Here is a 72,089-nt window from a genome sequence, read left to right on the forward strand (position 1 = left end):
CAAAGCAAACAAAAAAATCTTAATATAAATATAGATAAATAAAATATAAATGATAAAATTTCTTTAGGCTTGAAAATGGAAAATTGCTTATTCCCTTTGATTTTATTAAAAATTTTAGAATATGAGGCTCATAATACGACGAACAATATCAAAAAAGTTAAGTCTGTTGTCGAGCTGTCAGTGCAGTATAAACTATAAACCCGGGTATAACCTCTTGAGCTATTTTTTGGAGCTTTTAATAAGCGCAATATCCACTAAACGTGCTCAAAGCGTTTTACAAGGGCCCCTTGACTAACAGCAACACGTAACATGTAGAACGAGACATGACGACTGTTAGGCGATAATACAATTTTTCGGACAGAGACAACGCTGTTAACGGCAAGGTACTCATTTTTCACCTGAGTACGGTGAGAGAATGTATGTGAGAAAAAGAGCATTTTCCAAGGACTCAACTGTGCGCCGAGCGAGGCTGGAACCCAGGACCTTCCGATCCGAAAGCGAGTCTTACCACTAGACCACATAGCCCCACAACCTGGTGTGTAACGGGTTAATCTCAAGTTCTCAAAAATTATTGGGTGATGATTGGAGTCTGGGTAATGTTCCACAAAACAGTTTTTATATTTATATAGCCGCTCACTCAGACTCTATTCTTGTTGATCCATTAAGCCAAAGCTTGCATCACTAATTGTTCCATTTAAAGATGTGAGGCACGGTGTCAATCTGGTAATATGTCTGAATGAACAGGAAAAATTGACCTTAGAATCAAAAGGATCACAATTAGAAAATTGAAGCTTATTTCTTTTCGTTGAAGCGATGTGCACATCTATGCAGATCTAACATTCAAACTCACTTATGGGCCTGGTTTAACGTTGTAATGGACAATATTTTGCGTCGAATTTGGATATTGCCATTATAATAATGAGCCAATAAGGAATTGGGTTATCAGAACTACAAATAAATGCTGTCAAATTGAAGAGATAAATCTCACTCCATACAATGACATCAATTACTTGAACTCAAAATGTATCAATTAAGCTTGAAATGTATACTTAGACATCATGTTCACCACTATTCGTTTTGAGACGATTCGCTACAACTGTAAATTCCAAAAATTAATCCAGATTACACGAAAGCCCATTCACCCATTCTGCCTTTCTCGTTCATTTCCTTCTATTTTGAACATTGTCCAAACAGGTTCCTGACCTCCCACAGTGGGCAGGGAGGCACTTACTGTGTCTTCTATCCCCTTATATCTGTTTTACAACTAGCTTTCTGTCTTTGTCTAGGAATGAGAATACTTGATTTTGTCTAGGCCCTGGCCGGATAAACTAACTGGGAGGGAAACAATCATATGTATAGTTAAGAGTTTTGGGAGATGATAGTTTTTGTCTTGTAAATTATCTCTCTGTTATCCACTGTATTGTTTTGTTTACATATTATATATGATTTGTAAACCTTTGAGTGTATCCCTCTTAGTTGGGACATGTGTCTGGATGAGACTTTTAGGTGATCTCAAACTAAATACTTTGATTTTCTGCTCTTGGAATGTACATCCGTTTCCTATTTGAACCAATTCCCCTTTTGTCTTTCCTTTTCTTGGTGCTTTAATTGTAATTCTATAACTTTTTACCGGCGCTGGTATGACCTTAATTTGTTGAGAGCGCCGTTTAACTCATAAAAACAAACAAAACATGGTCCAAACAAACCGAAAACAATTAATTATTTGGTTGGCTTGTTGAAAATTGAAGACAGGTTGTCACCCCCCCCCACCCCCCCCTCACACACACACACACACACACACACACACACATAATGGCGTTTTGAGCCTACTCATCACAAAAATGAATTCCAAATATTATAGATCCAATTATTCCGAATACAGTTTAACTTTCTCGTAAATTCCCCTCTACTTAACAATAATCTAATTCAAAAAAAAAAAAAAAATACCAACGCAATCAACCATTTTGTTAACTTGTTAGAAATAGTCGACGGGCGTCACTCCGATATGATACCGATCAGAGGTGACTGGCCACAAAAGTTAATTCCCGCCCCCCCCCCCTCCCTCCACTCTTCCAAAATGGACCCCGTTACAAAAAAAAAATGTCCACTTAAATAATTCCATTACTCACCCAGTCTAATTTTCTTGTCTATTTCCTTCTATTTTGTCAATGGGTCAAACAAACCTAAAGCAATAATTAACCATTCGGTTGGCTCCCGTTGAAGGCAGACAATCACCCCTACATATTGCCGTTTTGAGGTTGCTGATCAGAAAAGTGAGTTCCAAATAATATTAGATCCGATTACATAAAGGCTCATCCATTTCCATTCTCATCACAGTCTGTCCTTCTCGTAAGTTTCCTTTTTTAACCAGTATCCAAACAAATCAATGTAATTAACCATTTGTTTGTTTATTAGTTATAAATAATTCACAGGCAGACACCCCTATACGACACCGATTTTAAATGACAGGTCACAAGAGTGAATCCCCCCCCCCCCCAAATAATCCCATCACATAAAAGCCTATCCAATTAATTCCAAACATCACCCAGCCACATGTTTATTTTCTTCTATTTTAACTATCGTCTAACCAAACCGAAAACAATTTACCATGAGGTTGGTTAGTTGGGAATTGAAGGCAGACAATCACCACAAAACACAATACCGTTTTGAGACATTTGGTCACAAATGTGATTTCCAAAAGTAGATCCGGTTCCACAAAAAGCTCTTCCAATGCCAATCCGAACTCATCAGGGTTTTTATTCCCCTTTTATTCTAACCATTGTCCAAACACACCAAAGCTATTAACCATTTGGTTGACTAGTTGGAACTAGACTTGGCGACAGATTTTGTTCTCGAAAATTAATCCGTTTTTGATTAATGTGACTTGAAAGGGCGGAATTTTGTCTAGCCCTTTTTAACAAGCAATTAAAATCATTAATTAATGCAACATTATTATTTTTATTTCAGACGAGTGTCCGGAGGAGGTTCAGACAGTGCAAAAAAAGCTCATTATTTTCAGTATCTAGTACATTCTGATGAATCTATTGAGTGCAATCAAAGAGATTCTCAATTGGGAAAGGAGAATTTAATCATCAACGCTCAATGGTTTTATTCGTCTCTGGATTTGGAGATTGATTTATCTTTTTTAAATATTACTTTGATGCTTTATGCATGTAATCTTAAGTTATCAGTACCGAAAATAATAATAATGAGAATACTGATAAAAGTAATATCAATAAAAAATTTTCATAACTATTTTTGAAATAAAGATATTAGCAATAATTTAATGATAATAATAACAATAATGATTATATAATAATAATAATAATAATAATAATAATAATAATAATAATAATAATAATAATAATAATAACAATAATAATAATAATAATAATAATAATAATAATAATAATAATAATAATAATGATAATAATAATAATAATAATAATAATAATAATAATAAGAAGAAGAAGAAGAAGAAGAAGAAGAAGAAGAAGAAGAATGATAAGAATGATAATAATCTTGATCATCATGATCTTCATTATCATCATCATCATCATCATCAATATTATTATCATTATTATTATTATTATTATTATTATTATTATATTATTATTATTATTATTATTATTATTATTATTATTATTATTATCATCATCATCATCATTATTATTATTATTATTATCATCATCAACCTCATCGTCATCATCATCATCATTATTATTATTATTATTATTATTATTATTATTATTATTATTATTGCCATTACTATATTTGTTATTATCCTTATTATTACCGTCATATGTTTTATATGTATCATAATTACTAAAATTATCATCGTTGTCATTGTTTCATCACAGTTATTTGAAATAGTCAAATGTGCATCTGTTCACTAGTTCATGTACGTACAACTAGACGTGGTAGATCGGATCGAATTAATGTACTCATTATGTTCTTTGTACACCTTGTGCAGCTATGTATCGAGTGGTATGGCACTCGCTTTTGGATCGGAAGATCCAGGGTTCGAGCCTTGCTCGGCGCATGGCGCACAGTTGAGTTCTTGGAAAGGGCTCTTTACTCACATTCTATCACCGTACCCAGGTGTAAAATGAGTACCTAACCGTTAAGAGCGTTGTCTCTGTCGAAAAATAAAATGAAATACCGCCTAACAGTCGTCATGTCTCGTTCTACATGTTCCGTGTTGCTGTTGGTAAGGACCTTTTGTAAAGCGCCTTGAGCACATTTCTCACCTTTTTTTTAATTTGGGAAAGAAGAAGAATTTAAGTCCATTCAACAACCTAAAAATATATGGCTATTCCCTGAGAACATTGTAGGGTATTATGGTCGATATTTTGACTTAGAAAATGCAAAGTTATTTTGTAATAACATTAAAATTTCATTTTCTGCTGTATCAGTACATTTTGGAGAACTCATAATATAAGTAAAAATAAGTTGAGAAAAAAACCCCACAAAAACTTAAGCTTTAATAATATAGCACAAGATCGACTTAATGTGCTCAAAGCGCTTTACAAGGGATTCAAAGTAAAAAACAACAAGTATGATCGTATTACATTTTTTGTTCTGACAGAGACCACGTCATTACTGGTCCTGTACTCATTTTACACCTAAGTACGTTGAGAGAAACGGCCTTTCCCAAGTAATCAACTTTATATGCCAAGAGCCTGACTCGAACTTGGGATCTACCAGTCTGATGACGAATGTCATAGCATTTAACCAGAAGGCCGTACATTTAATGTTTAAAAATAAAAAAAAATAATAAAATAAAAAAAAAACAAATAAAATAATAAAAAAAAAATATTTTAAAAAATTAAAAAAAAAAAAAAAAATATATTATATATATATATATATATATATATATATATATATATATATATATATATATATATATATATATATATTCTCTAGTTAGCATTTGCTTCATTTGGATACAATACCAGTTTGAGGCGGTGGGTAACATATTATTCAAAGCCTGAAGCGCCTCATAGAATATCTACCAATCAATATGCATACCCTGTTGCTACCTGGTTACTCTTTACAATGGAATGTATTGTCCCGAGACACAACACAAAAAAAGTCATCAAAACGGAATCCAAGGGAAATAATCAATAGAAATGAACGGTAAAAAGAGAAGACAACTTCGAACACAATACCTGACTGACTTCCGTTATGCTGGTTTTCCTCTTCCGTTGTTCCTTGTCGACGAAAAGAATCGTTGGAGCTTTATACCAATATAAATTAATATAATATTTTATTTGCTGTTTATAGTTTGTTCAGTTGTGATGCATTAGACGTGTGTGTGTGTGTGTGTGTGAGAGAGAGAGAGAGAGAGAGAGAGAGAGAGAGAGAGAGAGAAAACGATAGAGAGGAGAGAAAGAGAGAGGGAGTGATAGAAAGAGAGGAGAGAAAGAGGAGAGAGAGATAGAGAAAGAGAAAGAGAGTGAGAGAGAGAGAGAGAGAACGATAGAGAGGAGAGAAAGAGAGAGGGAGTGAAAGAAAGAGAGGAGAGAAAGAGATAGATAGAGAGATAGAGAAAGAGAGAGTAGAGAGAGAGAGAGAAAGAGAAAGAGAGAGAGAGAGAGAGAAAGAGAGAGAGAGAGAGAGAGAGAGAGAGAGAGAGAGAGAAGGGGGAGGGTGTAAAATAGTATTTACACAAAATAGTATTGAGGTTATTTATCTAATTTTATAATGTTAAAACAGGACAATGTACGGAAAGTAAATCTTGACAACAGAAAATATCAATATTAACCTATTTTAAAAGACTGTGATAGATTTTTTTTCCGTCAGTAGCGCTGGGTTGAAATAAAGAAAAATAAAAAAAAAAAAAGAAGAATGCAAAAATGTAACTCATCATATCAAATTGGTATTATGTGGTGTGAACATAATTTTTTGTTGTCAAAGTTAAAATGACGCGAAATTTGAGACTTTGGTTTTTGTCATTTCAAAAGACTTCACCATTTATGACTCGCCGCCTCAAAACGGTATCAGTTCGGGGTAAACCAGAGACTAAAAGGTGACCTTAGAGATTAAATAATGTGAAATTTGAAATTCTAGGTTTCCGTTCATTAAAAAAAGACTCTATTTATTTATTTTAAAACGTATATTAATTTAGTCAAAGTCTCAAATTCTTGACTATAAATTAATTCAATTTTAGCACATAAAGCAGCCCGACGAACGTGTACTTATTTGCCAGTCTGATAACCCACAATGCTATAGGCCCTCCTCACATAGTTATTATTCATATATATTTATTTATTTTTTAATGACTTCGTATTGATCTCTCATTGTGTCCAATGTTACATAAATGGCCTTTTGGTTTGTTCGTAACTTATCGTATAGACCATCAGACCATCAGACCATGTGACAAGGAACGTTTAAAAGCGACGTGCACCAATCTGCAGGTCTGATAACCCGATTTTTTTTTTATATTATGGGCTCACTGTTGTAATGGAAATATCAAAAATGACCCAAAACAACAATGTTAAACTAGGCCCATATGTGGGTTCGGATATCAGAACTGCATATATGTACACGTCTTTTGAAGAGTTAAGGCGATTTTACAGGACAATGACAATTTTTTTTTTGAGATTCGCGATATCTATAAATACTTAAAAAGGTGTTCGTGTGATTATTTTGCCCTGATAAAATAATATATATATTTTAGGTTTTACAATAATTTCGCTGACAAAGCTTTTGTAACGCATAAACTCCGTAGTGTGTTCCAATTTTTAAAAATTAAATGTTAACAAAGCAAAAATCCATACCGGAATACAAACGAAACGCGATTTAATATTAGAGTGCGTGGCCGCATAATTTGAAATTTGTTGATTATTGTGCATTGGATTGATCTCTAATCCATATCATAATCAAAGCATTTCATGTAAAGCATATTTTTTAGGGAGTCTTCAGAGCTAAAAGGGCCATGGAGGAAGAGTTTATTCCGGTTTATAAGCGTTAGCTCTCTCCTTACCGATCATTTTCAGTATTCTCCCAAAAATGGCAGGCTTAGCCCACCAAAGAATGGCCAAATCTGACTTAAAAAGCAACACAGATTTCATGCGCACCGCAGAGGATCGTGATTCGTGGAGACAACTGACCGGCAACGTGCTCAAGAGTACAAGCCACGATGGATGATGATGACCCAGCAAAAAAAAATGGATTTTTAAAACTGAAACAATCTCTCTGCACAACAACTTTATGTTATTAATTAAACAAAGATATTTGTGATGTACAAATTAAATCTGAATAAGAAAAAAAAATGTATATTGTGTCGTAACAAATGTGACGATTTTGCTGCAGATGGTAAGGAGAGGGTTAAACGGATAATATGACATTTAATTGATTGTTTCTATTTGTATCAACACCCCAATCACTGCTGAGTTTACAGGGTTAATTCGTCAGGATGAAAAAAAAAAAACAATTCAACAAACCTCAGCTTTCTACGGGAATGAATACAGTCCCTTTGCGTGTGAATCGAGTGCTCTATCAACTGAGCTATTGAGACCGCTATGATTTCTGTATAATAGTAGGAGGGTGAAGTCTATTTTTTTTTCTCCGACTCACCTGTTCACCTAGAGGTGATTGGATGACTGGATCTGTTAGATTGGGTGGATAGTATTTTGAGATAGACCAGCATCCTGTCAAAAGGCTAGCAGGCAACTCCAATTGCCTGTTTCAAGCTACAGAAACCGGTTTAAACTCCGACTCCATGGGCCTAATGGTTCTGAAGTACAAATTTTTTTCCCTCAATAAAATGTCTAAACTCAAATCTCTTATCTTTTTTACCGTAAATTTGATTTTGAGTCTCGTTGTCACTCAGACATAATAATTACCGTTTTGCGACCGCTTGTCACATTTGTTACCCTTCCCTTCAAACTGGTATTGATAATGATATATATATATATATATATATATACACACACATATATATATATATATATATATATATATATATATATGTGTGTGTGTGTGTGTGTGTGTGTGTGTGTGTGTGTGTGTATTATAAGTGATCCACAACTATTGTACCGTTTTGAGCCGATGAGTCGCATTTTCGTTTCGTTTTGTTTGTTTTGTTGAGGGTTTTGGGTTTTTTTTTTTTGTTTTTTTTTTTTGCTTTTATTTGTTTTTTGTTGTTTGTTTTGTTAATTTTTTTTTTTTTGTTCTTTTTTAATTAATTACTCAGAATGGCGTATAGTTATTAAATAACTATAATATTTCTTTGTCGAAAACAGCGCATGCACTGACTTTTGATATTATGTGCATGATGCTATCCGGTTTCATATTTGCACCCGTCCGGTTTATTTTATATGATTTCTGTTCGAGCAGGGTCGATGTGTACACATATGCAGGTCTGACAACCGAACAAAATGATGGGCCTAGTTTAACATTGTGGTAATGGACAATACTTTCTGTCATTTTTTAGAGTCCCATTACAACAATGAGCCCATAATGAATTGGGTTATCAAACCTGTAAATAAGTGCACGTCGATCAGGATGATTCAAAAGTTCTGTAGGGTTTGTATCTTAGATTGTTGAGAAGAGATTTTTTTAAACAGTTGTTTTGTCTACATTATACAGCAAACTTTGGAATTTTAATTCAAACCATAACTAACTGTAGACAACTTTGCTAATTCTCTGAAAAGCCACCATGTAGTTTGGAGTGACACAAACTTTCTCATACTGGATCTAACAATAACATCACTTGCGTTACAGACTCGCATTATTTTCATGGTTTTATTTTGCTCCGTCTTGCCTTGATTATTATTCATTTTATTAAATTGTTAGTTTGTTAAAGTTTGTTTATGGGTTTCAAAAATAATTTAATTTTCTTACTAGCTATTATTTTCTTCCTGTTTTTGTTATTGTATATATTTTTTAATTCGCTTCGTTTGTTTGTTTGTTTGTTGTCTTGTTTTTTGTTTTGTCTTTCTTTTTTTTTTTTGTGTGTTTACGAGTTGTATTTTTTTTGTCTTTTATTTTTCGTTTATAATCTTCTTGTATATTTCTTTTCTTTTCTTTCTTTTTCATGAAAAAAAAAAAACTGATGACATAGCAGACTACCGTAAAAACGACAACAATATATTTCAAATCAGACATTTTTCTTTATAATATTTAGTTCTAAAGTTACTATTGTTTAATGTATTCTAGTACATCTCGAATGTTATATTTTATGTGACGCATTATCGATATTATTTAGTTCTATTTGATGTGATTGTATCTCCTTTTTCCATGAAGTCCACAATATAATAAAACAAGACAAATTATTGGAAAATGGTTCAAGTTCGATGGAAGATAAAGGACATTATCTAAATTTGTTGAATTTTAGTTGGTTTCTTTCTCTTTGTAAGAAAAAGGTTATTAAAAAAATAAATTCTTACTCATTTGCAACAGAGAGATGATATGGGAATCGTATTTGGCAGGAATTATTGCACCAACAAAATGAGTGGAATTCCCAGTCAAGTACAGGCTAATACTATATAAACACATTCTACCATTCCCTTATCGGACTAAGCGATTTAAAAAAAAAAAATTTCTGGTTTTATCGTTATTGGTCGTTTGTTGCATTTTCTTAGAGTTCTTTTTTTATTCTTCTGATTTTTTAAAAATCAGCTATCAGTAAAAAAAAAAAAAAGAGAGAATGCCACGGAGTAACAAAAAAAAAAAAAAAAAAAAAAAGAACCCCAAACCTTATTTTCATATCAACCATTTTTCAGCTTTATGATATAATTGTGTTCTATGGGTATTATTGTTTATTATATTCTGGCACATTCTGCTTTTTCATTTCATCTTATTTTTAATATCTAGTTCTATTTGATATGATCTTTTCTTCCTTTTCACGTTGTCGAAAAAACACGCGAAAAGGTTGAAATATGATTCAAAGGGAGAAAAAAGCATAAAATCATTTTAGTGAAATTTTACTCGGTTGCTTCCCTTGTAATATTTTTTTTTTTTTTTAGTTTAAAAATAGAAACCTACTCATCCGCGACTGATAGAAAATAGAATTTGAGGCATAAATTATTGCACCAACACTTTGAGTGGAATTCCCAGTCGAGCTACAGGCTAATACTATATAAACACATTCTACATCTCACCTATCGGACTAAGCCGTGGCCGTGTGGGTTTAATCACCTGTTGGACCCAAATTTGGGCCAGCTTTTCAACAGAGCCTGAAGCTGATGATAACGTGGTCTTGGATCCTTTCGAGGTGAAGTGGCCACACCACACGGTCAATTCGATACTTAGTCTTTTTGCTTTGTTTTCAACATTTTTGTTTTTATTTATGGTGGATTAATTGTTTTTATTTGTTGCTCTTTTAAAAATAATTTAAATTGATTTTTTTTTAATATTAAAATTTCATTTCTTGCTGGGTTTTTGTTATTTGTTTCTTTTTAAAATTTTAATTAATTGTCTCTTTTTTATTCTTATGTATGGTTTATCTATATAGAAGGGAAGGAAATTCTTTTTGTGTTTGTGCGTGTGTGTGTGTTTACGAGTTGTATTTTTTTGTCTTCTCTTTTTCGTTTTATAATTTTCTTGTATTAGTTTTTTTTTTTTTTATATTCCTTTTTTTTTCTATTAGAAAAAAAACTGACTATATAACAGACTGCCGTAGAATGACAAGCATTTATTTCAAATCATCTACGATGATAATGTGGTCTTGGATCCTTTCCGGGTGAAGTGACCAGACACGGTCGATTCGATACTTAGTCCTTGGTTTGTTTATTAACATTTTTGTTTCTATTTATGTTTGTTCTGTCGTTTCTCTTTGTTGCCCTTTTTGCTTGTTTTTTGGGTTTTTTTTTTTTTTTGCTTGTTTGTTTGTTATCTCTTTTTTATGTGTGTATCTCATTTTTCAATTGTTGGTTTTTCATATTTTTCCTCATCTTAATTATATTATTTGCTTTTGTTTAAATTTAGGTTTACTGTTTGTTTGTTTGTTTTTTCTTTTATTTTATGTTGTTTGGGTATGGGTGTTGTATATATTTTTTGTTTCTTCTTTTTTTTTGGAAGGGGGGGGGGTGGTATAGTTTTTTTTTTGGCGGGGTATCTTCTTTGTTTGTTTTTTCTTGTACTATTAAAAATTATTTTTCTGTAAACAAGCGTCATGAAGATTGGCGAGAATAATCAAAGATCTATATTTGAAATCAATCATTTTTTCTTCATAACGATGAGTTCTAAGCTGATTCTTGTTTATAATCTTCTGGCACTTTTCTAAATTTTCATTTCGTGTTATCTTAAACATTTACGTCTATTTGAAATGGTTTCATTTCCTAGTTTTTTCACTTTGTCGACAATATAATATAAAAAGAGAAAAAGGTTAGAATCTGTGATTCAAGGGAAAGAAAAGGAAGAAATCCACATTAACAAAATTTCACTCGATTGCTTCCCTTGTAATAAGACTTGAAATATAAAATTAGAATCATACTCATTCGCAACAGGGAGATGGTATGTGTATCATATGACTATGAGGCAAAAATTATTGCACCAACCCTTTGAGTGGAATTACCAGACTACAAGGGAATACTATATAAACACATTCTACCATTCATCTATCGGACTAAGCCGTGGCCGTGTGGGTTCTTTATCGCTAGTTGGTCCTAAACTACCAGTTTGGGCCAACACTTTCAACAGAGCCTGAAGCTGATGATAACGTGGTCTTGGATCCTTTCGGGGTGAAATGGCCACACCACACGGTCGATTCGATACTTAGTCTTTTTGCTTTGTTTTTCAACATTTTTGTTTCTATTTATGTTTGTTCTCTAGTCTTTCTTTGGAGCTCGTTTTGTTTTGTTTTTGTTTTCTATGTGTTTGCTTTTTGTATTTGCTTTTTTAATTGTTTGTTTTTCATTTTTTATCTGCTGTTTTATTAAATTATTTATTTTTGTTTTAATTTGTGCGTCCAATTTTTTATTCATTTATTCGTTTGTTTTTTAATTATTGTTTGTTGTCTGGGGGTGGATTTTATTTTGGGCGGGAGAGGGCGGGGGGAGGTTCTCTTGTGTTTTTGTTTTTCTTTTATAATTAAAAGTTATTTTTCTTTAACAAGCGTCATGTAAGATTACCGTAGATTAATCAACGATCTAAATTTCATATCAACCCTTTTTCCTCCTCATAATAATGAGTTCAGAAGTTATTGGGACTTTAATTTTTCATTTCATATTCCTTTAGACATTTACATCTATTTGATATGATTTTACCGCCTTTTTTACTTTGTCCACAACAATATAATATAACAAGATTGGAATTTTATATGGTTCAAGGGTAGAAAGAGAAAGAAAATCACATCAATGAAATTCAATCTGTTGCTTCCCTTGTAATAAGAGCTTTTTAAAAATATATATATAAAATTAGAACCTTACTCGATTCACAAGACATAGCTGATATGGGTAGCGTATGGGGAATAAATTACTGCACTAACACTTTAGGTGGAATTCCCAGTCAGACTAAGGGCTATTATTATATAAACACGTTCTACCCTTCACCTATCGGACCAAGCCGTGGCCGTGTGGGTTTTAATCACTTGTTGGTCCTAAACTTGGGCCAGCGTTTCAACAGAGCCTGAAGCTGATGATAATGTGGTCCTGGATCCTTTCGGGGTGAAGTGGCCACACCACACGGTCGATTCGATACTTAGTCTTTTTGCTTTGTTTTTCAACATTTTTGTTTCTATTTATGTTTGTTCACTCGGTTTTCTTTGTTGCCCTTATTGCTTGTTTTGTTTTCTTGTTTGCTTGCTTTTGTTTTGTTTCGTTTTTGTTTGTTTGTTTTTTTGTTTTTTTTTTGGGGGGGGGGGTTGGTGTTTCTTTTTCCATTTGTTTGTTTTTCATTATTTTTCCTCATGTTTTAATTATATTATTTGTTTGTTTTTTTTTTTAATTTGAGTTTACTATTTGTTTGTTTTTATTTTCTTTTATTTGATGTTGTTTGGGGAGTGGTGGTTTTTTGTGGGGTTTCTTTTGTGTGTTTTTTGTTTGTTTTTTGTTTTTATTTGAGATTTTTGGCGGAGTATCTACTTTGTTTTTTCTTGTACTATTAAAATTATTTTTCTCTTTGTTGCCCATATTGCTTGTTTTGTTTAGTTGTTTTGCTTGTTTTTTTTCGGGGTTTTTTTTCTTTTTGGTATATCATTTTTCAATCGTTTGTTTTTCATATTTTCCTCATGGTTTGAATATATTATTTGTTTTTGTTTATGTTTGGGTTTACTGTTTGTTTGTTTCTCTGTTATTGTATTTTGTTTGGGGGAGGAGTGTTTTTTTTTTCTTTTGCTTTTTTTTTTTTTTGTTTTTTTTGTTTTTTTGTTTTTTGTTGTTTTTTTTTGGCGGTGTATCTTCTTTGTCTGTTTTTTCATTTACTATTTAAAATTATTTTTCTTTAAACAGGCCGCATGTAAGATTGTCAAGAATAATCAAAGATCTTTATTTGAAATCAATCATTTTGTCTTCATAACGATGAGTTATGAGTTCCAAAACTGATTCTTGTTTATAATCTTCTGGCACTTCTCTAAATTTTTATTTCGTGTTATTTTTAATATTTACGTCTATTTGATGTGATTTTATCTCCTATTCCTCCTTTGTCGACAATATAGTATAAAAAGAGAAAAAGGTTGGAATATATGATTGAAGGGGAGGAAAAGGAAGAAATCCGCATTAATGAATATTAACTCGGTTGCTTCCCTTGGAAATATAGAATTAGAATCTTACTCATTCGCAACAGAGATATGATATGTGTAGCGTATGAGTATGAGGCAAAAATTATTGCACCAACACTTTGAGTGGAATTCCCAGACTACAGGCGAATACTATATACACATATTCTACCATTCATCTATCGGACTAAGCCGTGGCCGTGTGGGTTCTTTATCGCTAGTTGGTCCTAAACTACCAGTTTGGGCCAACACTTTCAACAGAGCCTGAAGCTGATGATAACGTGGTCTTGGATCCTTTCGGGGTGAAGTGGCCACACCACACGGTCGATTCGATACTTAGTCTTTTTGCTTTGTTTTACACCAGTTTTGTTTCTATTATGTTTGTTCACTCGGTTTTCTTTGTTGCCCTTATTGCTTGTTTTGTTTTGTTGTTTGCTTGTTTTTGTTTTGTTTCGTTTTTGTTTTGTTTCATTTTTTGAGGGGGGGGGGGGGGGGGTATTTTTGGTGTTTCTTTTCACAACTGTTTGTTTTCCATTATTTTTCCTCATGTATTAATTATATTATTTGTCTTTGTTGCAATTTGAGTTTACTATTTGTTTGTTTTTATCTTCTATCATTTATTGTTGTTTGGGGAGTGGTCGTCTTGTTTGTGGTTTGTTTTGTGTGTGTTATTGTTTGTTTTATTTTTTTTTTTTTTGGTTTTCATTTGGGTTTTTTGGTGGAGTATCTACTTTGTTTTTTCTTGTACTATTAAAATTATTTTTCTCTTTGTTGCCCTTATTGCTTGTTTTGGTTTTTTTTTTTTTTTTTGCTTGTTTCTTTGGGGGTTTTTTTTATCATTTTTCAATCGTTTGTTTTTCATATTTTCCTCATGGTTTGAATATATTATTTGTTTTTGTTTATGTTTGGGTTTACTGTTTGTTTGTTTCTCTGTTATTGTATTTTGTTTGGGGGATGACTGTTTTTTTTATCTTTTTCTTTTTTTTTTAATTTGATTTTTTTTTGGCGGTGTATCTTCTTTGTTTGTTTTTTCATTTCCTATTTAAAATTATTTTTTTCTTTAAACTTGCCTTGTGTAAGATTGCCGAGAATAATCAAAGATCTTTATTTGAAATCAATCATTTTTGTCTTCATAACGATGAGTTCCAAAACTGGTTCTTGTTTATAATCTTCTGGCACTTCTCTAAATTTTTATTTCGTGTTATTTTTAATATTTACGTTAATTTGATGTGATTTCATCTCCTATTCCTCCTTTGTCGACAATATAATATAAAAAAAGAGAAAAAAGTTGGAATATATGATTGAAGGGGAGTAAAAGGAAGAAATCCGCATTAATGAACATAAACTTGGTTGCTTCCCTTGGAAATATAAAATTAGAATCTTACTCATTCGCAACAGAGATATGATATTGTAGGATATGAGTAGGAGGCAAAAATTATTGCACCAACACTTTGAGTGGAATTCCCAGACTACAGGCGAATACTATATACACACATTGTACCATTCATCTATCGGACTAAGCCGTGGCCGTGTGGGTTCTTTATCGCTAGTTTGTCCTAAACTACCAGTTTGGGCCAACACTTTCAACAGAGCCTGAAGCTGATGATAATGTGGTCTTGGATCCTTTCGGGGTGAAGTGGCCACACCACACGGTCGATTCGATACTTAGTCTTTTTGCTTTGTTTTTCAACATTTTTGTTTGTATCCACATTTGTTCGAATGATTTATATGCATGGTTGTTGTTGCTGCTGTTGCTTCTGTTGATGGGTTTTTATATATGTTTTTGTTGTTTTTTTAAAGAATTTGTTTCCATGTTTCTTCAATTTTTGAAATTATCTTTAATTGATTATTTTGTGTCCTTTATCTTTTTGGTTTGTTTGGAGGATGGGTAGGGGGGTGTTTGTTCGTTTATTTCTCTGCTTTTCTATTTTAAACCGAAAAAATCATTAATCTATAAACTGAATATACAAACAATCGAAGAATGACAAAAAATCTTTAATTGAAATCAACGAAGTTTATTCTTTATGATATACAATTCTATATTTTTAATAGTCTGTTATCGACTTTCACATCACTACTTTGTCATTCATGTTGTTATTACTATTCCTTGGTTTGCTTCACCTAGCGGATAGATGTTGTGAGTGTTTTTCCTGCATCCACACTACTCGGACATAACACGGATTTGAAGTCGTTCGCCATATTTAGGAAGTTTTATGAATTTTAACCTTTTTTAAATCTCAAATTTTAGACGTTCAACTTTTGTTTTTAATAGATGGATTTTATAAACCAGGTTTGTCCGACGTCTACATATTTGCAGGTCTGATTACTCAAATTAATATGGGTTCATTAATATAATGGAAATACTCTCAAACATAACCCAAATTAATATGGGTTTTTTAATTTAATGTTAATACTCTCAAGCACAACGCTAAACAGTGTCCGTTAGAACAATAATAAATCATGCGCGAAATTAACCACCTGATTTTTGACTAATCAAAACACAGAATCTGTGACACGTCTTCACACGTGCTCGGACAAACAGTTGGTTATTTATAAACAACACCATGAATCAAATCGAACTCTGTCTGGTCATTGTTATTACTTTAATAATGTCAAATGGGTGACGATTTTCTCCATCATATTATAAACGTTTAGGTTTACACAGTTTTCTATGGTGGTTCTATTGATCAAGCGGTAGAACAGTGGGTATTTTACTCAGATATAATATAGTAAATCCTGTGTAGTTCGCTATGCTTCCCAATCACTGACATTATGACGACTGTTCAGGAGACATGGTTAGGTTAGTGTCAATTACGTTCCGTTATCATACCTGCAAATAAACACGTCGGATATACCTTAACATGATAACATTTTGACGGTATTGTCACTGTGTAGGTTTGGCTTGTATTGTATTGGATTCGTGCTGTTTAATAATGATGAGTGTAAGTGCTCATAATATAATAATATTCACTTTTCATAGAATCGCCATGTATTAGTAGGATTTGTGATGGCAAGAAACAAAAAGTTTTTTTTTAAACCCCAACAAATAGAGCCATACCGGATTTGTCAACTTTGATGTTTATTTTGAGTAATCATTAATCTGATCTGTGGTTTATTGGCTTTTCTACTTGGAGATCCCGCTGTGGAGAAATTTGAGATTAATTACATTTTATATTTAATCATGAATAATAAGAACAAGACAAGTCTTTTTTTTTTTAAGTTTTGATCATCATGAAAGCTTAACAGTATCCTCTAATTTTAGAATTTGAAACGTCAGTTGGATCAGGCAGGGTGATAAGTTTAAAATCCAGAACAGATCTTTGGACCCTCTATCTCGAAGAGACTTTCCCAAGGTAGCATTAAGATGGAGATCGAGGGCATTGTGGATGTGAACAGTGTATGTGGTTATACTCGTAATAAATGTTATTACAGACAATAAAAAAGGTACGAAATAGAGGTGGTATAGAGAAAAATGTCTGTGTGTGTGTGTGTGTGTGTGTGTGTGTGTGTGTGTGTGTGTGTGTGGAATAGCGCGCGTCGTTTCTACATGCCTGTATTAGTGTGTATGTGAGTACTGTAACCAAATGAAATAATTATATTAGTAATTTTTCAAGTGTATTTACATGTCTCTGATTTATGCTACTTACTACTGGTCATAGCATGCCGTTATACAGGTTTGTAAACATTTGTTCCGCTCGTCAGAAAACTGGAGAGATAAGAAAAAATGGTAGAAAATGACCATAAAAAAAGGAACTCTGCAAACTGATTTGATGCAAATAATAGGGAACAAAAGTGTGATGTCAAAAATGGTTCCAATATCATTGGAAGTGTAAAACCAATATGTCCAGAGACTGAATACTTTCCTTGTGTAATTGATCTTCTGGTTTCAGGGTGATGACATCTTATTTTCTAGGATAAATATAATATGCTGGGCGTCAATAAAGAACACCCATCCCTCTCTCTCTCTCTCTCTCTCTCTCTCTCTCTCTCTCTCTCTCTCTCTCTCTCTCTCTCTCTCTCTCTCTCTCTCTCTCTCTCTCCCTCCCTCCCTCTCTTTTACGTCTTGTAATCCTAAGAATCTGCCCATACAACCTGTTACTAAAATATTTAACTTTTGATTATTAGTCCTCCGAAATCCTATTACACCACTGACTGCTCCTCGGTTTGTCACTTTGACATTTTCAAAAGAAATATTGAGCTTTTGAGCTTTTATATAGGACAATATCCACTAAACGTACTCAAAGCGCTTTAAAGGAGGTCCCTGGCCAACAGCAACACTTAACATTAGGACGGGACATGGCGCCTGTTAGGCGATATTACACTTTTTCGGACAGAGAAAACGCTGTTAACGTCCATTTTCCACCTTAGTACGGTGGTATAATGTGAGTAAAGAGCCTTTTTCAAGGACTGCGTAAAGTGAAAAATATAAGCATTTAATTGTCCTCTAACCTGTAATCTTGAGGTCTGGGGTTCGATCCCCAGTCGAGACAGGCTGATTTTTCGGGACTTTTTTGTGTTCATTTTACTTTCTGCTTTGGCTGGCACTATTTCAAGTACACATGTTCATGTTTTATTATATTTTTATCGTAGACCGTCTAAACCAATTTCTACTCTCTGGTTTGTCATTTCAAATAAAGTGTGCTTCTTTGAAGACTTTTAATTATATGTGAGAAAAACGAATGGACTAATACCAGCGTTTATAATATATATATATATATATATATATATATATATATATATATATATATATATATGCAGGTGCATGTCTGACATCCGAACGCAATTATAGTCTAGTTTAACGTTGTAATGTACAATATCTTGCGTCATTAAAAAAAAAAAAATCCATAACAACAATGAGCCTATAATATATTAACTTATCAGACCTGCAAATAAGTGCACGTCGACCATTTAAAGTATATCATTTTTTTCTCAGTATTGGTTACCTCAATATTTTAAAGAAATTCATACCTCTTTGAACTGTCTCGAGCAATCGGCAACACACTGAAATCGACAGGTACACAAACCATTGGTTAGAGTATCACACTCTGCGTTCTGTGGTTAAGAAATTAATTACTTAATTATTCAAAGTAAATAGATGAGTATATTAATAGATTACCGAGATTCTCTGGTTGGTCGGTCTTTGTGGTCTAGAGGTATGAGACTCGCTTTCAGACCGATGGATCCTAATTCGAGTCCGGCTCTGAGTGGCGTAAAGTTGAGTCATAGGAAATGGCTCTTACCCACATCCCCTCCTTTTACTCTGGTGTAGAATGAATTCATGGTCGATAACAACTTAGTCTTTGTCGGAAATATAATATACTATCGCCTAACAGGCGTCACGTTTCGTCCAACATGTTATGTGTTGTTGCTGGTCAGGGACCCTTTGTCAAGACTCTTTTCATTTGGGCTCTCACTTTTTTCCAGGGTGGCAACATTTGATCGGAATTCGACGTTTTGCCTTGTTCCAAAATTTGGATATGAACAACAAAGTTCCAGAAAATCGTGAATATCAATTTTCGATCCGACGCCACATCTCTGGACTTTTTTGGACAAGGAAAGTTCTTGTGTCGGTATTTCATTGACTGACGTTTGCTCTCTGGGTGATAATGGTGGACCCATGACTCATCTCCAGTGACGATTTGCTAAATAAAGACATCGCCTATGAGGTGTACCGTTTCCTTTGAAATTCCAACTTCTTTCGTCCTGTCAGTTTGTCTAACACGCCGATTTACCAGAATCATGTTTTCGACTTCAGTTTGATTACTGACGTTTGAGGCACTTTGGGGTCTCCGGAAACAAGTTTAATCTTGAAGTTTGTTTCGATCGGGTCTCCTCTTTCCACGAACCTTACCCATTGCCAAACGGTGCTATAATCAAAACAAGCATCACCATGAGCTTCATTCTGGTATGGATTTCAATGCCTTCAGCATTTAGAAATTCGAAAACAGCACGCTGCTTGAATCAAATATCTTTTGGTTCATTTCTTGTTTTGACGAGGTTGTTGACGAGTAATAGGTTAAAAGCGATTAGGTCACGCAGAGACGTCATAGACCGTGGAAAGTTTGAAACATCAAAGCCAATGGGTTAAAGTTAAAGAGTATCTAAACCAAATAGTATGGTTTTAAGTAAATGATCTTCGAAATTATAAAGAAAATTGCAAAAATTTCCAGCCCACCCTCGAATATATATATATATATATATATATATATATATATATATATATATATATATATATATATATATATAAGGCCATTAAATAATAATGCTTAACTTTTATATAAAAGGGTTTTTAATAAAATATTCAGTCTGATTTTCATGAATTTCTTCAGTTCTGAATCGTGTTTTCGCAATCACCAAGAGAGTGGGAGAAGGCGGTTGTTGTTTTCTTGTTTCCGTTTAATTTTGTTTGGGTTTATTTTTTTCGGCTTCGCGGCAATGGTGGTTCATAATTCCTGACAACATGCCCACTATACGCCAATAGTGTGAAACTGTACCATACAAAACAGAGACAAAAATTGATAACAATAAACTTGAGCGTTTATATTGCGCAAACTCTACTGAACGTGCTCAAAGCTTTACAGGGGAGTGGGTCTGACATAACAAGTACGTTACTCACCAAGCCAAATGTATACACAAAATATAACACATATGTCGGCCTCATAGAATGCTCATTCAAAACCAGATACAAGCTATTCAAATCTTCCTTTACAACACACACACACACACACACACACACACACACACACACACACGCACACAGACGACATCCTTCTACACTGAGCAAGCACATTTGAAACCCCAAAGAAAATGATATACAACACAGAATCGCATGGGAAAACAACTTCGGTGCACAATCGTCCTTCTTGTCGTATATATTTCACTTTGAATTATATATATATATATATATATAATATTATATATATAATATATATATATATATATATATATATATATATATATATATATATATATATATATAGGGGGCGAAGTGACCCAGAAAGTCCTGGGTTCGAGCCCCGCTTCAGGCACTTCCGTTTTTTTTTTTTTGTTTTTTTTTTTTTTTGCTTGGGCAGGAAAATTAACCCCCAATTTACTCCCCGGGCCTGTGAAATGTAACAAGTAAAATATGTTTCATTACAAACATCATCAGCTTACCCAACTGGAACAGAGGGACCAGCCGTTCTCTTCTTTACAAAGTGATAAACTGTACTGATCATTTCCAAGTGCCAGGACGATTGCCAGAGCAGCAAAAACAATTACTGTGGATAAATGAATAACACACTTAAGGTCTAATCATCATATAAATCGATATAAATAAAATTACTTTTATCTATCATTAAAGGATATAAAGATCTATATCGATAAAAGAGACCAAGATATTCCATACGTCAACTGCCGAATAGTAGAGACCTTTGTTAGGGCCACTTTCTTTACAAGAAAAAAGTTTAAACCGACTACAGGGTGCGAACCAAGGTTGTCCAATATGTTGTTTATTCGGATATCGGTCGCCTTGTCTGCTCTTCTCTACGATGTTGATTCTAGGAAGAACATCGCGGCAATTTGCAAAATTGTTGGCAAATTTCAGTGCAAATTTCTGATAAAAATCCTTTAGATATTTGGACTTAATGCTATATAAATTGAAAAAAACTGTTGGATTAAAACTAAAACTTGTGCCCAGCATTGTGAAGAGAATAGGATAGATGTTCAACGAATGTCCTTAGAACGGATGCTGATGCTATAAGGACACTCCTTATATTATGGACCTTGAAAATTGCTTAATGAAAACATCACTGAACATGTGTCCAGCAATGTAAAGAGAAGATGGTTGTGGACTGCCTTTGTCCTTAGAAAGGACCTTGACGCCGTCAAAAGGACAATCGTCATATGGACCTTGAAAACTGCTAGCTGAAAACATAATTGGAACTGTATCTAGTATTGTGAAGGGATGAAGATGGAGCTGGACTGATTATATATGCTTAGAATGGATGCTGATATAATATCAGAAATCTCATATTATGGACCTGACAGGGAAAGGGGAGAAAAAGGGTCACCAATAGTAGAGGCCGATAGAGAAGAAACGTCGAAAAAGGAGATGGATCACATATGGAGATGGTTGGATGTAGGTGTCTAGTATCAAACAAAGAAGGCATTTCATCACGACAGAAGATAAAATCAGCCATTTTGTTCTGCTCAAGCACCTTGAGGACACGCAAGCACGCATTAAGCCCAGCATAAAGACATAAACAAAAAAATGAGCTTTTATGTAGCGCAATATCCACCTAGCGTTCTCAAAGCGCTTTACAAAGGGTCCCTGACCAACGGCAACACGTAACATGTAGGACGAGACATGACGCCAGTTATTAGGCGATAATACATTTTTTCCGACAGAGACAACGCTGTTAACGGTCAGGTAATCATTTTACACCTGAGTACGATCAGAGAATGTGAGTAAAGAGCCTTTTCCAAGGGTCTCAACTATGAGCCGAGCGAGGCTCGAACCCAGGACCTTCCGATCCTAAAGCGAGTGTCAAACCGCAAGACCACATACCCGCACATAAAAACTATAGTCATATGATTTAGGAGTATCTAAATCAATATTATAAGGACGCATTCTATTTGTTTAAAAACCCTGAGAAAATTTTGTCAACATCAAAAAATCAACACGCACGCGCACACACACACACACACGCGCGCGCGCGCGCGCACACACACATACACAGAATTCCATAAGCTGAAACATTAAAATAGCTAAACAACCCTTTAAAATAATAACGAAACGATTCATCACTTACCGATTTTAGTCTTTGAGTCCATGTCGCTAAGTTGGGTCAACAGAAAGAACAATGACAGACGCAGGGAGACTGGAAGTTACGGGAATTCGGTTCGTAAAGTCAACTGCGAGTGTCACGTAAAGCTACCACACAGTCTTCTGACAAAACAGGTTATTTAATTTTGGGTAGAAAATCATAATTTCCAATAGAGGCTGGGCCAAAGGGTCAATTTTTGGGGTAACATTCCATACAAAAATATACCAATATTAAGGCTTTTGAAAACCAATGGAAGAACTTTGATCTCATTAATTAAAAGTTATGGATTTAACGCCAAAATTAAATAATATAAATTGTCGAAAATTTTAAACAAAATAATTGGTCTAAAATTAAAAGAATTACTGAAATCATATACAAATAAGCATGATACAGAACTGTTACAGTAAATAATTATTCGAATATTTTATTTTAACCTATATTATTTTGACGACTCCTTTAATGTTAAAGTTGACCACTTTTATTTCGTGGTTTTTTGTGTTTTACCTATATGTGACCCATCGTCTCAAAACGGTATTATGTCGGAACGAACCATATGCTTAAAAGCCGGATTAAATGTTAAACTGGTCAAAAATATAAATTGTTGGCATTAGCACCCTAAAATATGGTATCCACTCTCCTCAATAAAACGTACAAACTCAACACAAGTCTGATATTTCTAGCTATAAATTCAATTTTCAACATCTTAACCAACCCGACTTAATACCGTTTTGAGGCGGAGGGTCAGATATGTCTGTTTCGATTACATATCAATCCCACAATTCAAAACAAATGTGTTTTTTCATTGTAGGCCTGTGCAAGGATCCGTGCCAACGTGTGATGCAAATAAGTTTTATAAATTACAATGTCACCATGAATTACACTCATGCGTATAATTGACTAACGACATGGTGTACATTGTGAAAGTAACCCTAAACATTATATTATACTCATCCGCATGATTGACTAAAATGGTGTGTGTAATAAAAGTAACACTAAACGTGTTAAACGAGAAGGGTTAAAATGAAGACAATATGTGACGAGTCTACCCAAAACGGTATTATGTTGAAATAAACTTGATTAAAATTAGATCTAAAAATTAATTTGTAACATTTGAGTTCAGCTAAATATTGTCATTGAGTTGAGGAGAATTAATTTTTGTTGTTTTTTCTTTTTCTTTTAATTTATCAAAAACGTACATTTTCTAACTCTGACCTTTTATTTATTTTAAAATAAATTTATTTTATTTAGTTCATTCGAACATACTACCGATCGACGTGAATTGTCGTAAACTATAGTATAGCATGGACGTTTTGGTTTCTGACCCCTCATCAGCAAAACAATCAACCAGAAAAAAATAATAAAAAGAGGAGGAATTGGACAAAATGTCTGTCATTTTTTTTCTATGACACAGTTGAAAAGTACACCATAACCCAGTTGCAGAGTGTATGTTGTCTTGTTTTTGTTTTATCTTTTTTTTTATTTATTTAAATTTATTTGTTTGTTTGTTTGTTTGGTTTTCTTTATGTGTATGTGTGGGTTTTTTTATTTCTTTGTTTTGTACCTTTGTTTGTTTGTTTGTTTGTCTAGTGCTTTTTTTCTTGTTTTATTTGTGTTTGTTTTTTATTGGGGTTACTTTTTTGGGTCTTTTTTCCAAACTGACCTGGAGGTCGTGTGAAAGGTATCGCGTCAATCCGTCAGATATCAGTTTTTTTTAAAAATTGGACACGCCTTTTAATACGAACAAAGATAAAATTGATTTTTATAATCAACACTGGTTTAGAATTTTTTTTTTTTTTGATTAGGCTGTTTTATGATACATTTGAACTCCTCTATAACCAATTCAAATAAATGTTATATTATATTTATAATATAGTATTCTACTCATTCATGCATTAGGTAGACGCCATCTGGCAATGCTCTCACTCGTTCAAGTTGACCTGGATTAGGTTTTTTGTACTTTAGTACTTAAATCGAAGGCATCTATCTATCAATCTATCTGCCTTTCTATTAATCTATCTACTTTATTATACCTTCTATCTGTCTGTGTATTATATATATATATATATATATATAATATATATATATATATATATATATATATATATACGGTACTTTCCACTCGATCTAACAAAGCCAGCTACCCAGTCACTGCTGGTCTGGCAGGTTGGTCAGAAAATATGACGACATCATCCGGGATCGATCTCGGTCTCTCTGCGTGTGAAGCGAGTGCACTACCAACTGAGCTATCGGGTCCCCCTTTAATGAATAATATTACTTTATTTAAAATTCAAATCTCAGTATTATTCAAACCTGCATGGCTATCAATAATATTCGGTAAACGTTGGTTGCCAAACGTCAATTTACAGTAACGAAAGCTGTAAGAATAGTTATGAAAATGGATTCTTAATAGAAAACTTACTCTGTGTATGGGATTAACATAATTTGAGACCAATCATCTTGGAACGGCAATATGTCGGGGTGAACCAGGTGCCTAAAATTCAATTTAAACGTTAACTACATTAATTTTAGTTGGCTTTTTTTTTGTTTTGTTAGAATAAATATATTTCTTAAAGAGAGTGAGTTTTCTTTATAAAACCTCAAAATAGGTTTGATTTTGTTAATTTATTATTTATTCATATATCCATTTATTTGTTTGTTTCTTTATTTAGTTATTTATCCATTTATTTATTTATCTTTTATTATTTACATTGTCATGTGGATATAATTGTTTCCATTACGTTCATGATTTGTAGACTGGTTTGTAAATGTTGACAAGTAAACTGCATGTCATCAGAAACAATCTTAAATCATGATAATTTATCAGTGACTTATATATGATTATTCTCGTTGTTGCTTTCATGATTATTGTTGTCATTAATATTTCATTATACTATGAACTTTGTAATTTATGATTCATTCGATCATGAACAATTATCAATAATTTCAGTATTCTATGATAGTAATTTTCGACTTTACATTTCCGCATTGATATATTTTTCCTTACATTCAAAGTTGTTTAAAACTGTGTGTGAATGAAACAATACAAGCAATATGAGATTTTGTAATTATAAAGTATTGCATAAGGCATTTAAAGGAAAATCCCTATATTCAGGCTTTGATAAGATAAGATAAGATACGATAAGATAGATATAAATATTTCCTAAACCTGAACATTTTTTACATTGACTCAATATTCGAATCTAGTTCATCCCAAACTAATACCAGACTGACACAGTGTAGTATATTTGATTTGATGAAAGTAAAATGATTACTGGCGTAAGAAATGAAGGCAGCACAGCACATTGCGATGGCAGAACTATGTAATACAACTTGATAAGTCTGTCATCAGACATTGTCTAGAGTATGGAAATAGTATTTGGAGTCCTTTATTTTAGCCACAGTCTGCTAACACTGAAAATATACAAAGACGTGTTACAAGACTTTTGTCTGATATTTGACTATCCTATAGAAAGATTAAAGTATCTAAATTTGCCTTCACTAAATTATCGTAGAATTATTCGCATGTTACAAACACTAGAGGAGATAAGTTTAAGATGTTTGTTGAAGGATGTAATTCGTCTATAAGGAAAAATAATCTAATTCAAAGGACTGTGCCAATTGAGAATAATATAAAGTTTGAGACAATAAGTTATAATTCAATTAATAACTTTACGAATGCCATTGATAAAGATCTTACCAACATTATATTTGATTTTGACGAATAATGTAACATGACATTGGATATTGTTGTCTTTTGTATAACAATTATTTGAAACTCTCGAATGTACAAGTCGGACATGCCAAAGGAATGTAAATAGAGCAAATTATACTACGAGTATTGAATATGACACGTTTATATGTACAAGATATTTAATTCTCTATATTATCAATTAATTGACATTGGATACTAATTATATAATTGATAAATGGTGTCTATGCATAAAAGTTACACAGAGCATTTAAAGGTTTTTAGAACATGTTAGCTCTTAAACGATATGATACGATACGAATAAATACCCTCCATAAACGTGAATAATTGATTGGTTTTATTTAGCCAATGTAGCCTCACATAAGGGTATTTTGTCGAGGCAATTTATATGATGGAATTAGAATTCGTATCCGAAAATATAAGACGTGGATTATGTTGAGATGTTTTATTGAAAGGAGAAGGCGCGGGGAAGGGGGGGGGGGGGGTAAAGCGAAAAACTAAAATGTTAAATTTCTTTTCATTTTAACTTTAAGCCCGATTCTCATAATTTTGTTCAACCTGACAATATTACTAAATAGACACCTCAGTTCACACATATCTTTCTGTTTGTGACGTCGGTGGAAAACATATAATATGGATTGCCAATTAACAAAGTTAAACGACGTTGAACAATGTTTCTGTGAAGAGGAGTGACTAAGGTCTCCGATCTCTGACCCAGGCGTTGGGTACAGCGTAGCTCAGCGGTAAATTACTTCTTGCCCGAATGGTACCGAGTTCGACTACCCGCCACGCTGTGTAGTCTTGGGCAAGTCACCTCGCCCTAGCTCTGTACTGCGGCTGATGCCTGGGTTATTCCAGTCTTTTTCAGTTTCGGATTTTCACCCTCACACCTATCCTTCTTGCGGAAATAGGTCCATACGAAAAAAAAACAAACAAAAAACAAAAAACAAAAAAACAAACAAACAAACAAAAATCGTGTTGATTCAATGGTTTTAACTTTTGAAAAATTGATTGAAAAGCATTTTTTAGAAAGTTGTTATTCCAACGTGAAGATATTAATTGTTGTTTTTGCTGCCCGTCTGTGAAATTTTAATTTCATTTTTACCTGTAGTAGTAGCGCATGACTACACCTCCAAATTTATTTCGTCAACCCAGCTTCTAAAGTCTTCCTCCGCCCTAAGGACGGTTTCGTAGCCACCTTCAAGTTTAGTGACTGGGCAGTGGAGGACGATGTGATCGCTGGTCTCTGGGGCTGCCTGACATTTCTGGCAGGTATATCTGCTTCGAAGTTTCCATCTGCACATATTTGATGCAGATCTGCCATGTCCAATTTAGAGGCGATTTGAGGAAGTCCAATATTTCCTGGCGTTATTGAATGCAGGCACTCTTTTGGTTGGATCTTTAATGATGTTTCCTCCTCTTGGTGTTTCCCTGTTCCACATTTCTCTCCAGTTTTCCACCACGCTGAAGTCTGCCATTTTTGTTAGGGTCTCCTGAGAAGGATCATCACGTTGCCGTCGTAAGGGAGCTTATGCGGTGCCATGACCCTGAGGGTGATACCAGCCTAGATCCAATCCTGCTGGAACAGCTGAAGATGAGTAGCCAGACCAAGAATGATCCAAACCGGCGTCCATATAAAGGGTCTTCCTTCTCCTGGACCCACACCTCCAAATCAATTTTTACCGGTCAGTCATGGCAAAAAAGGGTCGAGAACGAGGTGCGCTTCTTGCAGATCTGATAACCAAATTCATTATGGGTTCATCGTTGTAATAGAACTCTCCCAAAATAAAATATTGTCCATTACAACAATGTTATACTAGTAGAGGCCCATACTTCGATTCGGTTGTCAGAACCTGTATCATATTTTCGGTATTATGAAGCCTCCACTGGTCTAGAAAATTATGATAGTTCAATTCGAATGAAGTAAAGTACGACTATCTTTACTCTTTGCTGATGAAATCAACTTTGACATTCAGTGATATTCGTCTTCCGGTGTCCTCAATTTTTCTGCTAAACAACGGTTGGAAAAAAATAAAGAAGATAATAATAAAGGGAAAAGAATGGCCAGTAGTCGAATTGTTAGTCGCTTCATCCGATCGAATGGTCGAATTCATCAGAGGTAATTGGACACTGTAGAACGAAAGTTGTTCCTTTAATATATATTTAAAAGATAAAATCTAACCAGAACTATTGACGTCTGCTGGTCCAGTTCAGTTTACTTTCACTTTCGATAACGATAACAATACAATACAAGAATCCCTGTCATTACTATTGTTCACTGTTACCTGTTACAGTTAAAGAACTTTACTAACTGGACTTTTAGAAGTTTTGTTCAGTGTGTCGCTGTGATGAACCGTTGCTCTCTTGAACTCATAACTTTTGATTAGGTCCACGGGAGAGAATCGTGAATTGTTGATGTTGGCGATTATTGATTAATGAAATTGAAATTATTGATTATTTATTTATTATTATTAGTATTAGACACGTCTGTTATCAGTTAGGCATCTAAGTCGAAGTTTATTAATTATTAAGAGGCCAGGCACCTCGACATATTCCCTTTACTTTAATTAATAAAAGTTAATGACTAAAAGTGACGTTGCACTTGAAACCAATGCCAATATCTCAATATCATATGAAACAGCCAGTAAAAGTTACAGTTTAAGTTTAAAAATTTCGTTTCAATATTAATTCGAAATTGAAATATAGTTATGACAGTTAAAAGGCTGAAATCTCCCACTGATTTTGACCCTTAAAATACAAATTAGTATTGGAAAGTGTGATTGAAATGCACATGTCACTGATGAAATTTCATATGACACAGTTATGAAAATATCGCCTGAGCGGTAACTTAGTGAACCCTCTCCTTACCACCTTAAGCAAAGTCGTCACATTTGGTATGACACAATGTACTTTTTTTCTTATTACGATTTATTTTGTATATCAAAAACCTTGAAGAATGATCTTTGTTTAATCAATAAAAGAACATAAAGTTGTTTTGTAGAGAACTTGTTTGAGTTTAAAATATCAATTTTTCTGCTAGATAAGCCTGCTATTTTGGAAAAAATACTGAACATGGTAGGCAAGAGTTAAAGTTAAAGCATTGACCCCAAGTTGACCCGGGGTCATGCCTGCCAAATTACGGGGAATCCCGTAATGAGTTCAGTTACAGTGATATCGGGTGATGCCAGTCAATTTATGTTCATTTTCATTTCTTTGTTGTGTTCTTCACAATTAGTTAAACTCAAATTTCTTTACTCTGTAATATTTAACAAGATTTCCTGTTTCTGTTCCTATGTATTTTATGCCAGTGCTGTATATAATGATCGTGATATTTCAATCCTAACTAGACCGTTTTTCTGTAATTTACAATGCATTAAATTTTCCAATAAAAAATTGAATTCTTCAAACAAAAACATAAAACAACTTTTATTCTTCAACAAATAGAATCTATTATAATCAGACTATAAGTTGCTAAAATTCCATCCGGGCATCAACAAAATTGAGTTTATTATAATTTTTTAGAGATCATCTAGTCAAGGAGCACACTCAAGAAATTCATGATAAACATTTGAATGAATTGTTTTATAGGGTTTGTAGAAGCGTCAAGAAACACAACAGTAATGAAAAAGAATGTCAAAATATTATTGTTTCAGGATTTAAAACCAGATATTAATCTCATCTTTAATGTAAACATTGATAATGACGATGCTAAAAAGCTCTCAAAAACTATGTGCTACACATGTGTCATGACAGACTACATAATGTTGAGCTTTTGAGTTTTTTAAAAATATTTTCACTAGACGTGCTCAAAGCACTTTAGAAAGGGTTTCTAACCAACAGCAACACATAACATGCATAACTGGACATGATGCCTGTTAGGCGATATTACAATTTTTTCTGACAGAGACAATGCTATTAAAAACAAAGATGTGGGAAAGCATTGACAACAGTAACTAGTCAGTCATGTACAGTCACCACATCTGGTCGAAATAAATCTGTGATTGCAATGTTGAAAACTGCAAAAAGAATAAAGAACAGCAACAGGTCGACATTTGCAGCCCTGTTATGAAAAAGTATGGAAACAGCACAAAACATGGATAATATTCTTGCCGGGGAGAAAGTTAGTAGAGACATCCCTAACCTAACACCTTTTCTTCCGATTTTGCTGCATTGCTCTTTGAAAACAATATTTATGGTGCTTGTTTTGGACAGATTATTTCCCTTGTGCCCGTAAGGCGTGACAAGGTTCTCAGCAGATGGTAAAGGATGAAACATCCCCTATAGAGAAGTGTATGAGCAATGACTTATTATTATAATATAATGTGAAAATGTTGCATAGCAAGTTGTCTTTTTTTTTTCACCTGGATGTTTGATTTTATAAAATGGTCCCTCAAGAAGTTTTGAAATAAAACAAAAAAAACAAACAAAAAAAACAAGAACAATGAAATGCCCAGAAAAGGGTTTAAAAGTTATAAAGTAAGATACGTATTAAAAAAGAAAATATTAATGCTGAAAATCTCTGAAAACAGTTGTACTTGGTAAATAAAAACAAATTACTTCCTTGATAGAGACATAATTCAGTTATATTTTTTACATTTATGATTATGAGTTCTCATATTTTAATTTTATTATTCCCGTTTTCATTTATATATAATTGAAATTAGTAAAGGCCATTTGACCAGCTGAGGTTTTGCATTTTCTATTCCTAGACGGACATTCAGTAGTAATGTCGAAAAAGATGGACAGATTACTGATGTTTCACTGGCCGATTCTCTACCCGGACTTCCCTCGCCAAAGTATGCCTCAGTTGCTGATCAAGCTCATGATACTTATGTCACCACCTTACACAATGGTCTCCGTGTGGCATCTGAGAACAAATTTGGACAATTTTGTACTATTGGAGGTGAGTTAGATGATTTTAAGTAAGTTGTGCCAAAAAATAAGTTTGAGGTTTATATATATATATATAATAATATGTTTATATTTTATATATATATAATAATATAAGTATATACAAGATGAGCCCCAGTCTTCAATCGAATCTTGATCTCACGTCCCGCAGCTAAGAAAATGAAACGCCGCAAGTTCCATCAACCAAATCAATAAATTTCTATACTTCAAATATTATAATTTGACTTATTAATATGCCAAAATGGCAACTCACTCTCAGTTAAATTATAAACTATGTTATAAACAATGATAATATGAATGCATCTATCACTATACACAACACATAGGTTCTCAAAGCATGCATGCATGCATTCTTTTTATTATTTTTTTTCAACCTAACGACCAAATACTAAATGGAACTGAATGTTCTCAACTAACTAACATAGGATTATTTTGATAACAGAAGAAATATTGACATGAAAATACCGTCATCATTTGATTCGAACGTGCAGTCATGTGAAACTTTTTTAAAACTATAAATCAATTTTAATTGAGCTGAAACAGGTCTGTTATTGTGGAGAATTTTATGGATCCTAAACACACTTCTCTACATGCAGACATGTCTTGAAAAATTTAGTTGCTATTTATCTATTCAGTGGTTTGAGAGCATATTCAAACAGAGCGATTTCAAAAAAGTTGAAATGCATCCAATTTTATTATATTAGCTTTAAACTATTTTTTTTTTTTTTAAATAAAATTTAAAGAGTTCCTCAAAAAATGACTTTTTTGTGTGTTGATGAAATGTCTTTGGAAAATAGTATGATGATTTAAAAAGATTTTAAAGTCAAACTGTTTATTGCTTTAAAATATAATATACATCATTTTTATTAATTATTATCCACTAATGCATTACAATTTGATTGTTGAAAATTACAGTCTTGATTGACTCGGGATCCAGATATGAATCAGCATATCCAAGTGGGATGACTCATTTTATTGAGAAAATGGCTTTTGGGGTAAGTGTTGTACTAAAGCAATGTCGCTTTACTTTGTTTCTACTATGATGGAAAAAAATACGAAAACAATAAAAAACAATATGATGCGTGGCACTCAGCTAAATACAATACTAAAAACTATTTTTTAAAAAGATTTTTAAAGGTGTTAAATATTTATTTACTTGAAAGAGTTTATAGTTCAATTATACTTCGATCTAGTGAATAGTTTGTGGTCATCATTTTTACCATATCTTAAACCAAAAATGTTTAATTGTTATTATCCTAGATTTTGCGATTCTGTTTTTTTTTTTTTCTGAGAGAGGTTCTCCTTTCACAAATATATTTAACTCTTCTATTGGTGAAATATCAATATTAATGTGATTTTCAATAAATAATTTATTAAGTGTTTTTACATTTCTATTCATCTTTTTGTTTTTAATTTCCAGGCTACTCCACAGTTTTCAGACAAAGATAAAATTTTCCAGAGTCTTGAAAAAGTTGGTGGCATCTGTGATTGTCAGGGATCAAGGTAGTCATAGTTTTGTTTTGTTTTTCTTGCTACAGCGGGAATACAAATGAGAATGTAGTTTTGTTTTTTTTGTTTTTTCTTTTTGTGTTTGATTTAAAATAAATAGATAACTACACTTTTCAAAATCTCTTTCTTTATCCACAAAGGGAATTTTTTCAGTAGAGTTTATCTTGAGAAAAGATCGAGATAACCCTGGTATCAGTCTACTGCATCACCGCAAAGTGAGCAACATAGGATAAGTTTCTTGCTGAAGGAAAATACAAGATGTCAACCGTGCATTTGGAATACATTAATTTAAAAAAATAAATTTTTTTGGTAAAATACAAACATGCTTGGAGAGTTGCAATAAAATATTAGAAAATCTGAATTGATAAAGGTCTTGAAAAAATGTCATTGATTTTCAACTCACAATGAGATAAAGCAATTCAGTTTAGATTTAAATACACATCTTTATGTAGCTAATTTTTTTTTGTGTGGTAATTTTATTTCAGGGATACATTAATTTATGCAGCTTCAGCAAGAACGACGGGTATGGAACGGGTGATGAATGTCCTGTCTGATGTGGCTTTATGTCCTACATTCCCCAATGAACAGGTTTGTTGTGTGCGACCATACGGTCTGCTGTTTAACACCCAGCTCCCCAGTTCAAATTCCACTGCAGGCAGGAGGAGTCATTTCACTCACATTCTCTTACCATTCTCCAGTGGGAATGGGTGCCTTGATGATAAAACTATTGTCTTTGTCTAAAAAAATTGTCATACATAACGATTTACAGGTATCATGTTTCATCTTCAATTTAAGGGTTGCTGAGTTTGGGACTCCTCTTAAGTGCTTTGAGCACATTTAATGGACACTGGGTTATATAAAAGCTCAAGTTATCTGAAGGATTTTTTTTTTCTAGGTTTGTTTTAATTTAATTTTGTTTTTCTTTGATCCCTTTTTAATCTATAAAGCACAAGTTCTTTTTAGTCACCCTTTATTCCAAAGCTAGACTGATATTATATTTTATTGCACATTAGAAATAAAGTTTCTTGCTTAAAGAAATAACAGAAACGAAAATGGTACACTAACTAGTAAATATTGTTACTTAATGTTAATGATATTTGGTTATGAAATATTGTTTTACCAACTTTTTAATGAGTAGGTTTATTTACTCGGAATTTTGTTATTTCAGATTGAAGATGCTCGTCAATTCATAAAGTTTGAACTTGAATCATTACAAATGGATCCAAATCCAGAGCAGATTCTGATGGAAATGATTCATGCAGTAAGTTTTCTTGTCACTCTAAACGTTTCAACAAGCTTATTGATTCATGACAATTATCTGAAGCAGACAAAGCCAAAAGATAAATACAAGAAAAAGAAAATCCAAACAATCAGCTTGTCTCAACGGGGGATTGAACTTCATTACTGGTCAGACGCGCTATTATTACACCATTGAGGTAACCTAAAAGTTGGGGTCATTTTAATGCTTATATTCTTTGCAAAAGTACATTTTTCGTCGTGAACCCTTGCCTTCCATCACAAAACATAAACATTGAACACGATATTACTAAAATGAAGACATTAGACTATGTTCCATTTTTACTTTGAATGCAGTAACATTTCTGGAATTTGTCCCAGGTAGTTCTTGTTTTGTGAATATTTCGATTTTATTGCCTTATTCATTCAATTTGGTAAAAATATGCTGATAATGCTGGTTTTCATGTCAACCCTATTTTTTCCTTTTCTTTCCTTTGTTTTCATTTTGAAAATCCATTTCAAGTTCAAGATGAATAAAATAATAATTTTTTTTAGACCTGTAAATTCTCAGTCAATTAACTGAAATCAGTCAATTTGTCAAATTCAAATATTTAAAAAAAGGAAAGAAAGAAAGAAAGAAATAAAAAAAGAAAGAATTCACAAATCGTAGTCCATGACCGTAAAGTAATTAAGAGTGTTCCACAGCGCTACGCATAGCTCATGGGGACCGTTTATATTAACGATGTATATATTGCCAACACTAAGCGACGCTTTTATAAAAGGCGTGTCTGAACACTTCCCTGGGTATTTTCACACATCCTTCGTTAAATTATTTTTTCACTTTCCAAACCCGTCGTGATCCCAACTGTAGCCAATTTTAACTGAGCCACCGAGCGATAAATTTCACTGTTTCATCTAAGCCAAAATTGACCACATTTACCTGGCGAGTCTCAAAACTATGATAAAGTAAAGTAAATTGCGAATGCCAGAAGTACGTTATGTAGACACCTTCAAATCGAAAGTTAGGATAGATTGCTACAAGCACATTTCGATTGCCTCACTTTGTAAACAAACTGGTTGATCGTTTCTTCACTGATTGAGTACCTGATTATAAGGAACAATGGTAAGTAGCCTAATTAATCCCCGTGCGAATCAGGACGTTTTCTGCCATTGTTTTGCTCAAGCCCAAGCGAGCTTGCTGTTTTGTGGCGATTTACCTTCATTTCGATTCTTTAAATTTTTCCGCTACGCCTGTCGAAGTTTCTTCTTGATAATTCACTTCTACTTAATAATTCAGTGTATTGGCCTGAAGTCATATTTATTTAAGTTTTTTTTTTCTGTCATTTACTGATTGAAAATCAAGTTTGCTCATTGCTACATTATTCTAATGTTCTCACAATGGCTGAGCTGTTCGTGGATCGCAATTCAATTCAGACTTGTCGAGCATCGATAAAGATGTGAGGAATAAATTCAATTGGTCATGGCTAGAAGTTAAAGATGATAATGGTGGTTATTTTTCTGACTATGTCAAAAAAATTCCAGAGGCAGGAATATGACTTTGATGAAGTCATCTTTACCTATATGAATGACATGCTTATCTAGCATTCCTTCTACATCAGATTATGGCAGTCATACTTCCAGTAAGAAATAACACCCACCATTTTAATGTAATGTATTTATCACTCTGCTCTCCAATGATGCCCTTATTTTTAAAAAAATAATTGAATCTTCAGTTTGTCGAGTTTCAGTCAATTTTTATAGAGCTCATTTACAGGTCTATTTTTTGAATGGTGAATGTCCTGGACTAAAAATGTCACTAGCTCCATACAACCCTTGCCTACGTAGTTTATATACTTTTTTGGCTCTTTCTAAGAAATAACAACTTTATAGAAGAGTTGTCCATTCTATCAATGGTATGAAGAACTGCCTCAGAAGAAAAATAGAACTACCCACCTTAAATCAATATGAGCTTTGGTTTAAGTTTTAATTTATCAATAAAAGATTTAGTCCTCTGTCCCTTCCCAGCCACACAAAATATTTTTGGCTCAAAAACAGGTTTTTTTAATTGCAGTCAAAATTGCAGATATATTTGTTCTATTTTTTCCATATGTCTCAACCAGGCTGCTTACTCAAGAAATACTATTGGTCTGCCTAGAATTTGTCCTGAAGAGAACGTTTCAAAAATTGACAGTTCCATTTTGTATAAATATATGAAAGATCACCATCACCCCAAAAACACAGTCATTGCTGGAGTGGGCGTAGACCACGACTCCCTGGTTAAACTGGCACAAAAGTACTTTGTGGAGGACAAAAAGCCAATCTGGTTAAACAATGGAGAGAAATGGGGCGATAACGAACCTGCAACTAAGTGTATTTCTCAATATACAGGTGGCATTATAAAGGTTGGTAGTTTCTCTTGTTTATCCAACATAGATGTCACATGTCATGAAAATAATAGTAATAATGATAGTATTGATGATAATGATAATAGTAACGAAATAATAATAATAATAATAGTAATATGATGATAATGATGAAATGTCGCTATATTTTCGATGACAAAGGAAAAAAAAGTAATGAATTTGAAAATGATAAATTTAGAAAAAAATAGTTTGCTGGTACTAGGAGTATTTTGAATCTATAATCTGTTCTTTCTACAGACAGAGAAAGATTTGTCCAATGTCAGCCTGGGTCCCACCCCAATGCCAGAATTGGCCCATGTGGTATTTGGCCTGGAAAGTTGTGGCCATAAAGACCCAGATTTCATTGCTTACTGTGTCCTCAACATGATGCTAGGAGGTGGTGGATCTTTCTCCGCTGGGGGTCCTGGTAAAGGAATGTATACACGACTGTACTTGAATGTTTTGAATAGGTCAGTTTTATCAATTCATTTTTATTCTTTTGTCACGGGTTCTAACACCTGAAAGTTGTCCATCAGAGTGATTAGACCCATGTAGTCTGAGTGTATTCCAGTTTAAAATAAACAATAGTTTAAATAAATAAGATTTGGTCTTGTCGGTCCTGTTCCAATAAACAGCTCTGTGCCATAATAGATCTTTTGTCCCAATCTCTATAGCTTCCCCCCCCCCCCCCCCCCCCCCCCCCCCCCCCCCCCCCGCACAAGAAAAAAAAAAAAAAGAAACAAAGTAAAATCTTAAACATCTAGGCTGGCTAATGACAAGACTATGAATTCGTCATTGTAAACAGTCACCCATTAATTTTTATGACTAAGGGTGGCCACCTGGCTTTTGCCCATCAGCTTGTTTCTTTGGATACGATATACCATCCTGGCCTTAAGGAGTTTGTCATTAAGTGGACTCCACTGTAGTTTGGAAATAAAGTTTGGTTAAAAATAATTAACTGTGCGGTGGCCCAGAAACTTTTAGTTTGGAATTTTGTACAAATCTAGAGAGGTAAATATGTGAGAAAATTTGTACTTATAACACTGATTCTCACAAGAAGGTTAAGTTATGTATAAGTTTCAGAATTACAGGGTGCAAAAATGAAAGTGTTGAATTCCAACTATTTTACTCAAATTCAGGATTTTTTAATGAGTTATATTATTCTTATTTATTTTCTTTTGATAAAATGTACATTAATATTATATTTTTATGATTTGATGAAAGCTACTTTACTTCTCTTTTTTTTTTTTTTTTTAATTTTATTATGATTATTTAAAAAAAATTTTTTTTTCGTTGTAAAGGTATGTGTGGATAGAGAGTGCAACGGCCTATAACCATGCCTATGAAGACAGTGGCCTGTTTTGTATTCATGCCAGTGCACATCCCTCTCAGGTATTATATATCTCAATACAAGGTGATTCAATATAATATGAACACTTAATGTTAATTATTTACAATAAATTCAATTGAGATGTGCACATTTTAGGGTTGACTTGTATTTTAATGTTGTCGCATTCTAATGATGTGTGTCGGTTTATGATATATTGTTCACATTTTATTGAATCACCCTATACCATATCTAAAGAAACTTTGAACTTTTTCTGCCCTTAGTATTTAACACCAATGACATCTTCAACTCACTTTGTTCTGAAATCAACAATTTTCTATTTTCTGGTTGCCAAATGTGGTTTCTGTTTGAAATCTGAAAATATGAAAAAGTGTTTATAGAACAGCGCCAGACACAGCAGAAAGAAAAAGAAAAATCAGCCTCCCTCGATTGGGTATCAAACATCAAGACATAATGGTCATGATCACTGGTCTGTTACAATCATCATCATTATCATCAGCAATTTTAATGACTAGGAATATGAGGTTCGATCACCAGTCAAGGCCGGCTGATGTTTTGGAGCCTTGTATTTTTCATTCTGCTTTGTCTGGCACTGTTTCATACACTTCATTTCAGATTTTTATCTGCCTACTCCATAATTTGTCACTTTGATTGAAAAATAGCATTTCTCTGCTTTGTTTACACTTGCTGGTGAGTTGGGCTCGAAATGAATATTGAGTTGATTTTTTAGGTTTATTGAAGTAATGGTATACAGGCTGTTTTTGGCTTGACAATTCAATATTCACTTGTTTATGATGAACAATATAGCATTCCTTAAAAAATATGATAAATCCTTGCTATTAGAACTTTACTGGCTCCCAGTTGAAGAATGTTTTCAATGTAAAATGCCATGTTTTGTTGTTAATGTATAACCCAGAAATCCCCATCTTACCTCAGAAAATGTTTAAGTACTTACAAACCGTCCAGGTCACTCCATTCACAAATGGGTACTACTAATAGTAGTAAAGTAGTAGTAGTAGTAGTAGTAGTAGTAGTAGTAGTAGTAGTAGTAGTAGTAGTAGTAAGCCTCACAGTTGCGGGTGGTTGGATGGGAGCATCACCCTTGAATCGTATACCTATGATGTTCGCATGGGTGTACGATCCGATAGTGATGTCGTTTCTTCTTCTCTTTACTAGCCTATCCTGCTTCTTTGGTTTGTGATTGTATTTTTGACAGGGGATATTTTTTTTTCTGTAAATCTTCTGCCTGTTTGTTCTTGGTTATTTATAATTTAACTTATGATATCTTTAGGTTATGATTTTGATTTACATTTGTACTATTTTTGTTAGATTGCTTGTTTTTTTGTTTCAGCGGTCTCTCATATAACCTCAATTGTGTTGGAAGAGAACTAAAGCAACAAACAAAAAAAAACAAAAACAAAAACAAAAAAAAAAAAGCCTCACAGTCCGAATGACGCTTGCTGAGAATTGTGTGATTCAGTCATGGTCGATAAGTATAGCTGCTCTCTCCATCCATGTTGTTAATTATTTCCATTGATCACGCTCCTGGGCCAGAGTTTTGAGGCTGTACTAAACTCTGTATAATTAAACCACGATTGAAGATGCATGGAGAAAGATCATTTTATAATTCAGACCCTAAAGTTTGGGGATTCTCTCCCCAAAACTGTAAGAGATGCACCAAACATCACCATTTCAAAATCTAGATTAAAACATCATTTATTTTATGAGAAATATCTGGCATAGTGCCTTTTAATAGATGGCCTGTGTGTTTATGTCATGATATTATTGAAGCCAAGGTGAATACTTGATATTTCCTGAATTGCATTTTGTTTTACAAAGGCTAAAAGGTATGCTTCATTTTTTAATTTTTTTTTTGGGGGGGGGGGGGGGGGGGGGGTTGCTATCATTATATTGTAAAATCGGGCCTTTCCGAAAATTAAGGGGCTATGTCTGAAAAGTGACATTTGAGGCTTTTATTTTCTAAATTGTTTTTGTATTCAATGATTATCATCATTTTTAGTTTTTATATTTATTATCATCATTATGATTGTTGTAATAATTTTATTTTTCATTCATTATTATAAACATATTTCTTTTATTTCCCTCAGTTAAGAGAGCTTGTGGAGGTCATTCTCAGAGAAATTGTGTTCACATCCAGTATCGTGTATCAGGTAACCAAAATAGTCCTAATAGTCCTTTACTTAATATCACACCAGTTAAGACATTATGTCATTGACTGAAATTAAATGAAAACAAAAAAAAAAAAAAAAGAATAAGATATCTTTAAAAAATGGCTGTAATACTTAACCCAGAGCATTTCAGACTCAAAACCCTTCTTCAGCCAATTAAATTGGTAATATTTCATGTGAAGTCTGGGTTATATCCAAAGTATGAACTTTTTGATGTTTTAGTTATTGGTTCAAGAATTGGGTTTGAGCCTGAAACATTCTGTGTTGTATATTTCGTTCTTTTATTTAGAAGCTGTTATATTATTTGTGGTTTAATACCTTTATTTTTTAATAGTCTGCAGCTTTGTTTTGCAGTATAGTATTCTCTGTGAAAGGAGAAAAGTTGATTTTGGAATTGTTCAAATTGACATGAAGAGCGGTTTCTCAAATTTCACCACATCAATTTTCCACTTTTTTGAGATTTTTATCCCATGGCCTAAATTGAAATGTAAACTTTATTGTAATTATCTATTTCCATAATAATTTTACATTTATATCAACTTGAGGTTGGTTACAATGAAATAATAGGCCCAAAGAGAGATTCTAGCAGAAATAATCCTCAAATTTTCAAAATGGGAAAAAAAAATTGAATGAAGAGTTTTGGAAACCCACTCTTCACATTGATGCTAAGAATTTAGTTAGAATCATCACCAGATCTGCTTGCCAGATCAATTTTACCAACACACGAAATTATGTGTAACTTTAACGTTTATAGTCTATTAGAGGGACTTGGCTAATAACCAATCACCCAGCCTGTATTCTAAAAACATTTACAAAGATCCAAGTGACATCATCTTCATTCATAGGCTAACTGATCCAATGATCATAAATACAAAATAGTAATCTTAACAAGGTCAACTCCCGACTGGATTATTATTACTAATCTATTTAACATATTGATCCTCTCGTCCTCCTAATTTCTTTAGTTTCTCCTATGGTGAGAGTCAACATTACAAAGATCAGTTTTTTGTATTTATGATCATTGGATCAGTTTGCCTAATTCTTTTCTAATGGAAACTGATGTTTTCTTTTCAAATTCTTGAACTTTCATATCATGCAGTAAGTTTCAAATGAATCACTATTGACTCTTCATAATTCTGTGTTGTGGTTTTTAACCACCCTATGGATCAACTTCACATACTCTTGATACATTTGAAATTCATTTCTGTGTGCTGGTATTTTAGAGATCATTATTACTTATTATTAAGAACATTTCACACTAACATCATGTGAACCGCACACAGCATTGACACATATTTTCATACCACTCAAGTATTTATTTATGCACTGAATTTTATCTGTTATTTTATCATCTGCTCCATACGGCACAAGGGGCTTTGTTCCGCTTCTTTTTGTTTACATTTTGAGAATGCACTTGCTGACTATGATGTGCCAAATACTTTTCTGCTGTCTATCTGAATTTTTTTGTGATGATAGTATTGTTTTTACTGTTTTTGTTATTAGCTGAAGAAGGGTTTTGAGCCTGAAATATTCTGTGTTTGGTATTTTCTTCTTTTTTTTAAGCTGTTGTATTCATTTTTGTTCATAATTTTTTACAGCCCACAGCTTCTAGCTTGGTATCACTTTTTTTGAGATTTAGAACATTCTTGTAATCGCTAAATTTTGACTTAAAAGTCTTGAATTTTAGAATATATCCTAATTTAAAATTCTGAGTTACCACCATGGATTGATTTGTTTACAGGATGAATTGAGTCGAGCTAAGCGTCAGTTACAGTCAATGTTGATGATGAATCTGGAGGTGAGGCCAGTTGTGTTCGAGGACATTGGACGTCAGGTGTTGGCGGGATCCAAGAGGAGGACAGCACAGTATTATTACGATGAAATTGGTGAGTTTTCAAAGACTGAAATCATTATTTTGACATTTTACTTACTTCCCATCATTCTTGGAGATGGATTTGGTTTTTAACCCTCAAAATGTTGGCCCTGTTTTCCAATCTTGGATGGCAGATATCTGGGGGGGGGAGGGATTAGAAATATGAACTTAAGGTCTTTGCAATGAAAGAAATTGTATTTGTTCCCCACTATGAAGAATAGAAATTAACCACAAGTTTCATGTTTGTGGCTATAGATTCAATTTCCTACATCTTGTTCACCCTGGCATAATACCGCTTTGAGAATATGGGTCACAAATCTAATTTATTAATGGGAATGTTTTACAAATTGACATGCGTTTTGAAAGAACTGACTCAGGTACATGCTTTTAATGCCTTAAAAAAAAAAAAACAGAATAAGAAATATTATTTTATGATTCATATATGGCATAACATATGGTGATAATACTAGAAAGGTGAAGGAAAATCTACCTTAATCAGTGATCTATTGATTAGTTTAAGAGGAAATTGAATGCCATCTCACAAATTGCTTCAATTGGTATGTAAACTAAATACGAAAGTACAATTCTAGTTAAAGAAATAACAAAGCTTCAGTGATTTATAACAGCATAAATGACTGAACTGAAATCAATACTAAAAATGAGTTTTTGACGCAGATCACCTATTGGCCGATGATAATTATTCCTGCACAAAAGAACCCCGATAAATATTGATAGTGAACTATGTTAAAGAGATCAAAAGTTTCTATGTTAGTATTTCTTATTATTATCAACGAGGAATTGATGGTTCAAGCATTACTAAGACTTAACCAATCAGAATATTTTCTGCCATATAGCCCGCTGCGTCCCCTTAACTTTATTTCCAGTCAACAAAATGGCCTGGCAAACATTTTTCTAAATTGCATAGCTACCTTGAGTACATGCCAAGCAGAATAATAGGTCAGTCATACACTTAGTGAGTATTTACCACAATATTTTGACACACTGATGAAGGAATTGCATTGCAACATCTGATGACACTATGCATTTTATTCAATCATCTGTTTTGAAATTGTGAGTGATGCTCGGGATCAGTAGGCTGTTTTTGGGTCGTCAGTTCACAGTTATCAGTAGAAACCGAGGGCAAAATAACTTACTTTATTTTAAATTTTCGGGTAAAAAATAAAACCATTGAAATGTTTATTTTGGCTAGTTTTAATAAAATTGTACAATAACTGACGTCATTTACAAAAAGTTATCTACTGTGTGTTGATTGAATAACCTGAGACTCATACTATAAGATAATAGTAAATAAGGCATCCATGTCAATAGTTTACCAAGCCATTGCAACAAGAGGTCACATCGCCATTAGGCAGAAACATCAATTTTGTGTTGCTTTTTCAAATCACCATCATTTGTTTTCTTTTAACTTTTTACTTAATGATAATAATAATAATGAAATGATAATATTAGACTTTTATAGAGCGTATTGTATCCTCAACCACGAGGCTCTTGGCGCTTGTATGAAGTCAAGTCATTCGTTTATGATATTTACTTTGATGTTCAGAAACTTTGATTTGTTTTTTATTATCATTGATTGTCTTATTGGAAATTCATGTTCTTATATTTCTTTAGCTGTTTGTTAATCTAATGCTTTCTCCACAGCCAAAATTACAGAGAGCGACATTCAGCGAGTTGCCCAGAGGATGTTGAGAGGTCGACTGTCTGTGGCTGCCTACGGCACCCTGGATGATCTCCCCTCTTACAGTGATATGGAGTCAGCTTTATTGACCAAAGATGGCAGGATGCCAGGAAAACAATCCTATTCCTTTTTCAGGAGATAGTTTGATTTCATTATATTGTGTCACTATTCACCTTAACATGTTATTAAGACGGGGTAAATGAGATGCGGAAAAAAAAAAAAAATTAATTGGAACAACCAGAATTGTGAAAAATTAGTTTTTGTCTTTGTAAGAGATTAAATTCATTCACCATAAACCATGTTTTTTACCCAAGCTTCGTAGTCTTGACTAGAAATTCAGCTTTTAGCTTCTAAATCAGTGCTGATGGTTTCCTTGAATCTGCGAAAATCCGCAATTTTAGAGGAGAGGAGGAATTTCCTCCTTTAAAGAAATTACATTATCCCTACTCAAATATACTGGCTGTAAGAGACTTGGTGTGTGATGGAACAAATTGGTGCAGTTCCCCACTCCCCAAAAGTTAGCTAGAGTATCAATGATAGATTATCCTATGAATTGCTCTAAAACTGGGGGTTAGTGCAGTTAAAACGGGGCTTAAATTTAATCATTCAAAGATTTTTCTCTTTTTTCACTTTTTTGTCGCCATTAACACTGTTAAATCACTCAGACATAATACCGTTTTGAGACAGTAAGTTTCATATTTTTTATAACACTGGAGGTGAAAAATATCTTTCTTATTTGCAAACTTAAGTCAGCAAAAGGACGTGATGATTGCAAACACAATTTTGTGAGAGAGCTTATTGTTATGAGATTTGTTTTTTTTCTGTTCTGATCAGCATTTTTGTAAAATACCTCATGAATGTTGCGCTGGAAAATAAAATGTAAGTTTTGTGAGATTTATTTTTATTTGTTGCCAATTATTGATAGGTGTATTTGCCAATTGAAGAAAAAGTAAAATCCTTTGTGAAATGGCAATGTGTTTGTCATGTATGGAATACCATTCTTAATTACTATTCTTTCTGTGGGTTATGATTCAGAAGTGTGAGTACAGATTGTTTTTGTACCAAATTATGTTATAAAGGTTGATTCAATAAAATGTGAAAACTTCATGTGTACTCTAATGCGTTCATTTGAAGTGTGCACATTTTAGGTTTGAAATTTAACTTTTACTTTAAAATAATGATGTATTTAGGTTTTGATATAATGTTCAGATTTTATTGAATTACCCTGTATTATTTCATTGCAATCATCTCACTCATGGAGGAGACAGTGTGTTAAAAAATAACTGAAAACCTTTACAAGTAAACTAGATTAGTGAAAGGGAATAATAAGTTTTTAGAAGCTTAGGACTTGTTGTAATGTACAAAAATAAATATCGCATTTTCAAAAAGGACAGTAAAACTGAAAATGGAACAATACATGCTCAAAACCCCTCTTCAGCTAAATAAAAACAGTAAAAACCTTAATACATCACTTTGAATACTGACAGTATGGCAGAACAGTATCAGACATTGTGTTAAAAAATAACTGAAAACCTTTACAAGTAAACTAGATTAGTGAAAGGGAATAATAAGTTTTTAGAGGCTTAGGACTGTTAAAAGTAATGTACAAAAATAAATATCGCATTTTCAAAAAAGGACAGTAAAACTGAAGATGGAACAATACATTCTCAAAACCCCTCTTTGGCTAAATAAAAACAGTAAAAACCTTAATACATCACTTTGAATACTGACAGTATGGCAGAACAGTATCAGGAAGTCAAAGAGACATTTCGACTTCATATTTGTTGACATAATGTGCTTAATACTCTTCTGTCATCTGTCTGTATTAATAATGATGTATTATCGTTATTACTGTATTTGTTATTGGCTGAAGAAGGGGTTTGAACCAGTAACGTTCTGTGTTTGGTATTTTAATTTTTTTTGAAGCAGTTATATTCATTACTAGTTAGGAAGCCCGAAGGATATGAGAGTGAATCTAACTGGAGTGTCATTATGTAGTTATGCCGTAAGAGAGAATTGATACAACTATGAATTTGACTGTGTGCATAGTCTATTCAACACATTCTGAAATCACACTAATATTGCTTTTCAATGATAACTATCTATTTTGGTGCTATTCGGTGCTTTAGTGAGGTGAGTTACTCTACGAAATGAAGATTTGATCAGATTTAAATGTCATTGTGGACAATGGAGAAGTATAAAACATAAGATAAGAATTTTAAGAAAGACGAAAATGTGATTGAGTGGGTTAATGCTTTGGTATGAATCTTTGTTCAGATTATAGACTTGACTTAACATTGTTGTAATGGACAATATTTTGCATTGGTTTATAAGTATTTCCATTACAACAATGAGCTAACAACAATTTGGGTTGACAGACTTGTAAATAAGTACGACTTGAATCAGTTGATTAATTGGATTCAATAGTCTGATGTCACGCCGCCCGGCAACGGCGGCCATCTTGGTTCTAAACAAAGAAAATCATTACTTTTTATTCTTCATGCTGGCTAGAACTTTTCATATGTCTTATGATCAGAATGTGTAAAAGTCAAAACATGGTCAATTTTATGTTGTTGTTTTTTCCTCTGGATACGCTTTTATGGTCGCCGGAGAATATCTCATACGGGCGTCCGCCATTGTTCCGATAGTTTCGAGCCAGTGTTACTAAGTTACCATGCGTCATTAGGAAGGAAGTGACGTTACAACTGTTGAATCCTATTGTATATTGTGAAATTGTTGCAGGTTTCATCTAATGTTTTTCAGACTGTGTTTGAATATTTTAAGATTCAATGCAAAATTTGATTATGTAGAGTGAAATTTTTAAAATGGAAGTTAAATTTTATTAAAGCTCCCTCTATTTTCAGTCGTACTGCAAATTGTGATTTCCTCTATTTGCAGTAGTACTGCATAGTAGTGGATATCGTTCCTTTCAGTTATTTGCAGTAGATTTTTATTATTCTTATCATTATTATTATTTTGCGTTTCATTGACGATGAGGATGATGTGTCTGTTGTTGTGTAGTAGTGGTGGTGGTGGTTGTGGTTGTAGTGGTGTTGATGATAATGTGGTGGTGATAGTGATGATGACGACGGTAAGGATTATAATGATGATGTAATGGTGGTGGTGGTTGCTGTAGTTTTGATAACGATGTGGAGGTAGCTGTGGTAGTGGTAGTAATGATGATGATGCAGTTGAAATAGTAATGTAGTTTATTGATGGTGGTGGTGGTTGTTATTATATTGATAACAATGTGGTGTTAAGCTGTGGTAGGGTAATAATGATGATATAGTGGTGGTTTTAGTAGTAGATGTAATTTATTGATGGTAACTTTTATTCTTTTTATGACCATTGAGGTACGAGTCAAGAGCAATGGCGAGAGTGAGACTACTGAGAGAGAGAAAGAGAGTTTCTGGAACCTATATAAAATTTATTTAACTAACTGTAAACAAAACAGTAGACGGGGACAGAACTATTCATTAATCTATGAGATAAGTTCTGATAGATTTCAAGATGTGAACGAATGATCACGTCGGAGAGATGGGGGAAATTTTCATGGATTGAAACAACACAATCTAGTCAAGTTTCAGATTTGAAGGAAAAATTGAAATGTTCAAAATCTCAATTCTCAGTCACACACAATGTTACAACCATCCCTCCTTTTCTTTCCTTCTCAAACTAACACTCTTTCATTCAACTTCAAGCCATTCAACAACACCGCCATTTTGAACAGTTAATAACAGTGTTGTGTTCAGTGAGGGGAACAAACTGGTTTTCAGGTCAGGAGAGCGCTTCTTACTACTGCAAATAGGGATTTAAATATTACTGCAAATAAGCAAGGTAGTGTGAATAGAAATGGGGGGAAAAAGTCTTTTTGTACGTTTACTGTTTGAGGTAAGATTTGAATTTGGAAATTGTTTATATATTGTGAAATAATTTGCAATTCTCAATTTGTTCTGTGATGATTTTAAGTTGTGTAAGAAACATTAAGTGAGTGTGAGTGCGAGAATAAGTCTGATTGTGATATTAACATTGTAGATTTTGAAAGAATAGAATAAACTGTTGGTTTTGAATATTTTTGGTTGATAGAGGATTTTGTTGTTTTTGGGGTTTTAACACCTTTAGGGAGACGTAAGTCTTGAATAAAAAATTTTAAAAAGAAGACCACAGTCTCAAGACATAACAAAATGCATAGTGAAGAACATTTCAGGCTCAAAATACTTCTTCAGCCAACAAGAAAAAGAGTTTTTGGCAAGATGAGGATTATTGTAATCAATCAATATTTTTTATCAGAGTAAGGCAGTACAGTCAAGTCATATCAATAGACTGGCTCATTAACTCCTTGTAAAAAATGAGGTTTTGTGGTATATGCTATCACACTGAGTTTCTCACTTACGGCTCTGAGTTCGAGTCTTGCTGTGAGGTCACGCAAAGTTGAGTCCATGGGAAAGGCTCTTTACTAACAATTTCTAACCCTATTCAGGTGACTGGGTGGGGTTCCTGACCTTCCATAGTGGGCAGGGAGGTATTTACTGTGTCTTCTATCCCTCAATATCTGTTTTCCTACGTGCTTTCTGTATTTGTATTGGAATGAGGTTACTTGGTTTTGTCCTGGCCGGATACCTTGGTTGAGAGAGAAACAGTCTATAGTTAGCTTTGGGAGATATTTTTTTCCTTGTAAATCATCTCTCTGTTATGTACTGTTATTTTGTTTTATTCTTAACACATGATTTGTAAACATTTGAGTGGGTCCTGCTTTGTGGGGACTTATGCTGGTGTCTGGGTGAGACTTTTAGGTGATTTCAAACTAAGTACACTGATAGTGTGCTCTTGGAATCTACATCTGTTCCCGATTTGAACCTTTTCCCCTTGTCTTACTTTTTCCTCAAGTCCTTTTAATTGTCCATCTCTTGTACTATCCAATTTTCTTCCTTGTTACTGGTGCTGATATGACCCAAATGTGTTGCAAGCGCCGTAAAACTCTTAAAAAACAAACAAGCCTATTCAGGTGTAAAATGAGCACTTGGCTGGTCATACTGTTGTATCTGTTGGAAAAAAAAAATGTAATGGTACCTTACAGAACAGGCATCATGTCTAATCTTGCATGTTAAATGTTGCTATTGGCTTGAGGCCCTTATAAAACCCTTTGAGCACATATCCGTATGGGATCTTTTGACCTCCTTTTGTGGGCAAAGGGGTCACTTACTATGTCTTCTATCTCCCATATTTGTTTTCTTTTTCCATGGTATTCTCTGTCTTTGTTCCGGATTAAGATAGCTCAGGATTTTTTTCCTGGTTCTGGCAGGAATCCTAAGCTCAGGGAGACAGTCAAAGGTATGGGGTTTTTTTTGGGAGAGATTAATTTTTTCCCCTCTGTATATCATCTCTCCGTTACGTAAGAGTTATTAGTATAATTGAATTAATGTAAACATTAAAGTGTCTCCTTTAAAGCGGGATCCTTTGACTTTGCTTTTGCCTGGATGGAACTTTAATGTAGTCAAAATAGGCACATCTGTGAGATCTACTATTCCCTTTTTGAATCAGTCCCCTTTGTCTTGCTTTTTTAAATGGTGCTTTTAACTTTAGATCTACAACTTTTCCTCCATTATGTTCCTTTTTATTTTTATTGGCGCTCAAGTGACCTTACATGTCGTAAGCGCAGCAAAACCACAAAAAGCAAATGAAACTTGAGCACATTTTATAGTGATTATTGCACTACGTATATATTATATTATTTAATTTAATTTAAACGTTCAAACTCATGACACACGAGTCGGAAATCACAATTCTGGTTAAAAATGCTAAATGTCTATGAATGATTCTAGCTCTTAAAACTACAAAACGATAAACTGATGGTGCCCTTTAGTTGTGTCCATCATAATGAAAAATATACTGAGGACAACTCACATAGAAACAGTATTTCAAAGGTCTTGATTATTTCTAATAGTGAACAATAGTCACATACATATAAAGAATGATACGCCACAGAGATATCAGTCGCTTATAAGTGGACGCTTGTAATTATTATTTAATCACTAATCAAGGGACTGAAGCAGCCAGACAAAACGCATTCAATCAATATATCCATGATATCAGGATAGACCAAATTACAGTAATATCACTGGGAGATGATATTTTTTTTTTCCTGGATGGGGTTACTGACCTTCCATAGTGGGTAGGGGGGTACATACTGCATCTTCTATCCCCTTATATCTGTTTTCCAACATGCTTTTTCTATTTCTGTCTTTGTCTTGGAATGAGATTACTTGGTTTTGTCCGGGCCCTAGCTGGGAGGGAAACGGTGAAATGCATAGTTATTGTTTTGGGAGATGATATTTTTTTCCTTGATAATCATCTCTCTGTTATGTATTATTATATTTGTTATTTTGAATGTTTAATGTAGGCATTTGAATGTGTTCCTCTTTGTTGGATTTTGTGCTTGTGTCCGGATGAGACTTATAGGTGATCTCAAACTAAGTACATTGGTAGTTTGCTCTTGTAATCTACATCTGATCCCTATTTGTTCCCAGTTCCCCTTTGTCTTTCTTTTTCTTGGGTTTCTTTAATTGTAATTCAAGGACTTTTTACTTTCCCATTTTCTTCCTTTTTACTGGCGCTGATATAACCTAAATGTATTGCAAGCGCCGTAAAACCCTTAAATAAAACAAAAACAAACAGTAATATCACCTGGATGAAAATACTCTAATAGACTGGGGACTCATTCAGATGGTAACAATCTTTTTTTTTTAAACCGCTTCGCGCTACAAAAACCTGGATACACCCCGGCAAATGCATTTATGGTTCTAAAGGACCACTTCATTATTATAAGCTATTGCAACCTGTCTTATTTCTTTATTGAATAATTGTAGTGCTAGTGACCAAGGTAAGGAAGGTTTCTTTAATCTCTTGTGTGTTTGAGAGGCTGACTGGTGTGAAAAGATCAGCAAATCGCCGTACTCTTAGGAACAAATACATTTTAAAGATTTTGGCAAGGAAACTCATCCTTCAAATATGGATCGATAAAAATGGCCCTCATCTTGTCAAAAACTTTCAAACCTAGGACTTCCTTGGAGTTACAGTTTTGAGAGTTTTTGACACAATGAGCTTCATTTTAACCTATCGATATTTGAGGGACAAGTTTTCAGGTCAAATATTTTAAAATGTGTATTTTCAAAGTACGACAGTAAAGTGGACACCGGTCAGTGAGAGTGGACAGAGAGTTTTCTCCATAACCAGTGAGGCATAGCTACAACGTTAACAATAACCCTGTGACGCCTGATTAAATAATAACAAGTTTGTCTCGATGAAAACCCCTCGGCGATTTGGCTTGCCTAGCAAGGGTGAATAATCTTGTGAGACGAATACAGTGGAGCTTTAGTATAGCAGGTCCGGATAAAGCAGGCACCCGATTATAACAAGAGTCTTTAAATCCCCGTTTTCTCTCCCTCTTTGTCTTAAGTAAAATTTACCGGCTATAGTAGAGCCTAATCGGTTATAACAGGGGCGCGAAACCCACTCATATCTCCAAATACAATGCATACGCTCAGCTAATGGCAATCGAGAGATAAGCTAGGCCAAGATCATAAATACTTTGTGTGTGTGCGTGTGTAGGCTACTTACTACTCTTGGTTTATTTCCTTTGAAATTCAGCTGTAACAGGATTCAGTTTTAACAGGGATTTCAGGCCATCACTGTTATACCGAAATTCCAATGTACTATCAAAGTGTGTGTGTGTGTGTGTGTATATATATATATATATATATATATATATATATATATATATATATATATGTGTGTGTGTGTGTGTGTGTGTGTGTGTGTGCTTGTTTTGTTTTTATATATATATATATATATAATATATATATATATATATATATATATATTTTGTGTTTGTTTTGTTGGGTTTTTTTTTATTTGGGGGGGGGGGGGTGTCTCTTTTTTGTTTGTTTGTTTGTTCTGCTTTGGACTTTTTAGCGCGAGGGGGGGGGGGGGGGGGGGGGGGGGGTTGGGCTGCTTTTTTTGGTGGGGAGGGGTTATTTGTTTTGTTTTGTTTTGAATACAACTGGTACTCAATCCTTGTTTATCACGCAACGTTCTGTACGTTTTTCTGAGCTGTGTTACAATTTGGGTTATCGGGTCCGTGCAGGGAGACTTCGAATTAACATTTCATGATAAGTGATGAAAGGAATTGATTTGATGTTGATGATAAACACACGATGATGTTCAATCAAATCCAAAACATACGGAAACAATCTAGATGACAATTATTGTAACCCATCGTGTCAATACGGTACCATGTCAAAATGACATAGGTGATCCACTGTCTCTTAACGGGATGAATGAGGCCCCGAAACCGAAAAGTGAATTTACAATTAAAATGATAAGAAATCGGACTTTAAGGTCTTTTGAGTTTAAAGAATTTGTATTTATTGTTCTCCATCATATAGAATAGAATTTAATCACAAGTTTCATATTTGTGGGGGTCCCGATAGGTCAGTTGGTAGAGCACTGACTTCACAATCAAAGGGAACGAGATCGATCCCAGGTACAGTCGAGATTTTTTTCTGACCCCCCGCTGTTTACCCAGCAGTGATTGGGTAGCTGGGTCTGTTAGATCTGGCGGAAAGTACTTTGCGGTAGACTAGCGTCCTATCCAAAGGGTAGCAAGCAATTGCTGTTGTCCGATTCAATGCTATAGAAACCGGGATAAACTCCGGCTCCATGGGCCTAATGGCTCTGAAGGACTACGTTTTCATATGTGGCTATAACTTAGTTTATCCCGGCATATTACCGCTTTGAGACGGTGGGCCATAATAGGGGGTAATGTGCCTCAGTGGTATGGTCTTCCCTTCGTACCAAAAAGATAGTGACTTGGTGGGGTTCCTGACCTCCCATAGTGGGCAGGAAGGTACATACTGTGTCTTCTATCCCCTTATATCTGTTTTCCAATATGCTTTCTGTCTTTGTCTTGGAATGAGATTACTTGGTTTTGTCCTGGCCTTGGCCGGAGTACTGGCTGAGAGGGAAACAGTCAAATGCATAGTTATTGTTTTGGGAGATGATATTTTTTTCCTTGTAAATCATCTCTCCGTTATGTATTAGTATATTGTTGTATTGAATGTATAATGTAAGCATTTGAGTGTATTCCTCTTCGTTGGGTTTTGTGCTTGTGTCCGGATGAGACTTAAAGGTGATCTCAAACTAAGTACAATGATAGCGTGTTCTTGGAATCTACATCTGATCCCTATTTGTTCCCAGTTCCCCTTTGTCTTACTTTCTCTTGGGTGCTTTAATTGTAATTCTATAACTTTTTACTATCCCATTTTCCTCCTTTTTACTGGCGCTGATATAACCTAACTGTGTTGCAAGCGCCGTAAAACACTTAAAAACAAACAAACAAACAAAAAGATAGTGAGTTCGACTCCTCGCTGTGCTGTGTGGCCTTGAGCAAATCACCTTGCTCTACCTCACTTTGCGGCGTTGGACTGCTGCTAACGCCTTGATTATTTATTTGTCTTCCCGTGGAGTTGGTGCTGTGCGTTTAGCTAACATACTCATAACATCCGCCAGCCTGATATAACATACCAACATACATAAACTATGTGTAACCTTTAACGTTTATAGTCTGATTAATACAATTAGTGAGAACTGCTCATAAAATGGCTAGCTAAAAATAGTAAAAAAAGGGTTTGGTGATGTTCTGTCAATAGACCTTGCACATTTATTTAATTTCTCCTAGGGGATGGGTAAAGGGAATTTATGAACGAGGTGAAAAATGGAAAATCAAGTCAAGAAATGCAAATTTTACTGCTTTGAAGTTTAGATTTTAAAAGAAAATAAAACTTGAACATTTATATAGCGCAAAACCCACTAAGTTCAGCGATACTACTACATTTTTTTCGACAGAGACAACTCAGGTACTCATTTAGTGTGAGGGAATGTGACTAAAGAGCTTTCTCCAAGAATTCGAGCGGGATTCGAACCATGGACCTTCATGTCCGAAGGTGAGTGTCATGTCCGACGTGCAATTATTTACAAGTCTGATAACCCAGTTGATTATGGGCTTATTGTTGTAATGGAAATCTCAAAAAAAGGACGCAAAATGAATATTAAACTAGGCCCATAATTGCGTTCGGATTTATGTACCCGTCGGTCAAACGACAAGACCACAATTTTGACCAAGTGTCTCAAAGCGGTATGTCGAGATAATCGAGGTGTAGAATCTACGGCAAGTGCTCTTGTTGGATGAAACTCGTTCCGTCGGAAGGTCTTGGGTTCGAGCCTCAGTCGACGTATAGTTGCGTCTTTGGAAAAGGCTCTGCACTCATATCCTCTCACCGTACTCAGGTGTAAATGAGTACCAGGCCCTTAACAGCGTTGTTCTGTCCTAAAAAAAGTATCGCCTAAAATGCGCCATCTGTCGTCCTACATGTTAAGTGTTGCCTTTGGCCTGGGACCCCTTGTAAAGCGCTTTGAGACTTTGAGTGGATATTGCGCCATATAAAAACTCATTTTTTAAAAGAAATTTTATTTACAGCCACAACTATAAAAATTGTGATTGTTTTCTACCCTTTACGATGGAGAAAATAATGTACAATATCTTACTGGTACATTTAAAAAATAACATAAGTTCGTATTTCTTATCATTTTATAATGATAAGTTTACTTTTCAGGGTTTGATTCATCCAAACATAATACTGTTAAGAGATGGTGGGTCACACTTAAAAAACAAAGCACAGACTCTCTCTCTCTCTCTCTCTCTCTCTCTCTCTCTCTTCTCTCTCTCTCTCTCTCTCTCTCTCTCTCTCTCTCTCTCTCTCTCTCCTCTCTTTCTTTCTTCCTTTCTTTCTCGATCTATCTCTCTCTTTCACTCTCTCTATCTCTCTTTCTCTCTATTTTTTGCAGACTGATATACGAGTAATTTGCAAATCTTCTTATATATTTCAGGCTCATTCTATCATCCGTTGACTCAAATTAATACGAAGAAAATCTGCTAGGTTGTAATGACCAGTCCCGGCGTGCACTTATTTGCAGGTCTGATAACTCAATTTCTTGTGGGCTCATTGTTGTAATGGAAATATTTTTTTTTAATGACGCAAAATATTGTCCATTGCAACAATGTTAAACTTGGCCCATAAGGATGTTCGGATGTCAGATCTGCATATATGTACACGTCGCCCAGTCCTAAATTAATTGACCGTTGTCTTTCATTGCGCATACGAGTATAATTGATTCTACACAATTCTAGCACATCCGCAACAATAATCGATGACGTAATTTTAAATCTCTCTTGAAACTATCAATTATATGGTCTCTTATTAGATCTTTCTGAAAGCACTTTGATATAGATCATCGGAATATCCAAAGACTAGCAAGCAATTTTCATCGTCCGTTTAACGCCGTGAAGACCGGAATAAACTCCGCTGTGTTGGCCTTGTTATATTCTCTGGCGGGAAAAGAACATGATGATTTGGTTTGCGTATTAAACTCTTGACAGGACCCCCCAAAAAAAAAACATTGCGGAAGAAGGATAGTGTTGGATAGAAGGTGAGAGCGGTCCCAATTGAAATGTTCGACAGAACTTGAGAGCGTTCGATAGAAGGTTAGATTCTAAAAGAAACAAGTTAATGGATTCGATACAATCTCTCTGATGATTCTCATTAACCAATTTTGTTTTATCGTTCCCTTGATCTAAGACACGCTCAATAAATTATCATGACCCTTGAAGGAAACAATTAGCCTTTTTTAAAAACAACCAATTCAATTGGTTTGGTAGCGAGAAGCCGTAGATTTTTATCATGTATAATGGAATATTTTAAAGTGCCTTGTTTGTTAAACGTCGTGCATTGTTTTATCAAGTATATCCGCTTACAAGCGGGGTTCAATTTCGCTCGAACGAGGCACAATATCTAAGACGTTGCGACTTTGTGGTCTTGTAGCATGAAACTTGTCTTCGAGTCGGTAGGTCACTGGTTCGAGATCCGCCCTTAGCAGCGGGAATTTGTTCTTGGAAAAGGCTCTTTACTCATATTCTCTCACCGTATTCAGATGTAAAAGGAGTATAGGCCGCTAACAACGTTGTCTTTGTCGAAATAACTATAATATCGCCTTACAGGCATCATGTCCACATTGTTAAGTATTGATGTTTGCTTGGGACCTTTGTAAAGCCATTTGAACTTATTGGCTTTTACGCTATATTGAAGCTATATAGAGAGCTGGGATACGATGCGATTTGGGCTGTTATGAATTCCGAGTCGCATTGCTGTTAGAGTCTTATAGTGGACACGATTAGCTCTGTACTTATAACCAGATAAATGGAGGTAAAATACAAGTTTTTTTTTTCAGTACCTCAAGGGCCAGAATCTTTCACGGTTTCTCAAACATTTAAATGACAATTATGATTTATTGCTATCTTATGGAAAGGAGGCTAGTCTATTTCTCTCATAATGGATATGATGTTAGTCTATTGACATGTGCTTTCCGCCAATCTAATAAATTCAACTACCCTTTTATTGCTGGATGGACAGAGGTGTTAGAAATTTTTAAAAAACAACCTCGATTGCATCATGGATCGATATTTGAGACCCTTTACTTGTGAGTTGAGTGCTCTAACAACTGAGTTATTTGGCTCTTGAAACCTCTGACAAAAATAAAGTTGGAGTGGCATGGTTCTTAGTCATCTACTGGCAAAAAAAAAATAAAAAAATAATAATAATAAATAGAAATAAATATAAATAAATAAATGTTGTGTCTTCAGTCAGAACCGAAGGAGGGAATTTGGAGATATTTTTAATCTGAAATATTTTTTTTCGTTAATATTGAGATTTTATATACCCCAATATCCACTTAATGTGCTCAAAGCGCTTTACAAAGGGTCCCAAGCCAACAACTTTTAGTTTGTAGGATGAGACATGACGCTTATAAGGCGCTATGACAATTTTTTTAAAAAAAATTTTGACAGGGGCAATGCTGCCGTGATAGGGAAGAAAGACGCATATCGGTATCTAGGTCAAATTGACATTTTCTGAGATTCACATACTTGAGAGAAAGGCGCATTTTTCTATCTGGGTTTGGTAGCTCAATCTTTGAAAATAATAAAGCTGTTTCATTTTGAAAATATGCGACTTGACCTAATTTGGTTTAAATTCGTTTCGAGGAATGACAGATCGACGCATATTGAATGTGGATATGACAGAAGGTCGCATTTTTTAATATGCGTCTTTTTCTCTTATTCGTCCACCGAATGACATAATTTGTCTTTCACAAAATGACGCATTTCGGATATGCGACTTTCTGCCAAGACATTCTCCAAAAATTAAGATATATGCGTCCGTTTGTATTACGACTGGTGACGGTGAAAAGAACATATCATTGTTCTCCAATTTTCATCAAATAATCAATCATCAAAGACGTACGAGTAACTTGCTGTTTTGGTGTGAATTATTCATTTCCTCGGGTGAGTTTTATCTTTTTCCTATTCAAGTGATCAAAGATTTTATGTATATAATCATATAAGTACTTGTCATATATTAGTGAGGATGTTTAATAATTATTTGCTATTGACGGTTTATCTGTGTTTGTGATATTTAACTTAGACAAAAGTTGATTTACATGCTCATAGCACTACTGTTATTGTTATTACATGTACTATATTTATGATTGTCATTATGATGACAATTATTAATATTAATGTTATTATTATAATCATCATCGTTATATCACTATGACAGTAGAAGTAGTAGTAGTAGTGAGTAGTATAGTAGTAGTAGTAGTAGTAGTAGTAGTATAGTAAGTAGTAGTAGTAGTATAGTAGTAGTAGTAGTAGTAGTAGTAGTAGTAGTAGTAGTAGGAGTAGTAGTAGAAGTAGTAGTCGTAGTAGAAGTAGTAGTGGTAGTAGTAGTAGTAGTAGTAGTAGTAGTAGTAGTAGTAGTAGTAGTAGTAGTAGTAGCAGCAGTAGTTAGTATAGTAGTAGTAGTAGTAGTAGTAGTAGTAGTAGTAGTAGTAGTAGTATATTAGTAGTATTCTAGTGTATCAAATAGACGCCCACCCCCAATCCATTAATTTTCGGAATTTTCGCGAACCTCCACTCCCTCCTTTTGATCTTATTAAACTCAAAATTCATTCTTAAATAGACAAAATACTGTCCCTGTAATTTACTGTGGTTGAATTCTTCGGTCAAACCCCCTTCTTTGGTGAAAATGAACACCCCCCCCCCTCCATCTCCCTCGGCTTTCTACTAAAGTGCGCACCCCCAACTTCCATTGAAATTTGACCAAACTGCGCCACCCCCCTTGCTTGGGATCAGGACAGTGGGAAAAATAATAAAACCAATCGGGCCTGAAAACCAACCTAGGACTGTGTCGGACTCGGTACCTTCTGAATCAAAGTGAAAACCTTAACTACTGAGACAATAAGTCTCTAGCTATGATCCAATTAGCCCTCAATAACCTGTTTCAATATTCTTTTGGGAAAGGCAAGCAACTGTAACTCAATATCATATCATAACAACGTTCCTTTATGATAAAGATTATTTTAATGAATAAGTCCACTCCTGTTCAATTTTTGAATATCCATATTTATATCTCTTTCATCAGATATGATCGAACCCCTAAAAGAGCCACTGGTACCTCCACCTCAGCCAACCCAGATTAAATAAATCATGGCAATCAGACTCCAGTGATTCAGATATTGACATTCCATTGAAACAGCTAGCTCAGATCAACAGTGAAACCTCTAAAAGGAGGAATTACATGATGTATGAGTGCAGAAAAGCAGAGAGGAAAAGATTTAAAGAAACCACGGACAACAAGAAAAACGGAGGAGACGAGCTAGATAGGTTTACCTCAACACCGATATGAAAATCTGCAGTAGAAGCACGTAAACTGGCTGTTGAGATGAAAGAAGCAGATGCAAACGATATGGATTTTGTGTTGAATTTACCATTGAGAAACAAAGTTCAGATAGTGACTCAGAATTTGAAATGTATTTGGAGCTTGCTTCTAAATATATCGCGGAAACCACTGCCCCTAGAGTTCCATTTGCTGAAGAGGAAGAGTATTTGTCCGAAACTGCCACGCCGGCATACTTAACCGGTTTAGGAGAAATATCTGAAGGATGAGCATGTTTCAGGTGTGTCATCGATTATAGAGACCATGATAGCAGAGTGAAACAATAACTACACCAGATCTAGAAATAGAGACAGTGTCTACTCACTCAAAAAAGAGAAAGCACAAGACGCCGATACAAAAAGCAGACTAGGAAATACACAAGCTTTTGCGAATGAGAGAAAAGCATTCGGTCTTGGAAGGTTGTGCGTCGACCTGCTCCAAAAAATGCCGTGACAGATTCTCAGAGTACCAGCGACGGGAGCTTAACAGATGTTTTGGGGAGAGGATTGGAAGGACCAGCGCAAATTTGTACGGACTTGGGTAAGTAAAACAAAATGCAGAGATCGGGGCGAAGGAATTCTTTCCAAGTAGAAAATTGCCTAGTCATGTACATGCAAATATACAATGACACAGGAAGATGGAGTCTTCCATCCCGTGTGCAAAAAGTTCTTCCTTACTACTCTCGGATTCAAAGCTAATAATGGCAAACTGATAAGGAGCACTTTCAAGGATGTCGGTGTTAACGAAAACAATGTCATAGAAGTACCCCTTGTTGACAATCGTGGACGTCATAGTCCCTTGCACAAGATTGACCACAGCATTATCCATGAACACATAGAGAAATATAAAACAAGCATTTTTCATTATAGATGTGAACACGCGCCTTTCAGGAGATATTTACCATCTGATCTGATCACCAATGATATGCACGAAAACTTTTGCGCAGTTACTGAAAAATCCATATCAAAGAAACTCTACTATTCTGCATTTAAAGAACTTAACATTTCACAAGCCGTATCTACTTGTTCAAGAAGAATGTGAAAAATGTAAGTCCTTCTTGTTGCACAAACAACTATGCAACTGTGAAGAAAGGTGTGAACCGTGTGCCGAAAAAATCATCCATCGGACGCTTACATCGCTTGTAATGAAATGTTTAGAAAAAATTTTAAAATCTGAGCTCCTACAAAAATGTTATGACCTGAAATTGCTAGATCCGTACCAATTTGCATACCAGCAACATCTCAGTGTTGAAGACGCACTATTAACCGCCACAAATTTGATCTCGAAACACCATTGACCAAACGCCCTCGAATTACGCCAGAATCCTGTTTGTCGACTTTTCGTCAGCTTTTAATGCCATGAACACAGATATTTTGCTTCAAAAGTTGTGCAGCATGGATATTCCAAACTACCTTATTAAATGGTATAAAGAGTTTCTGACCCATAGACCGCAATGTGTAAAATTGGGTGAACATATCTCCAACAAAAGAACGTTGTCGAACGGATGTCCCCAAGGCTGTGTGAGTTCCCCAATCCTGTACATCTTATACACCAACGACTGCAGACCATCCTTTGAAAATTGTTTTATAGTGAAATATGCAGATGATACTGCTATTCTTGGCTTATTAAAAGATAAAGTTACCGAAAAGAATTATTTCAAACAAATAAATATATTCACCGATTGGTGTAAACAAAATCAGCTTGAATTAAATGTTGAAAAAACGAAAGAACAGGTGTTTGGTGTAAAAAAAAAAAACGACTTAAAGTGTGTGGCGATCGGTAAAGATGATGTTGAGATAGTTGACTATTTTAAATATTTAGGAATAACCATTGATAGTTCCCTCAATTTCTCTCAACATATTAATATAATATCTAAGAAAGTTGCCCAAAGATTATACATCCTAAGGAAATTGAGAACATTTCAAGTAAGGAAGAAAACTATGTTAAGAGTTTATGACTCATTGATTAAAAGTGTAATTGCGTTTGGCTGCACCATATGGTTTGGAGGATGCCGACTTAAAGATAAATCAAAAATTTCAAAATCTATCAAAGAGGCATCAAAAATAATAAACCATCCTCTTGATGGAGTAGAAAGAATTCATGGAAAAGCAATAGAAAGGAAAGCATTCTCAATTACCAACAATAAAAAACATATTTTATACCATGAATTTAGTCTTTTACCATCTGGGAGAAGGTTTTGTCAGATTAAATGTAGAACTAACAAGTATAAATCAACGTTCGTTCCATCAGCAATAAAAATTTTGAATATTTCATATGGTACAGAAAAACCAAGGATTGATTCGTTGACTGATTAACTGATTAATTTATTTAATGTAAGATTAACTGACCAATTGATAATGATGATAATTTTGGTGTCGAATTGCCACAATCGTAACAAATTGAAAACGAAATGAATATGTTTATGTTGTGTATATCGCACGTGTGAAAGAAAGAAAGAAGAGAGAGAGAGAGAGAGAGAGAGAGAGAGAAGAGAGAGAAGAGAGAGAGAGAGAGAGAGAGAGAGAGAGAGAGAGAAAATAAGTAGGAGTGAAATATCTGTTCAATCTTAGTTATCGTTTAACATTATAACAAGTGTAACTAAATGACAAATTGCCATATTTATGGACAATAAAGATCTATTATTATTATTATTATTATTATTATTATTATACAGAGATGCTAGAGAGAGGTATCAACGGGATGCAGACAAGAACGAAAACGCCAACAAAGCCCATCCAGTGTTTGCCGCTGATCTGCAAAAAGTAATTTTGCTGCCGAGAATGAATCACATGTTCACAAGCAGATTGGTCTTATTCAATGAGACATTTGCACCAGTGGGCTGCAGAAAAAGTGAAAACGACATTGCCGTGATATGGAATGAATCAATTTTAGGACGAAAAGATGAAGACCTTGCATCAGCTTCTTACCTAATATATAAGCGTGATGCCGAATCTGTGACACTCTGACTGGATAACTGTTGCGCCAAAAATATAAATTGTACCCTTTATACTATGTTACTTCATCTTGTAAATGATTAGACTACTACAAAAGCAAACACCATCACAATCAACTATTTCGAGCCTGGTCATACTTTTATGGCAGCTGACTCCACCCATGCCGGAATCCAAAGAGTTCTGAGACAGAAAGACGGCAAAATCTTTGATCTCAATGAATTTGAAGAATGTGTCGTAAAAGCAGGCTGCCAGACAATGCCGTTGAGGTTTAATGACTTTGCCAACTGGGATTCTGGAGTCAGTAGTTATCTGTTGAGCAAAGCTGACAATCGTCCCTACCTAGCTAAGATTGTTTGTGCTGAATTCAGGCGAGTGTCACCAAAGACACTCTTCTTCAAAATAGCTTTGAAGAAGATACCTTCAACGAATGTGACATTCTGAAACACGCGGATTTGTTTGTACGCCAAAGTTTCGTACAAAACCCAGGGGTGTAGGATTTACAAGAAGGATGAGATCGTGAAACAACTTGTGGGTTTGACGCCCCCCCCCCCCCCCCCCCCCCCCCCCAATAGACGAAAGTACTGGATAGACCTACCAACCAGCTCCACGAGTAAAATTCTTTGCAAATCCTACAAGTGAATGTCCTTTCATCATTCACTGGTGTTCTTCCAAACAATGTGTACGAGCACGCAACGTTTACACCTAAGTGATGATTCATCAATTCATTATCTAAAGAGAAGAGATGGAATGTATAATAAGTATGTGATGATATTAGCGATTATTACAAAAGCAAACTCCATGTTAGTGAACTATAAAGAAAGAGGGAGAGAAAGAGAGTTAGTACTAGTTATATAAATAATGCTAATCAAATCACTGCAAATGAAAATATTATGAAAATTTACATGACTGGTGCGATTGTTCTGAAATAATAAAGCATGTTCAGCTTGATATCCTATATGTTTTTGATTGGTTTCCATCGATTATTCTAGGGACCTGTGATTTTGATGTTTTTGCTTATCATAGCTTAACATTGGGCGATATGCGTCCTCACATGACACTGTATATCAATATGCACATTACCGCTAAATTAGCCCATGTCTATGACAAACAGACGCAAAAACAATATGCGTCCGTTTGTCACACACTGGATGCACATCCGAAAGTGCGATGGACGCATAATATTTTTGCGTCTATCTGTCAAAGACATGTATCAATCAATTTTCAATCATGGATTTGGCAAAAGGTCTTTTGGTGAATTACACAGTTAATACAAATATTTTAGTTTTCAAGTTCCATGAATAAAATAACAAACAAAAATTTTCTTTAATTACCTATTAATTTTTTTAGATTCGAGCCAATAGTTACAATGTTATTAAGTAAAACAGTTTTTTGTGTTTCCTGAAAAAGTAGGTTTTCCCGTTATGCGTCTTTTTCTCATATCACGGCAGAATGCTGTTACCGGCCAGATACTCATTTTACACCTGAGTACGATGAGAGAATGTGAGTAAAGAGCCTTTTCCATGGCCTCGAACCAGAGATAATAATATGCCAGGACAAAAGCTTGCGTCATACCACAAAGCCGCACAAGACATTCAGTCTGGCTCTCTTTAAGAGTTGAATATATATGAAATTCAGGAACAATTCCACGAATTGTCGATGTGTTTCGGGCTGACAATGAGGTTTGGATTTCACGGTTGTGGCAGTCAGTTGATTTATGCTGGGTCTAGAGCAGGTTCTGTTTTTGGTTATCGACCACGGCAGTCACCATACGGTATTTATCGTTTCTCCGTGTTTGTGTGTGTCTCTGTGAGTCTGTGTGTGTTTGTGTGTGATTGATAATATAGGCGAGTCAAGTCACCCTACTAGTCAGACACTGTTTAACAGTTGCGATTGTTGCCACAGCTGTTCGATAGTGTTACGATGTTACGACACGATTCCACTGGACTGTGCTCGGACACACTGTGTTATTGCGTAAGTTTTTGCACGTTATGATTATTATATTCTTTAATATCATGTTAATTTGATATTGTTCAATATTGTTTCAAAGTGAACTAGTCTAGATGAAAATAATTGACTATAAATAATAAATGATCAGAATTAGAATTTTTTTGTTTTTGCACCATTCTTTAATATGTTAATTTGATATTGTTCCAAAATAAACTTGATAGTCTAGATGAAGAAAATTGGCTGTAAATTGTAAATGATCAGAATTAGATTTTTTTTAAAGTTGAAGAAACAAAGCTCGCTGTCCACAATGAGGACAGTTATTTAACATTTTTTAAAATTCAAAATTAATTCATTGATGTTGTGCGTTTAGGTAAAATACAACACCCGCGAGCCAGATATAGGATACCAACTCATAAAATTCAGAACAGCCTTTAACATTTATATAGTTTGATAGAATTTAGTGAGAACTAATCATCAAAATGGCTGTCTAAAAACAATAACAAAGAGCTGAGTGACGTCCATATATAAGTTACTGTTCAATTCAATCCTAAGCACCAGATCCGCCCCAACATAATACCGTTTTGAGACAATCAGTGAATACTAAGCTCATTGAAGCTGTAGACTGTAAAGAGAATATTCTACAAAAATGAACATGTATAACACCTTTGAAAATGGACAAAATAGTAAATAGAACGTTTCGGGCTCTAAAGCCTTCTTCAACCAATAACAACATCTGTTAAAGTGTTAATAAATCACGTTAAATCGTGAACAATCTTGATAAATAACACAGGCGTCAACCGCAGGGTAGCGCCGCAAAGTGAGTTCGGGATATGATATACAGCGCGTCATGGGGTGGTTGTGGGGGATATTGATCTCGGTACGTTCTGGGTAAAAAAACAAGACCGCGGCACGCCCCATAAAGTCCGATTTACCAGGTCATAAAAGAATAATATAAGACAACTGCTGTTATTAAATTATCTTTCAAAGCTTTGATCTGCATTGCCACCGCCGACAATAACATTATTATTCTATTGTTTTGATATTAATAAATCTTCCTCTCTCTCACACACACACACACACACACATACACCCCCCAATTCAGGTGGAATATCAAATGTAAGGATTGTAATTTTGCCCTCGACAACGATAATCTGATTTCAACAATAAACCTCAGTGCCAATCAATGCCGTCTGGCTTTGGCATTACGTATGGAGCATGTTGTTATAATCTTTTATAATCCTTCTTCGAGCGATATCATTATCTAACCAACCGTCTCGGAACGGTATTAGGTCGAGTTGAACCAAAGTTTTAGAATTAAACTTTTTTTTTTAATTCCTTTATCTTTAGGGTCCATTCCGAGGGAAGACTGGAATAACCCAGGCGTCAGCCGCAGTTCGGTGCAAACTGAGCTAGGACAATCGGTGACTTGCTTAAGGCCACACAACGAGGCGGGTAGTCGAACTCCGTACCTTTTGGGTACGAAGCAAAGACCGTCCCGCTGAGCCCTTTAAGCTTAACTCATTGGATTTGAGTTCAAATAAATTCCGTTATGAGTAGAATGGGCTTTGTTGTTCCAGCTTTAAAATAAGAACAAAAATAAAACTCGCATGTCCTTAATCAGTTAACTGCCGTAGTCTACTCTGGAAAAACACGTATTAAAAATTTTGGCCAGAAAACTCGTTCTTCAAATATCGATGGATTTAAACGACCCTCATCTTTGCAAAAATTCTCGCAAGGTCTCAGGTTTGAGAGGTATTTTGGGATTTTTTGTTGTTGTTGTTGTTGTTGTTGTTGTTGTTGTTGTTGTTGGGTTTTTTTTGTTTGTTTTTGTTTTGTTGTTTTTCAGGATGCGGGTCATTTAAATCGGTCGATATAACTTGAAGGACGAGTTTTCTGGCCAAGTACTAAATACGTTGGTTTTTTTTTTTTTTTGTTTGTTTTAGAAGTACGGCAGTTAACTGGTTAATTAGTGTAACTTTAAACTCGGTTTTCTTCATCTGGTTTATCCTGACATGACGAGTCTCATATTTTGTTTTGAAATGTAATCTTTTGTATGAAACGCTTACGTTATTCAAAACCTTACAGATAGTAAATCTATTGGAAACCTTAAGGAGACCAGAGAAAATTTGAAGTTTCGAGACACATAGGGTATTGTTTTATGAGACAAACAAGAGGGCAAGGGGGGTGTATGTGTGTGTGGGGAAGATTTATTAATATCAAAACAATAGAACTATAATGTAATTGTTGGCGGTGACAATGCAGATCAGGTGACTTCTCTATTTACTGGGCTATTGGGGCCATTACATATCCATGTAACACGCATTTTAAAATTAATATTGTCATTCTAAATTGTATAAAGTGTGTGTATGTGTGTGTGTGTGTGTGTGTGTGTGTGTATGCGCGCGCGCGCGTGTATGTGTAGGATGAATTATATCATAATCAAATCAATCTGCACTATAACTGATATTAACATTCGACTGTCAATTTGAAGGCAAACTTCAAAGTAAAAAGAAACAAAGTAAGAACCCTGCATACCTAACTACATACTTCGTCTCTCTAATAACCCCATAAAATTCCTCGAAACAGCCACCCAAATGTTTCTGTATACAAATCATGGTAACCTTTCCTGTAACAACAATGCGTCTCTTCAGTTGTTATCTGGAATAATTTACCTGTCACAAGTGGTTTTAACCGTTTGACGATGGACGGTGGTAAGTGGAATCTTATCACAGCATTTTGGTTATTATTGTATGTGACCAATGGGGTGAATGGAATCAATGACACCAGAATGACATGTTTTCTAGCCAAAGACTTACAAAACACCTTTTTTTAATTTTGGCCAGAAATTTATAAACTTCAAAATGTGACTTGTCGACTCAAAACGGTATTTATTCCGAGTGAACCAAATGACAGACATTAGTTTAAATGAGAAGCAACCAACAATGTGAGAGTTTGATTTTGTGTCTTATTGATATATTGATTGATTTTCAGAAAACTTAAAACATTTACCCAAGTAAAATACATTTGACTTTTTAAAAATAATAGGTTTAGCCAAATCCATTTTTAGTATCAAAATCCCCTCGACTGGAACCCGATCGAGGTGGTGATTCATGATATTGATGAATTTAGGTGACACTCAACTTCAACTCAGGAGGTCCCGGGTAAAGTCAAAATTTGTTTGTTTTTCTACCCCCCCCCCCCCCCCCCGGTCCAACCAGCAGTATTTGGTTAGCTGGATATTTTAGATATGACAGGAATAACTTTGTGATAAATTAGCGTTTTATCCAAAGGTAGCAATCAATTGCTATTGTCCATTTCACGCTGTCGAAATTTGGATAATCTCTGGCTTTACGGGCTGTATTATCAAATGGACAACTTCAACGAAGTCTCGAAGTCAAGAAATTTCATTAGTTGAGTGAGAGCCATTTTCATTCATAGGAAATGGTAAGAAAACATAATAGCTGGCCAAAATAAAGATAGGGCGCTGTATCATTGTAGGAACAGTAATCCTCCATGTGTGATTTTATTGGCCTTAACAACCATTTCATTGTGAAACGAAGTAAATAAGGGAGGTGTAAGAGAGAGGGATAGAGAATAAAAAAGAGGTATACAATGGCTATTATTGTTAAGAAATCTTACCAAATCCGTTCCAAGTATCGCGATAATTATGGTCAGATATTATATGAATACTGATTTCTGTGGGGATTGATGACTCAAAAGTTTCCTTTTATGGTCGCAGTTTGTGCCGAGTATAGATTTATCTATTACAAGGAGATATTTTGAGTGCACAAGTGAGGATGTGACATTCAAAACATGCTAATTCGCAATTTCATCATTCAGAAGAAAAAAATGTATTTATGGGTCATTTCTTATGATTTAAAGAGGAAAATACTTGTCTTGTTTGCCTCATAGAACAATACCTTGTTTTGAAATTTCAAATTTTCTCTGGTTATTTTAAGGTGTCCGAAAGATTTCTTGAAAGTAGTAACTCGTTTTCCACTTGAATGTGACTTAGCCGGTTTAGGAAGGCACTCCATCAATTGAAAATTATAAAATTTTGAAAAATGGTGTTATAGGAAACACTGACAGACACGGTAGAATTGAGAGAACAATACGCAGAAATCGGAATTTTAAGACTAAGTTATGAACTTTGAGTGAGATAAATAAGCTTTCACTAAATAATTAATGTCAGTTCAGGAACTGCAACAAATCAAGAATTTTGGTTTAAGTGATTTGGACTTGCAGTCCAATTTTAAGCACAAAGTCCACTCCATTGATAACCGTTTTTAGACGCCAAGCCACAAGTCTTAAAAAGGTAGACAAGTGAAAGTGTGCCTAAAAACCAGTGCCAGATAAAGCAGAAAGAAAAATCATCATCATCATCTGGTACCTTGCTTCCAATGTACCTTGCTTCATGCCTCTCTGTCGTTCGTTACCCTGGTGGTCTCCACATTACATCCTCCTTGTGTCCACCCATTTCATCTTCTGTCATCCTGCTGCTTGTGTTCTATCTAGCAGTCTTGTTGTCACCAGATTCTCACTCGCCCTTCCTCTCATTACATGGCCAAAAATAAATCAGTTCGTCTCGACTGGAGATCGAACCTCAGACACCCCAATTACCTGACCTTTTATAGGTCTGAGGTTCGATCCAAGTCATGGCATGCAGATTTTAAAAAATATTTTGGCTTGGGTGGGGGGGGGTCTTGTATTTTTTTTCTGCTTTATCTAAAAATGATTCATATACTCATTTCCAAATTTCTGCATTTTAAAGACTTGATTTAATTTGTGCCCTGACGCCCCAAGCAGTTATCTACTAATGAACCAGAAACTTACAAATTTATTTGATTTTAAGTATTATGTGGGGTGGTAACTTTCAAAACCTATTACGTCACTGTTTCGTCAACTCAGAGAAAATCTCTTTTTTTTTTGGTCACATATTGATTTAGTGACTTTAATAGAAAATTATTAAGAACTCTTTTTCTATCTGGATTTGATTTAGAAGGCTTTAATAGCCACCTCTTCATATACGACATTTTAGTATGATAATATGTCTTTTATCGTAAAGAATTAATTTTACTTCAGAATACGCAAGAACAATATAATATAATGAACATTTTGACCAAAAGTTCAATGTGAAGTATATTGTTTCTTATACCACTATTATACTATAGACACATATTATTCATTCTTATAATCATCGGCTAGTTCAAACAGCTGAGATTATACAGGTTATTATAACAAACCTTTGTTAAGACCAAAAGAGGTTTTCTATTTCCTAATACAAACTGACAACAGAAGTCAAAGTGAAATACGTCCATACAAGCACACTTGTGTTAATCCAAACTTCCTCATGTTCAAACATTTACATATCAGAATGTCACTTGTACTGGAAGGTATAATAAGACTTTGGTGCCATTGGTATTTTACCAGATTTTATACAGTATAATGGAATACTTTTATACCGATGTATAGTTCTTTCTAATTTTGATAGCCCAAATTCTTGTGATCTCGTTAGTTTAACGTTGTTCATCATCATCATCATTGCCTTTTTCACCCTGGGTCAGGGTATAGGCCACAAACAGTTTCCGTCCTTCTCTATCCTGAGCTAACCTTTTTTTTTATTATCTCATTCCATGTCTTACCACTTCTCTGTATATCAGCTTCTTTAATTCTTCCCCATGTTCCCCTTGATCTTCTGCCCTGAGGGTTCCTCAACGCTGTTGCGTCATTTTTAAAAAAAAATCTTTTTTGAGATTTCCATTACAACAATGAGCCCATAAAGAATTGGGTTATCAGACCTGCACATAGGTGCGCTTCATCCAAATTGTTATGGTCTCATTGTTGCCAAACTAAAGTTAGCCTAAAATGTTTTCCATAATTTCAATGATAAATCAAACTCATAAATACCTTCAGTTATCGGACATGCAAATAACATGTGCACGTCAGACCTAATAAAATTCGGGTTATCAGACCTGCAAACAAGTACACATTGGATTTAAAGGGAAACAATTTAAAAAGCAAATTAAATTGTTTTGAGAATTCAGATGTCCTAATTCATAATTTTGATGCACATATTTTCAAATGTCGGCGTTTCGAAACATCATTTTCTAAAACGTCAACTGGTAAGCATAATCCAAACTCACAAAGTTGTTTATCTTTTTTATTCCGACAAAACACTGGATTGTGCGGCTATGTGGTCTTGTGGTTCAGGGTTCGATTCCCGCTCTGAGCGGCGCATATTTCAGTCCTTGGAAAAGTGCTCATCGTACTCAGGTGCGAAATGAATATCTTGCCGTTAGCAGCGTTGTCACTGTCAAAATAAAATTATAATTTCCAGTAACAAGCGTCATGTTGCGTCCTCGATGTTAAGTGCTGCTGTTGGCCAGGGGACTCCTGCAAAGTGCTTTGAGCACGTTTAGTGGATATTGCTCTAAATAATAAGTTTGCTTTTTTTTAGATTGAGACGGTTGGTCACTAACAATACATTCCTGACCTTTTTTGAAAATTCTATAGATTTGGAAATATATCAGTGACTTCAAATGATATTTTAAAAAGAATAAAATGGCTGGGGTCGACGTGCACATATGTGCAGGTCTGATAACCCAAATTGTTATGGACTCATCGTTCACGAAAAGTGAATTTAAAATCAAAATGACCAGAATTGTGACATTTTACTTTTTGTTACTAAAAAATAATTTTTGTTTATTTTCCTCATTAAAACATAACCTAACCCATATATATCATATTTTTGACAATAAAGTCAATTTTTAGTATCTATACCAATCCAACATAATATCATTTTGAGCTGGTGAGTTACAATATGTCAGTTTTGTTTGTTTGCTTTATTAGTTCAACGTTGAAACCATCAATTTATCAACTGTTTATTAAAATTTCTTTTTCTTTATTTTTCAATTAATGAGCGCCGACATTTTGCCCGCTACGCGATACTTCAATTTCACTCGTTCGATCGATTCGAATCAATATGACTACAAAATGAACACCGTTCACTTCTATCGTTACTTCTTGAATTGGAGAATAGTGTCCAATAGAATGTCAATAGAATGTCAATAAAATGTCAGTTATATGATTTGTGATTGCTTTGTCAAGCGTGTCCTCTCGTGTGTCCATATTGTTTGGCGCCTCGGAAAAACGGATATGGTATGCTTGTCGATGTCTTTTGTCTCTCTCTCTCTCTCTCTCTCTCTCTCTCTCTCTCTCTCTCTCTCTCTCTCTCATTCTTTTCCTGTCTCTTTCGCTTTCTCCGCCCTCTTCCCTCACTCTCTCTCTCTCTCTTTCTCTTTCTTTCTCTCTCTCTTTCTCTCTCTCTCTCTCTCTCTTTCTTTCTTTCTTTCTTTCTCTCTCTGTCTCTTACCTCTCTTCTCTCTCTCGTACTCTCAATCCTCTCTCATATTTCTCTTTCCCCTCTCCCATTTCTTTCCTTTCTCCCTCTCTCCCTCTCTCTCCCTCTCTCTCGCTCTCTCTCTCTCTGTCTCTCGCTGTCTCACTCACTCTCCCGTTCTCTCTCTCTCTCTCTCTCTCTCTCTCTCTCTCCCTCTCTCTCTCCTTATCCTCCCTCTCTCCCTCACTCATTCTCTCTCCCGGCTCTCACCCCCCCCCTTCTCCCTCTCTCATTTGCTATCTTCACTCTCTCTCTCTCTCTCTCCCTCTCTCTCTCTCTCTCTCCATTTCTATTCGTTCCTGGTAAATCCCCCCCCCCCCTTTTTTTATCTCCATCTATCACAATTCGTTTAGCTTTCCTCATCACCCCCCCCCCTATCTCTCTCTCTCTCTCTCTCTCTCTCTCTCTCTCTCTCTCTCTCTCCTTATCCTCCCTCTCTCCGTCCTCACTCATTCTCTCTCCCGGCTCTCACCCCCCTCTCCCTCTCTCATTTGCTATCTTCACTTCCTCTCTCTCTCTCTCTCTCTCTCTCTCTCTTTCTTTCTTTCTTTCTTTCTCTCTCTCTCTTTCTTTCTTTCTCTCTCTCTCTCTCTCTCTCTCTCTCTCTCTCTCTCCATTTCTATTCGTTCCTGGTTAAATCCCCCCCCCCTTTTTTTTTAAATCACCATTCGTTTAGCTTTCCTCATCACCCCCCCCCCCCCTATCTCTCTCTCTCTCTCTCTCTCTCTCTCTCTCTCTCTCTCTCTCTCTCTCTTAATCTTTATCTTTCCCTCTGTTCCCCTTCTTTTCCTCCTGCATTCTCCCCTCCCCCACCCAACCCCATTTTCTCTGCTTCACCGGTTATCATTGTCATTATATCTCCATCTCATCTTTCATCTCAATCTAATATGAGTTCCCCCTTCCCGCCCTCTTTCTAAAAATTCCCCGCGTCTTGCCCGTGCAATGAAATGCACAAACGACAATTCCTAATGATGCTTGGAATAAATATTTCATTAAAATGTCCTTGTTTTTGTAATTGTACACAAAAGAATGGAAAGTTAAGGATGACGATATTTCGGAATCAATATTATATGAGAACATACAAGTACATTTAAGAGGAAAAAAATACCACAACCAAGATTCCAGTACAAAGAGGATAGATGCTGTTTCCAGTATGGAGATTTAATTCTTTTTTACCCCTTAGTATTCGCTTGTACAAGAGTAAATATTTCATATCTTACAGCATTTATACAGAATAATGAAAATGTTGCTGTTTGAAGCTCGAAGGAAAAAATAACGATAAATATTGAATTGTGTAAGCTTTAATTTATAAGACAAAGACAGATACTGTGGACGTTTCGGGTTTCCCCTTTATCAACAAAACAGGTTGAATGAATCACTACATACGAATGAGATAACGTGATTGTGGTAGTGGTGTTGTTAAGGTGAATAAACAAAAACATTGATGGGGCAGGAAATAGTATTCTCCTTTGTCAGGAAGCAAGAATTAAAATAGAACAATTCATATTTTATAAAAGCTGCGCAATTAATTAAGTCCAAAAAAAGGGAGGCGGGGAGG

The 72,089-nt window shown here is 34.6% G+C and overlaps 2 protein-coding genes and 1 long non-coding RNA gene across 8 annotated transcripts in view; 2 read left to right on the forward strand and 1 right to left on the reverse strand.

The window, feature by feature from the left end:
• Positions 1 to 16,730: 16,730 nt before the first annotated feature.
• On the reverse strand, positions 16,731 to 20,909 carry LOC144969675 (uncharacterized). Its single transcript, XR_013644800.1, has 4 exons — positions 20,819 to 20,909; positions 18,632 to 18,715; positions 17,311 to 17,369; positions 16,731 to 16,803 (listed from the first exon to the last, which is right to left on the reverse strand). It is a non-coding gene; the product is annotated as an uncharacterized LOC144969675 (long non-coding RNA).
• A 7,237-nt stretch (positions 20,910 to 28,146) lies between these two features.
• Positions 28,147 to 47,416, forward strand: LOC144968636 (mitochondrial-processing peptidase subunit alpha-like). Its single transcript, XM_078907169.1, has 12 exons — positions 28,147 to 28,298; positions 30,889 to 31,082; positions 32,006 to 32,085; positions 32,511 to 32,593; positions 33,085 to 33,187; positions 33,768 to 33,860; positions 35,956 to 36,237; positions 36,496 to 36,707; positions 37,539 to 37,629; positions 39,694 to 39,756; positions 41,516 to 41,660; positions 43,310 to 47,416. The coding sequence occupies exons 1-12, from the start codon at positions 28,240 to 28,242 to the stop codon at positions 43,486 to 43,488; spliced, it is 1,584 nt and encodes a 527-aa protein (XP_078763295.1). The 5' UTR covers positions 28,147 to 28,239; the 3' UTR covers positions 43,489 to 47,416.
• A 15,416-nt stretch (positions 47,417 to 62,832) lies between these two features.
• The window catches only part of LOC144968638 (uncharacterized), a 63,550-nt gene continuing 54,293 nt past the window's right edge, over positions 62,833 to 72,089 (forward strand). For 2 of the 6 annotated variants that reach the window (XM_078907173.1, XM_078907176.1), the window contains exon 1: positions 62,884 to 63,156. The gene's annotated coding sequence lies outside the window, so the exon portion shown is untranslated. Of the gene's footprint in view, positions 63,157 to 72,089 lie in introns of all 6 variants that reach the window. The other 4 variants (XM_078907174.1, XM_078907170.1, XM_078907175.1 and 1 more) reach the window with 4 other exon arrangements.

The sequence above is a fragment of the Berghia stephanieae genome, chromosome 3 (assembly GCF_034508935.2).
Source record: "Berghia stephanieae isolate SIO BIC M18660-M18661 chromosome 3, UCSD_Bste_1.3, whole genome shotgun sequence".
In the NCBI taxonomy this organism is placed as follows: domain Eukaryota; kingdom Metazoa; phylum Mollusca; class Gastropoda; order Nudibranchia; family Aeolidiidae; genus Berghia; species Berghia stephanieae.

Coding starts and splice junctions, on each gene's coding strand:
- LOC144968636 (XM_078907169.1), top strand. CDS start 28,240: ATGGCCAGTAGTCGAATTGTTAGTCGCTTCATCCGATCGAATGGTCGA. Junction 33,861..35,955: donor TGATGGAAATGATTCATGCA/GTAAGTTTTCTT, acceptor TGTCTCAACCAG/GCTGCTTACTCAAGAAATAC. Junction 37,630..39,693: donor CCAGTGCACATCCCTCTCAG/GTATTATATATC, acceptor TATTTCCCTCAG/TTAAGAGAGCTTGTGGAGGT.